At 42.7% G+C, this 62,648-nt stretch overlaps 4 protein-coding genes across 6 annotated transcripts; 2 read left to right on the plus strand and 2 right to left on the minus strand.

The window, feature by feature from the left end:
* Positions 1-1,880: 1,880 nt before the first annotated feature.
* Positions 1,881-21,983, plus strand: LOC117754260 (polycystic kidney disease 1 like 1). The gene is made up of 54 exons (XM_034573086.1): positions 1,881-1,998; positions 2,046-2,174; positions 2,283-2,708; positions 3,192-3,360; positions 3,586-3,825; positions 4,387-4,519; positions 4,600-4,803; positions 5,079-5,260; positions 5,342-5,545; positions 6,118-6,281; positions 6,384-6,595; positions 6,639-6,826; positions 6,893-6,900; positions 6,966-7,184; positions 7,568-7,639; positions 7,718-7,897; positions 7,975-8,052; positions 8,747-8,889; positions 9,221-9,341; positions 9,423-9,549; positions 9,669-9,867; positions 9,993-10,049; positions 10,141-10,500; positions 10,580-10,837; positions 11,022-11,135; positions 11,391-11,542; positions 11,653-11,753; positions 12,063-12,261; positions 12,359-12,442; positions 12,564-12,771; positions 12,904-13,010; positions 13,103-13,202; positions 13,286-13,414; positions 13,499-13,672; positions 13,757-13,943; positions 14,841-14,929; positions 15,021-15,451; positions 15,543-15,627; positions 15,735-15,905; positions 15,994-16,112; positions 16,282-16,392; positions 16,479-16,587; positions 16,785-16,853; positions 17,463-17,635; positions 17,744-17,978; positions 18,138-18,242; positions 18,905-19,039; positions 19,362-19,496; positions 20,102-20,323; positions 20,446-20,607; positions 20,996-21,163; positions 21,254-21,291; positions 21,379-21,784; positions 21,878-21,983. Exons 1-53 carry the CDS (start codon positions 1,881-1,883, stop codon positions 21,704-21,706), a joined length of 8,631 nt encoding a protein of 2,876 aa, XP_034428977.1. The 3' UTR covers positions 21,707-21,784; positions 21,878-21,983.
* Positions 8,958-27,623, plus strand: pdia4 (protein disulfide isomerase family A, member 4). Of its 2 annotated transcripts, XM_034572140.1 has the most exons (11): positions 8,958-8,997; positions 22,489-22,693; positions 23,944-24,118; positions 24,340-24,545; positions 24,656-24,794; positions 24,918-25,123; positions 25,437-25,595; positions 25,870-26,021; positions 26,173-26,329; positions 26,464-26,697; positions 26,934-27,623. In XM_034572140.1, the coding sequence occupies exons 2-11, from the start codon at positions 22,618-22,620 to the stop codon at positions 27,347-27,349; spliced, it is 1,920 nt and encodes a 639-aa protein (XP_034428031.1). In that variant the 5' UTR covers positions 8,958-8,997; positions 22,489-22,617; the 3' UTR covers positions 27,350-27,623. The 2 variants fall into 2 exon arrangements, with proteins under 2 accessions (XP_034428031.1, XP_034428030.1); XM_034572139.1 differs by lacking the exon at positions 8,958-8,997 and having other exon boundaries at positions 22,420-22,693.
* Positions 27,624-27,726: 103 nt separating this feature from the next.
* Positions 27,727-39,681, minus strand: si:ch211-217a12.1 (alanine aminotransferase 2-like). Its single transcript, XM_034572141.1, has 11 exons — positions 39,241-39,681; positions 35,192-35,281; positions 34,778-34,886; positions 34,441-34,574; positions 33,800-34,043; positions 33,274-33,353; positions 32,631-32,767; positions 31,920-32,094; positions 29,428-29,583; positions 29,216-29,328; positions 27,727-28,716 (listed from the first exon to the last, which is right to left on the minus strand). The coding sequence occupies exons 1-11, from the start codon at positions 39,385-39,387 to the stop codon at positions 28,626-28,628; spliced, it is 1,476 nt and encodes a 491-aa protein (XP_034428032.1). The 5' UTR covers positions 39,388-39,681; the 3' UTR covers positions 27,727-28,625.
* A 6,521-nt stretch (positions 39,682-46,202) lies between these two features.
* ppp1r16a (protein phosphatase 1, regulatory subunit 16A) lies at positions 46,203-60,628 on the minus strand. Of its 2 annotated transcripts, XM_034572694.1 has the most exons (11): positions 60,339-60,628; positions 52,338-53,455; positions 51,716-51,786; positions 50,414-50,559; positions 49,529-49,632; positions 48,834-48,958; positions 48,422-48,547; positions 48,261-48,336; positions 47,949-48,078; positions 47,694-47,856; positions 47,032-47,571 (listed from the first exon to the last, which is right to left on the minus strand). In XM_034572694.1, exons 2-11 carry the CDS (start codon positions 52,582-52,584, stop codon positions 47,032-47,034), a joined length of 1,728 nt encoding a protein of 575 aa, XP_034428585.1. In that variant the 5' UTR covers positions 52,585-53,455; positions 60,339-60,628. The 2 variants fall into 2 exon arrangements, with proteins under 2 accessions (XP_034428586.1, XP_034428585.1); XM_034572695.1 differs by lacking the exon at positions 60,339-60,628 and having other exon boundaries at positions 46,203-47,571; positions 52,338-52,584.
* Positions 60,629-62,648: the final 2,020 nt, after the last annotated feature.

Genomic DNA, 62,648 nt, shown 5'->3' on the forward strand with positions numbered 1-62,648 from the left:
AACGGAATTAAGATTCATGAATAGAAGGTTTCTAATGGAACTTTTACTCTGGTTTTACTCAACTTAAATTATGTCACTATACTTTCAGAATTCTCAGAGGTCAAGGGTCAACACAAATTACAAAAGCATCATAACTACGATCATTAGCTTCGCCTCTCCCTCCCTGAATAAGAGACATAACAAAACTGTGATGCACACATGTTGCTGGATAAAAGTTTTTTTGTTGTTGCATTAAATAATCTTCAGTGTTTTTTTTATATGACAAGTGGAAATATTTGTTCTAATTAACTGCAGACCTGGACCTTTGAAACCGAGGGAGTTCACACAGTGACAGTGAACGTCTCCAGTATCTCTGGATGGGCTCAGCAGACAATACATGTTGTAAGTGTAACTGTTTTCATTCACTAAGCATATTATCCTGACATGGAATTATTGATCATTGATCGTTATTGATAAGGCTGGAAATACCATACAATTTATCCTTTTGTCAATAATTCTCATGAAAAGACCAAAACCAACAAAGCTTTTTTTCCCCCTCAATAGATTTTGGTTTCTCATTGGTTCCTTTTAAAGATGTAAATTATTTAAAGCAGGTCACAAAAAATATAATTACTACAATTTATTTAAAATAGCTGACTGCTGCAGTTCTCAGCAAATGTCACTCAAACTGGACTAAATAGGGCTTTTTTGAGGGGGACTATTTTCAGCTGTGTATTAATACACATTTTATGTAAGTATTTACAGCAGCAGGACAGAGTTAGACTGAATCAGGACAGAGTTAGACTGAATCAAAATAAACTACAGTGTCCATCTTCATTTGATTTCTTAATGTAGGGACATGTGACCAAGTGCAAGAATGGAGCTTATTGTTAGTTTTTTAAATAGTGTTTCAATTGTGTAGACTATAAATAAAGATGGACGACGCGTCTCCACTTCCCCCACTATCCAGAAATAAAGCAAAAATATCCCAGATACGAACCATCTTGCACATTTGGAGCCAGAGTCTGCGCAGTAGCGATCGGGGGATAGAGCTGCGGTATCGAGGTCCCAAAGATACACGAGCTCGACCAATTGCGAGTCAGTCTCAGCTGTCAATCACAATGTTTCAACCCATTTTTTAAAGCATCAAATTACAAATTCAAACCGTACTTACTGGGAAAATGAACACTTGAACCAACAGTGCGATTCGAATCATCCTTTAGAAAAATATATTTAACATGAACTCTGATCTTTTAGTTATTTTAAGCTCCACTTGGAGGAGGCAGGGTTTATGTCCTGCACTGCAGCCAGACAGACACCAGCGGCCAGTCAAGACTCTTTGGCTTCACTCTTGGGAAAGAGTCATGTCGTCCATCTTTAGACTGTTACTAATGGAGGAATTAGCTATAATAACATTTTAGGCTTTGGCTAAATAAGCTTGATAATCAATGAATTGTTTGTTTGGCTTTTTTCATGGGATTTATCAACATAGCAAACATATCAAGTGGAATCAGATTTATCCTTTTTCCAGTTTCCGATTCGTGTGTGTTTTTGTGCTCATTGTTTTCTTGTAACATAATGTGGACGTGTCCTCCTGCAGGCAGTCGTGCTTCCTGCTGTTTCTGACCTTAAAGTGAAGGTTTCGACGAATCCTCTGAGAGCTGGAGCGAGCGTCTCTCTGGATGTGGAGCTGTTCACGACCATGAAGCACCTACTTGTCCTCGACCTCACGCTCACTGCCGAGTACGAGCGCAGCCACGAGAGCGACGTCGACCTCAGCAGCGAAGGACATGCAAGCAAAATTACCGACTGGAAAAACAGCACTGATCGAGACTGTAACCATGGCAACAACATTCATGAGCCAAATCTCCATCAACACCACGGTGATTTTTATTGTCATGATGGCTCCCCCTCGCACCCCCATCACTCCATTCCTCTCCACCTCCTCCACTCCTCCGATCAGTCCAGCTGCCGTCTGCACCTCCACCTCCTCTGCCGCCTCCCCCCCACAGCAGGACAGTATCACCTCACGGCGTCTGTCCTCTCCGCTCCTCATCCTTCGTCAGTGCTGCTCTCCACTGCCCTGCCTCAGGCCTTCAAGGTGTATGAGCAAATCTGTGCCCTGAGGCCTTCTGGGAGCTGGATGTCAGCCGTTCCTACGCACGTAGAGTTCAGCCTGGAGGTCGTCAGCCAAGGTGGCCGCATGGGGTCGAGAGTAATTTGGACTTTTAGTTTAGATAATAAAGTTGTAATGAACAGGACAACAGAGGAATGGCTCATTAACGTGTCTCTTGCATTAGCAGGGCGTTATAATGTCACAGTTGAGGCTTTTAACCCAGTCAGCCGGGCCTCATTCCAAACACACATCCTGGTTCAGGATCCCGTGGGAGAGCTGGAGTTGAGCGTTCCACGTGCGATCAGAACAAATCAGAAACACGTGGTTTTATTTAGCGTCGCAGCAGGATCAAACGTGACCGTCTCTCTGCTGGTCAACGCAACATTACTGTACAGAAACAGCAGCTACGCCACAGGAGAGGAGGCGGCGGCGGTTCTGCTTTTTGACCACGCCGGGACGTTTCCGTTTGAGCTCAGAGCCGAGAATCAAGTGTCTTCTCGAAACAAGAGCGTCAGAGTGTGTGTTGAGGAAAACAGGAAGTCGTCGCCACAAGTTACAGTTGATGCAAACTGGGAACCACACACCAGTCAAATTCCCAGCCTGGGTGACAATGGTAAGTGCAGTGTTTTTAACTGAGCACTGCAAATAAAATAAAATAAAATAAAAATAAAAATTATCAGGCAATTTAAATAAAAAGTTTGGCTTTTATATCTTGAAAATATTGAAAATATATATATTTGAATCACTGTGTGAGTGTTTTTGTCTACAATTGTGACGAATTTATAGATTTATTACTTTTTTAAATGGAGCAGGGAAAATGTAATTAAGCTGCATTGAATTTAAGCTTCAATTTAGCCTCAGATCTGGATACATTTCGAGATCGGCTGTTTTTCAATATTTTCCTTGAGTTCTTAGAAAATAATTCATAAAAATCTGGATCTATTGAATTTAAATGTGGTTTCATGAGGGGACTCTATTGAGTGCCATTCTAGTTTATTATGAGACATCACTTACAGCAGTATTTTAATTCCCTATATATTAAAATCGATATATATATAAATAACATTTTGAACATGTGATATCTGTTTTGTTCTAGCAGTGCGGATTTATGCAGTCAAGCCAGCTTATCTCACGAACACAGACATAACCTTCGTGGCTGTGGCTGATGCACCAGAGCCTGTGGAGTTCATGTGGCACTTTGGAGACTCCATATCAGTCAGAACTACCTCAAGAGCCGTCACAAAAAGATACAACAAACCCGGCAGGTACGAGTCACAGAGAAAATATATGATTGGTGCCTTTTTAATTGTAATACTGGGTCTCAGTTACGATTATTATATGATTTATGATGTGTCAATTATGCTTTTAAATGTTCTGTTTCCTTTAACTGAAATCATTTTCCACATAAGGAGGGTCTTAGCTATTAGATTAAGAGCTTGTGCACCTACAAGATTAAAACTACTCACAATTCAAACCTCTCTTTATTGTAGGTTTGATGTATTTGTGGTGATGTCTGCTGGTCAGGCGTCCGTCACCTCTGACCTGCTCCCTCTGGTGGTCCAGAGAGCGGTGAAGCTCAACAGGCTCGTGCACCAGGCCTCGGTGCTGCAGAATCAGACGGTAACGCTGAGCTGCCGGGTCAACGTGGGCACCGACCTCACCTTCCACTGGAGCTTCGGGGACGGTTCATCCAGGCTGGGACAGAGCACGGAGCAGCACGTGTTCCACAGGTGAGCCACAGAGTTTCACTTGATTTTTGATGGTTACATGGACCACTTTCATGTACATCAGAAACATAGTTAATATTTATATGTAATATTGTTGAATTCCATCAATCTTTCTCTATCCGTCATTATTATTATTTTTATTATTGACACCAACATTCCTATTATGGCCCAACAGAGACAAGCAACCATCCTTAGTCAAATTCACACCTACAAGCAATTTAGAGTCTCCAATTAACCCAAACTACATGTGTTTGGCTTTATTTTTATTTTTTTAAAAGAGCACAGATTTAGTCTCAGTCTGTCTGTATCGTTCTTTAAAGTAAATCTTCAATGGCCAATAGTGACCAATTTGGTCCTAGACTCTTCCATTCCATGTGTCGAAGTGTCCTTGGGCAAGATACTGAACCCAAAGATTGCCCCTGATGGTATATATATGCATAGTATGAATTTTTATGAATGGATGAATGGCCAAACTATACTGTGAAGACTAGAAATAAATACAGACCATCACTGTATTGTGTGTTTGGGCCTGTGGAAATTCACTGGATGTGCTTCTCTTTGCAGAACAGGGGAGTTCAGAGTCGAGGTGACCGCCTCTAACCTGGTCAGCTCCGCCTCTCTGAGCAGTCACATCTTTGTTGTGGAGCGACCTTGTCAGCCTCCACCGGTCAAAAACATGGGTCCTCCCAAACTACAGGTACATCACCAGCAGGGCTGTAGCCTCCGAAACATGCAAAGACAATGTAGCTAAAAAATAAAAGCCTCCTCTATCTCTAGGTGCGTAGGTATGAAGTTATCCGTCTGGGGGTGACCTACGAGACTGAAATTGACTGCGATACATCAGGAGGCCTTCAGTACACTTGGACTCTGTTGGACTCTGCAGGCCGGAGCCTCCGTCTGCCTCTCACAGACACACACAGACAGAGTCTCACACTGCAGAGCCACCTCCTGCAGTGCGACACCTACAGCGCCACAGCCAGGGTGAGTAACTGAGCACGGTCATGCATGGAGGAGGCAGAGGAGTGCATCACTGGGGCTGTGTCTGTGGGGGGGCATAGTAAAAAGAAGTAAAAAAAAAATTATGTTATTATTAAGGTGAAGATATTGTGGTTTTTGGATTGTCTATGTGCAGCTGATGGCCTGAAAACTAATTTAAAGCCTGTTTCCAAATCTGTATTTTGAGTAGAAATTATATTTGGATATGCATTAATTGTACTTTTACTTGAATTGACTCCATATCTATGATTTCTCTACAGGTCCAGGTCGTCGGTAGTGTGGTGTATAGTAACTACAGTGTGAGAGTTCAGGTGATGCCGAGCCCTCCTGTGGTTTTTATCCAGGGTGGCACCAACGTCTTCATTAACAGCGGGAACGCCACCGTACTAACCCTGGACGGGCAGAGATCTTACGACCCCGACTTCCCCATGAACCTGCTCAGGTAGAAACTGCGACAGAAAGAAAAAACGATTTGATTTGTGCTCGAATGGGAGTTTTCTAACATTTTTGTATTCTCTTATAGCTACAGCTGGACGTGTAAACCTCTCAGCTCCATCAGCACCTCCTGTTTCAACCAACACATTTCCACCTCCTCCTCTGTGCTCACTGTTCCTGCTGGTTTCTTAAAACGTGACTTCGACCAGTTCCAGTTCACGCTCACCGTACGCAGCGGGGAGCGCTCAGCTTCCGCAGAGACCTTCCTCACAGTCAAACCAAATCTGATTGGGTGAGTTATAAATACTCACCGTGTCTCAAGTGTGTTTATGGATGTGACTGGTTGAACTGGCAAACCTGTGCCATTCATAGTCAAATCTAGTTGTGCATTTGTGTCCTGATTGGATACTGCAGCTCGCCATAATCCAAGAGTCAAAGACAGTGATTATATAAATGAACATTTTTGCACAAAAGAGATTGCAAAGAAAAAAATACTGTTATTACTTGGGTGTCACGACCTGAGGAAAAGTTGAGGATTCAATTGTTCTGAACTATTCTGATCAGGAGAGACAAACAAGAATGAGTTAATTGGAACAGAATCCAACTTATTGTGACAGGGGACACTCAGAAGAGCCCACATCACTGCCAAGGCCCAACAGTTCCCTTATGACACCACGTTTAAATTCACAAGATCTTTTTATTTGGATCTGCACCAAATTACCCACACTCGTAAATATCAGTCCATCTCAACACAAAACATGAGATTTCAGCAAAAATGTTGAAAAATCTCTTTCACTGAGCTTCTTAAGTCACCTTATTTCACCAGATGATTTATAATGAGTTATGTCAATGTTTCCAAACCAGGAAGTTGTCTGTTTCCTGCCCTCGTTGCCAGGGCGACCAGGTGAACTGGGATCAGTCGTTCTCTGTCGACACCTGGTGTGAAGACTGTGATGTTTCCCTCGCTCACATCCAATACACCTGGAGTCTGTTCCTGGTCGACGCCTCCTCCAGACCTGTCACAGAAGGTAGAAGAAGAGCTTAATCCTTAAAAACTAATTACATTTCCAATGTTTTATTAACAAAAAATATACTTTATCTTTATTCTATTCTAAACGGTTTTATTCCAGTGCCATTTTGTTCCACAATGGATCTCGGTGCTCCCTCAACAATCATCGAGGATCAGACTGCTGAGACGTCCACCCTGCGTCCGTCTGACACATCACACGGCGCCCGAACTGATCTCAGGACCCGGAAAATTGGAGTGAGAAGGCAATATCTCGGCCTGACTGACGGTGGGTTAAACAAAGCTGGTGTGTTATTAAATGCACTGAAGTTTGTGAGATAGAAAAGTAGAACCCCAGAGTCTGATTTCAGTCTGATTTCAGTCTTCAGGTCGGACGTATCACTCCCTCACTAAACTTCACTTCTCCTCTTCTTCAGATTCTGAGCACGTCACTCCTGTCAGCACAGGAACAGCAGGTTCAGTTTGTTTAGAATATATTTCATTTCATCCTGCTGTTTACTTAGAAATTAAACTTACTCTGAAATACTCCAAGATGTGTGTGTATGTGTGAGTTAAAATCATTGCAAAGCTTTGAGCCCTGGACATCAATATGAATATAAATCGCAATAATAGAATGCAAGGTTAAAGTAACTGTAAAAATGGATCGTTTATGAATTATTTAACATCTTCCTCACTTTATCTCCAGGAGAGGAGCCCTTATATCATTCCCCAGGAGAGTTTCCCCCTGCCGAGCATCACCCCTCCACTGACTACCCGCCACTCACCCTTGACAGCAGCGGAGACCAATATTCAGAGCAGTTTGGCCAAAGCGACATTATCAGTGAATTCCCAGTTCACTCTGACCCCTCTGCTGAGTGGGAGTTGTCTTTTCCGGTCCTGGAGGGTGGTGACATGGGAGATCAAGGTGAGAAAGAAATTCAGTAAGACTGAAACATTAGAGCCAAATGAAACAAACGAAGCAAGTACTATTTAAAGCACTTTCACATGACACTATTCTTTATTTAAATCTTTTTCAATAGCATTTTTAAATGCCTTTTTACATGCAATTTTCAAATTTTAAATTGATTTATTCTTCACAGATGTATTTACAAAACAAAAGCATTTGACGAAGCGACACACATACAGTAGTACATTAAAGGAGAAAAACAAATAAATTCTTTCAGTTTTTTAAAAGAAAATTGTATTGCTTCTACTTGTACAGTACATTCAGAAGGGTGCTTTATAAATAATATTCATGTTTTCATATGCATGGTCTGTGAGCGTGCATTAAAGCTGAGTCTGTTACAGAGTCAGATTACGACGTTCACTCCCCACATGCAGAGGAAGGAGACCCCGGGAGCTCTGCAGGAAGACCCACAGGTGCAGTACACATCTGTGTTTGCCTTTGTAGCTACTACCAGTGTGAGATGTTGTGTACTTACTCGTGTGTATTCCCAGGTGTGGATGGCGAAACATTCAGCCCAGGAGAAGACGCAGTATTCGATCCAGCAGAACATGAATCTGAGGGCAGTAATCTGGTGTTTTCCAGACCCTCTGTCCTGATCCAGGAGCCAACTTTACTTGATTTGCCCCGAGACCCAGTGGACGGAGACGTTTTCAAGTCCTACACTTACACAGGTAACTTATTTAAGAAACTTGCCCACACACATTCATTCTCTGTGTCACTCTGTTTCTTAAATAATCTTTCTTTGTAGGAATTTCCTCCTCTACGCTCAGGGTCAGACCCTTCAGTCTGAGGCCAGGGAGCAGATACTTGTTGGAGGTCACAGCCAGTAAGTTCCACCAAAGTGTTTTTAACAAAGAACCATGACAGACCGAATACAAAGAATGAGCAATAAACATGAACTGAAAATTCAGATTCTGCACAGTACAATATAAATCTATAAACTGTCATAATCAATGAGACCCACCCCAACAGCCCCCTTTCCACATTTAAATCCACTAGATCCATGTTTTTATTTGAATTATTCTCTGAGAAATCAACCCAAATGTAGAGAAATGCCCTATCTTGCAATGTTGAAAAAAGTTATCAGGATCCGAACCAAAATTGAAACAGTTCTTCCTTGGGTCAGGCTCCACCTCCCCACAAAATGTCTTTGATATCGGTTTAGTTTATCTTCGGTCATCCTGCTAAAAAAACGCAGAGGAAAACAAGTCTTTCTTCTCTTAGACAGAGGATCTTATTTGAGTAGGTGGTCCTTCAGTTGAGTTTCTAAAAGAATGTGACCATATGCTGCCCAGACCACCTCCACATGTGGTTTGAGTGATCAGATCTAAATGCGTCTTGGTGCGTTCACATCTGCTCTTAAAGCCCAGGACACGTGTTAATGCCAGGTATGAACTAGGCGAGAGGTGAATCTCTCACCAAAATGCAGTCCGCCTTGATTTATTTTTCCACTGATATTTAAAAGGATGAAAGTGAAAATCTGGAGATAATCTCATCTGCCTGTTGCCTGTGTTACTCAGAATGTCGGAACAGTTTTGTCGGCCGGACTCAGCTGTTCTTGAAATCCAAGCCTGCTCCAGAGGGCGTGAAGTGCCAGGTGCAGCCGGTCAGAGGGACGGAGCTACACACACATTTCAGCATCTTCTGCACGTCAGGGAAAGAGGTGCCTGCTGTCACACACACACACACACACACACACACACACACACACACACACACACACACACACACACACACACACACACACACACACACACACACACACAGAGATGTACATTAAATAAGCAATTGTCTAATTTATCACACTTATAGATTCTCCTTTAACAACAGTGAGTTGATTGTTAAATTCTACATTAATTAAATCTTTAAAGTTTCATATTAATAATAATGAAAAGTTAAAGATTTATATATACCCTTTTCTAACCAGCTTTGATTTCTTAAATTGTTCCCTGCATATCAACCATGTGTGTGTGTGTGTGTGCGTGTGTGTGAAGGATCTACTGTATGAGTACAGCTTCAGTGTAGGAGGCAGACCCCGTAGGGTGCTGTACCAGGGGAGAGATTTCCAATACTACTTCAGCCTTCCTGCAGGTGACGCCAGTGATGACTATAAAGGTATAAAACCAACAGACACGTTTGACATTTTTTTAAGATTTCCTACCAACTAAGTAAAATATTTTGTTGTTGTTTCCATAGTAACAATTTATACTGAAATCCGAAGCAGCACATATGGGACGGCCACTAAACCCTGTCCTGTCAGCGTCCGAGTCCAGCCAAGCTTCCTCAGAGACACATCCTCCCATCAGGACCCTGACCTCGAGCTGTAAGAGTCAAAAATCACCAGGTCATCACATCACACGAGGATTCAAAGACTTGAAACTGTAGAATTTGTTTTGTTTGTGTGCAGTATATTGTTGTGTATCAGTAACTCTGTCTCTCCAGGCCGGCGGCAGGTCTGAGGAACCTGTCGGCTCTGCTGCAGCTTGGGAACAGTCATGAGGTTCGTAACTACGTCAGTGTTCTCGCCACCGTCCTGAACAGACTCAGCCTGGACGCCGAGGCCAACACACATGCTCAGAGACTCATCCGCAATGTGCTCATTTGCACAGTGTGTGAGCTTGAGAGCGGTACAGCGGAAGAGGTACACACACACACACGCACACACACACACACACACTGGACTTTCAAAAAATCTCCTCTTTATCTCGATCTCTATTTGTGTCTTTCAACTACACATTATTTAACAACATGTGATTAAATCCACAGGAGTCAATGGTTGACAGCATCTGCACTTTAAAAGACCTTTTACAAGTTTCAAATCAGGTTGGTGGAGGATGATCATCTTTTATCAGGACAAACAGTCACTAAAAGAAAGAAAGATGATGCATTTGTTTACTTGTTTTGTTCTGTTTAGGTATCTCTAGCAAGTGTCAGACACGTGACACTTCACATTCAGACCATCTCAGACCTGTTTTTGGAGTCCAGCGCTCCAGTCCAACATCATCTGGACCACGAGACCCTCGACACTCTGCTCGTCCTGCTGTCGTACATCCTGCAGGCTGCTGTCACAGATCATGACGTCACACCCAAAACAGCCAACAAGGGCAATATCACACAGGTACTGGAGTCAGACTCTGTAAATACCACTGCAACTCCCAGGAGGTGCATACCAGCATCATCCAGGGACCCCATCAAACAGGGAGGATCAATTTCAGCAGAGCAGAGGACACGGCTTGTTGATGATATTCTGCAGACTGCCTCAGACCTGATGCTGGTGAGTGAAAATAAACAAGTTTTGTTCATTCTCTTTTTTCTACCTCGCCCAACTCTTGTCCTTACTCTTTCATTTGCAGAAGTACATTTTCTTGCACAAGGTCCAGGAGCACAGAGTCAGCACAGGCCTCATCTCCTTATACGCTGCAAACCAAAACCAAACCTCCACGGTCATCAGCAGCGGCTCAACCACCTTCTACCTGCCTCCTTCTCTGATCCAGCTTTTGTTCGTTCATGGCAGTGGAGCAGCAGAGAGCACGCAGCGGCAGCCATGTGTGCTCAGTGTGTTGACCACGCTCACCCTCAACCCTTACACCTGCGGCCGCAGTCCCACACAGGTGAAAGGCACTGATATTGGTTTTCTGAAGTGTTAGGGTAGAAATAATCAGCCATGATGTTGACTGGTTATTTCAACCAAATTATGTTTTTTTTTGCTCATATAAAAGACACATTGGGGACATTTAAAATTTAGACTTACACTAAATTTGACGTGAGTCCCTTATTCCCTCTGGTGATTTGCAGCTCACTGGACCAGTGGTTGACTTGAGTCTGTACAAGTGCAGCGGGAGGAGAAAGATCACTGTCCGTTCCCTCAATCAGCCAATCGACATCGAGCTGCAACATCCACCAAGAAACGTGAGTGAAATAGTTTGGACCCATTGACAGGTACAGACCTGTCATTGAGCCACTCACATGCGTACGATGAGACTATGAGACTATGAGACTATGAGAGGTAAGAAAACTCCACGGGGTTCCTTTAACTGTACTTGTGCTACTTTTATGAAAGTTGGTGACCAGTAACGTAATAAAATGTTACTTATTAAAGAAAATAATGTATGAAGTGATTGTTGAGCCTAACTTCACCAGCACGTGATCACATCTTTACTGCAGAAGAGCTCCGTGCGCGAGTACGTCCTCCTCCGCAGCCAGGTCAACTACCACAGCTTCAACATTACCAGGGACCATCTGCAGCAGGTCATCCAGCTGAGCGTGGCGTTCACGCCGCCGCCCGAGAGAGTGTTTCCCATCATGCTGCTCTTCAGGTAGATTATTGTTATTACTGGTATACGCTCGTAGTAAGAGCAACGTAATAGCGTAGTTTTTGAGTGAAAGGTAAGAATGCGAGACAAACCAAGACTCTCTGTTGTGGCAGGATGTGTGAGAGGCCGACTCCCAGCATGCACCACCTGCACAGGACTCATCACTGGGAGAGCAACAACATACGCATCACTCTGCCCTCGTCCTACCTCAATGGTAAAAGCTTTCTTCTACATCCTGTTGCTCACATCTCTTAAGTGACTGATCATTCCATTAGGTTTATATGAAATGAATCATCCATTCAAAAACAATTAATTAATCCTCTTTTAACATTGTTTTTATGCAGTTAGGAAGTTAAACAAGGCTTGAGGAGATGATAATAAAATATTACTGACTAGTAATAAATGTTAATAATGAAATCAAAATATTTTCTGTCATGAGTTAAAAGACAGGGATGAGATAAAAAACAAACACATCCAAGAGTTGATGAGTATTTGTGTAACACTCAAATCTCCACACCTCCAGCTGCAGGGGTCGGTCACCTGGCTCTGCTGAATGCTCATTTTGGGAAAGAGCGCAGACACAAGCAGCTGAGTGAAGAGATCAGCTACAGTCTCACTGTGGTCAGCAGTCAATGCTTGACCTGGGATGGCCACCAGGGGGCCTGGACACATCTGGGCTGCAGGACACAGCAAGAAGACACAACAGCTGCTGTCAACTGCAGGTAAGACATGGACATGAGACCTTCACAGAGATAAACAAACACTGACACTGATGATAAGCAACATATTTTTTGATGGTATTTGCTGTTCTTCTCTCAGCTGTCACCAGTTGAGGCCTCTGACTGTGGTGCAGCACCAGATCCAGACCAGACATGACACAGATGATCTGGACCCGTTCCTAAGGTGACCTCATCCTCCTCAGGCTTGAATGACATATTTAAATAAACAGAGAGAAAACAAATGTTGGGGATTTTCAAAACTTGTCATCCTCCTGTGTGTCCTCTCTTCCTCTCCATCTCTCTAGTGTGTCCCGAGATCTGACTGTGCTGGTCGTCATGGTGCTGTGTCTGTGCCTGTACATCCCCGGGCTGGTGGCGTGTAAGAGAGCTGATGACGTCTCAGAGAAGAATGGAAGAGTCCATTATCTTTCTGACAACTCTCCATTGGACCCACATCTTTATGCTGTAACCATCCACACTGGTGTCTGCTCTGCAGCCAGTTTGAGCGCCAAGGTGACACCATCATTTGTTTTTCATTCATCTTCAACAAAAGCGTTACTCATAATGTATTTTACTGCACATAAACGTGGGTGGGTGGGTTAGTAGGTAGAGTCCAGTACTTATTTGTGTCTGTACGTTCATCAGGTGTACATAAAGCTGTACGGTGAAGATGGGATCTCACACACAAGAGAATTACAAGTCCCAGGATGCACTCTGTTCAGGAGAAACTCTCAGGACACATTTATACTGAGGTAAAATCCTCCAAAAATTTACATATAAAATCAATGATACACATTTTACCATTTAATGCTACATAGTGTGATCTTTGTCTGTGACACCACAGTGCAGCAGACAGCTTGGGCTCCGTGTGGAGGGTTCACATCTGGCATGACGGCTCTGGACCTTCCCCGAACTGGTACCTCAAACATGTAGAGGTATCTGAGGTAAGGACCACATGCTCTGTGTTTGCGGGTTGTGTTCTGTGTTCGGACCATCAGGATGGCCTGTTTGTCTTCTTTTAACCCAGGTGACCAGTGGGCATGTAAAGGGACGCGTGTGGCTCTTCGTGGGTCAGTGCTGGTTGGCCGTGAACAAAGGTGATGGCCAGGTGGAGAGAGCGCTGTGTGTTTGCACCCACGGAATAGGCTTTGCTAAGGTAGAACGCTCATGCACATCTGAACACTCACACTTTTATTCTCTACTCACACGTGACCCTGGGTCTCCACCTGTCTGCTTGCAGATGTTGTGCTTTAAATTATCTGACTTTTTGGCCGACTTCCACATCTGGATGTCTGTGTACCGCTGCCCCTACCCTAACTTGTTCACCCACACTCAAAGACTCAGTGTGTGTCTGCTGCTGCTGTTGGGGTACGCATGTGTCAACACACTCATCATATCGCAAATGGACGATCAGGTAATTTAATAAGACCGTCAAAGCTCTCAATTTGTTGTATGAGCGTCTCTCCTACAGCCGTCATTTCTAATCCCTTGTTCACAGTTACCGATGGAGTTGGGTATTCTTGACGTATCCGCCGTCTCTGTGACAACAGGACTGTTGAGTGTGGTGGCAGTGTTGCCCGGAACAACAATTATATCTTTTCTGTTTCGACTGCATGAGGTCAAGCTGACAAGGTCGGGAGTCCAACATGCAAAAGTCAGAAAGACTGAGAATGATGACTTTGAAGGTGAGGTTTGGACTTCTGCACAGAATTCATCCTCTTTCTCAACGTAATATGAACATGAATTTCCTTTCTTTCACAACTTTTCTTCCAAAACACCATTAAAGCTGCAGGTCAACAGTCAATTAGCTCTAACAAACATAAACATGAGCATACAAACCATTCAACCACACATATAAAACATATGAAAAGCTAGAAACGCATTGTTTAGTTTATTATTTGTTTATTTATTAATGCATAATACATTCACTTGGTTTGCTAGCATTAGCATGGCTGTAACAATAGTGATACATTCAAACACCTGTTTACAGGTAAATTAAAACAACATGGTGACATAACACACATTACCTGGTTCCCACTACAGCTCGTTGCTCGATATCCATAAAACTTTACAACAAGTCTTTACAACAAGTCTTTACAACAAGTCTTCCTCCGGTACACAGACAATCACCTGCCGCCTAATCAACTTCCTGTTTCTGCGTATTCTACTTCTCTGTCTGTGTTTATTGGCGGTTAGCAAATCAGCTTATAGGTGCATTACCGCCACCTTCTGGACTGGAGTGTGGATCAGTAGATTGGCAGCAAACTAAACTAAACTAAAATTAAATGATTTTCTTTAGTCCTGTTTCTCTTAAGTAGTTCATTAGAAGATGATGTATATTCCTTGATGTCTTTTCTAACAAATTTTATAATCCTGATATTAATTCCTTTCTTTCTTCACTATAAAATTCCCGTTCTGCCAAACTGGCTTCAAAATAAAATACCCAAAACATCAAGAAAAAGGCATAAACAATAAGAGTTATTTACACCCACCTTTATGCATTATTCCAGGTTTGATGAAATGTTTTTGCATTTTTCCTTTTTTCGTCGCCCATGTCTCATTGTTGTTCCGTCTCTTCACAGATTCCCTTCCACTAAATCACAGTGGGTTCCATCCCTCCTGGAGCCGCCTGCAGAGGTGGATGCAAGAAACCTGGAGGAAGAAATACCAGGTCAATGAGCATCCATCTTTTGTTCTTTCTTTTTCTATGTCTTTGTGCATTTTTGATCCCCGATCCTCACCTTTCTTTTTCTGTGCTGCAGGGAACAAACTTGCTCCAAGTGTCCACTGCGATGCTGGAAAATAAAGAACCTGCAAACCAACCAGATGTGAGAGTAAGAAAGGACGATGATCCGGCAGTTGAGAGCAGTGCGGGACTAGCGATTTGGAATTTGTCGTTGATTTCAAAGGGGGAAAATGATGATCGAGCAACTCTGGGAAAAGAAATTCATCTTTCAAGTGAAAGTAGCAAGTTTTGTGGGACCCAGAAAGATGTTTTGTCTGTATGTATGAGAGAGGAAGATCAAGACAAGAAGAAGAAAGAAGATACTCAAGGAAACCGTTTCCATGTAATGGGCAAACTGAACAGGAGAAAAGTTGGACGAGCGTCCCGGTGGTGTCAATCTTTGGCCTGGACCCTCTGTCTGCTGCTGTCCCTCTCCTGCCTGGTGCTCTCTGCAGTGCTGGGAATGAGGTAGTAGCTGTGTGATGGCGTTAAATGGATTATTGCTGAAATATATGAGCGATGAATTATTGATTAACTGGGTCTGTGTGTGATGTGTCAGATTCAGCAGCAGCAAGGTTTTGCTTTGGATCCACTCCCTATTTTTCTCTCTGGTTTCTTGCATCTTCTTCATCCAGCCGGTCGCGGTAAATGAATAACTACCTGTTCTTTAAATAAATAAAGACATAATCCATAACCCTACTTTAAAATGCATGGTCTTTGTAATGGAGATATACTTCTTTTTCTTTTCCAGATACTCACCGTGGCAGTGATCGTCTCCTGTTGGTACAGAACAGACTTTCATACTTTCTCCACAATTAAAGAGTTTGAGATTCAACTGTGCAGCCACAGTGCTGCTAATCGACCAGAGGAGCAGTTCAGGCCTCCTGATTTCCCTCAGGACACAAGCTCATACCTCGACAAGGTAACAACCACAATCTATTTACTTATTTATATCTGTTTTGTTCTTTTCCACTGAAACATCTACTCAAGTATTTCTTATTTATGGACAGCTGCTTGCTGCTCGTCAGCGAGCTCGCTACCTGCGTCTTGTGCGGCCGCCGGCTCCAGCAGAGCTGAGGAGAAGTCGTGGGAGGAGAAGAAGAGAGACTCTCATCCATGACACTCTCAGGTGTGTGTGTGTGTGTGTGTGTGTGTGTGTGTGTGTGTGTGTGTGTGTGTGTGTGTGTGTGTGTGTGTGTGTGTGTGTGTGTGTGTGTGTGTGTGTGTGTGTGTGTGTGTGTGTGTGTGTGGCCACCTGTTTATAAGAAGAATTATTCCTTTTTTCCTTTGTCATCCAGGGATTTGTGCGTCTGTGTCTCCATGATCGCACTGATGCTGTGTGTAACATATGGCAGCTCATTCAGTCATCATTACCACCTCAATAAAGCTGTCAGAAAACAGTTTATACGGTAACACACACAAACACACACACATACACTGTCTTTGTCTCTAAAACATCTCAAACACTACAAAATCGTGTTTTATCTTTCAACAGGAATGATGATAATGACTTTATGTCCATAAAAACACATGAGGACTGGTGGAAGTGGACAGAGACCCGTCTGCTCAATCAGCTGTACAAGAATGCATCAACCAAAACTGAGGTAAACAATGACTCAAACATCTTAAGACGATCCTGTTTCGTGTGAGCTGGTGAAACAGTTCTGCTCTCAATCCGTCAGGAATCATAATTTAGGTTGACCATGTGTGCAAATCTATTCTTACCTATTAAAAATGGTAAAAGATCTTATTCTATACTTTATCAATATAAATCCCAACTTGATGGTGTGGTGTCATTCAGCAGTCACACATCTTGATGGGAGAGCCAATCCTGTGGAAGTCAGAGGCATCGAGCTCATTCCAGGAGCAGGTACGTAATAAAAAGAGGGATGTGTGACCTCATGAAAAATATAGTGATGATATCATGATTTGAAAATGTACACAGCGAAAGTGATGGTGATAATATTCTTTCCACAGTAAATAAAGTATGTTATATTATATGTTTTATAACAGTAGTTTTAGAAAAATCAACCACATCAGTCTGGACTAGACTTGTATTATTTCGATGACACTGATTTCAAGCAAATAATCAACTAAATGCTATTTACTAACTATATTTTAAATTAATTTCACATCATAGCATCATGTTTTTCACTACTATCTCCTGTAGGAGGCACTGTGTCACAAATATACAGATGAGTCCACTGGTGGATTCCATGTGTTTTCAATGTAGAGTGTAGATTTCCTTTAAAATCCACATACTGAACTTTAGTTTTAACATCAAAATCCAGTTTACAAAAGAGCAGCAGCAGTTTTTAGGCTGTGAATGTCTCACATGAACGATGAATGTGTCTTTAATCCGACAAGTTTTTTTTCAAACGTAGAAAACATTACTTTACTGTAACTTTATTGAAGTCATCACACAGTGATGATTTCAGCAGTTTGAAATCGAGTGTGTGTTCTGTGTGTGACTATTCAGGTTCCCAGGGCGACTTTTGTACCAGGACGTCTTCGCTCATTCTTCTCAAGGAGCGGAGCATCCACTTACCCTCACTCCATTGTCATGGTTCCCACGGCAACGGCCCAGAAGACATGCGGTCGCCTGGGCTGCTACTCGGGACCGAGTACTACAATTGGCTTAGGCCACACAAAGTGAGAGTTACACAGACACCCACATGGTGGAGGAGATCTCTGAAATAATTTCTCATAGGAGCAGGTATATTTCATCCCAGTGATATTCAGTATTATCATCAACATCAGGTCGGACGCCACATCCAAACTGAATCTCCTGCACTCAGGCGGCTGGTTGGGCAGACGGACGGTGGCCCTGAAGGTCCAATTCACCTTGTACAGCCCCGCACCCAACTTGTTCACCAGTGTGACCCTGCTCACTGAGCAGAGCCCCACCAGTGTCCTGGTGCCCTCTTCTAACGTGCAGTCTGTCAGGGTGTACCACACTCCTGCTGTGTGGGACTATGTTGTTATGGTGTGCCAGGTAAAATACTCCATTTCTTTTTATTATATATCATTATAATAGTAATGATAAATTATAAAGAAAGAAGGATTATAAAATATGACACATCTCGTCATATTTTAGACCAGTTTCTGTCACAAGCCTAAAGGTTTTTTCCTGTTTCCTCTTCCTCCCCTCCAGCTCATCTTCCTCCTTCTGTCTCTACTGCAACTCTGTCTTCAAGTGTGCACAGTGAGGCAGCAAGGGCTGATGGGATACTGGAGGAGACCCCGCAACTGGCTAGAAGTATATAAGCAATACAGCAATTATATATCAAATCAGGAAATTTGACCCATGCTACATTCTAGATACTGTCCACTTGATGAAATAACTTTGATCATGTGCACATGGTCTGGACATCTGGGGGCTATATGAAGAAAAATAGTTTGATGACTGTAAAAGCATCAGGAAAGAAAATAAATAACTGGGATATTGATACGGAACATAAAGCCTGACAAATCGTGTCTGATCATGTTCATCGCCTATTTAAAGAATTTTAAAAAATGCCCTCAGGAAGATGCCATAGAGCTGCCACCTCAACCAAGAACATTAACAAAGACTCTTTAATACCAGATGCAATAATTCATTCCCATAAGAACCATAACTGTTATTGTTGTATTATAAGTGTTATGTAAATTACATTTTACAGGCAAAAAGAAAGATAATAATTCCAAGATAATCATCAGACTTAAACAGCTGGAACACATGCACACACACTCGGCCCCGCACCGTGCAAACAAGTTCACTGTGACCGAGCTGCAAGGGCAAACTAACCTGTAGCTGTTAAACCAACACACCTGTTAAGTAAACCACACAGAAAAAAAAAGTATCTGAAGGTCAAAGCACACAACAGAGTTTTTAATATGAGTATGAAATAAAGAAATATACCTCCCTCTCTCTTTTTTCAGCTCACTCTCCTGACAGTGACCCTCGTGTATTATGTTTATTACATCTATCACTCCGTCATCATCCTGGAGGCTGTGGAGCTGCTGCAGAGACACAGAGGACATGTTGATGTCAGCGTCCTGGCTTCATGGGAACAAGTGAGAAAGAGACAAAAAACAGAAAGCAGGGAAAGAGAGAGATAAGAACGTTCAAAAGCATTTCATTCCTGGTCCTGTTTTAATTTATTATAACACCCATGAAAAATGAAAGGGCCCTTTTATTTACAATCATTCTGAGTAGTTTATTGAGAAAACATTGTTCAATTTGTATAAGGTTTTTTGTTTTGTTAAACACGCCCTTAATAAATGCACAAGGAGAATCCAACTGTCAGGTCCTGTTGTGTGAGTGAGAGATCACAATGTGGGTAATTAAAGAGGAGAGCGGTGCTTTGTGAGGACAAATGTGGCTCTGTCTCTGCAGGACGTTCGTGCTCTGCGTGGCGTTACACTTTTCCTTCTCACCTTGAAGTGTGTGACTGTGCTGAGCAGGAACAGGACCTTGGCTTCCTCTGCTGCACTGCTGACTCGCTCCCTCTCCAGCCTCCTCTGGCCAACGGTAAACACAAAGAGAAACAGCACAATGATAAAAGTGTCAATTTCAAGCACTGCCTCTGCTGTGCAAAAACAGAAAGTTGCACTTGAATGAAAATCAAATGTAGTATTTGTTATATTTTATAGGAAATTACATGCAGTTTACTGTAATTCAATTTGTGTGCATTTGTCTCATTAATGCATTTTAAATATATATAATATATCGGCCGACACTATTTTCAGTTTAACCATTAAAATGAAAACACAAATACAACCAAATTTATAAAAATGTTATCAAGAATATATTTTTTCAATAAAATGTAAACATAAATTCATATATTTTCTGCATTTATCCCATAAAAAAACATATCTGCACATATCAGCAAACATAAACAAATATACTGATATATCAGTGAAAGACTTATATTGGCCGAACGATAAATGGATGGGATTCTAGTAAAAGATATATACAGTAAGAAACTCAATGTCCCTGCAATGCTTATTTTTCAATATTTTCACCCTCCAGACCTGTGCATGTGCGTATTTCTCACCAAAATGTGTCTAAATTGTGGATTTGGTTAGAAACTTATGCTAAACCCCCGACACAGACTCACCCTCAAATGGTCCTAGCTTTCAGGTCTGATCCTGTTGGTGGCGCTGTCCTGTGCTGGGAATCTTCTGTTTGCACAAAGCTCCTGGGCTTTCAGCTCCATTCCTCGCTCCCTTCAGACTCTGCTCTGTCACTTCTGGGGTCTCAGACCCACCAGGAGCCTCCATCGCCTTCTCTCTGGACGAGACCTCCTGTACAGTGGAGCTCTCTATCTGTCTTCCACTGTGGTGTGGACAGCAGGGGTAAATATATAGAACATGTATATACGCAAAATCACGAATGAATAGAAAGATGACTGGCTGCACAGACTCAGTGGAAGAAAATCTGTCAGAGTCGAGATCACTGTTATGAGTTTTTGTTGCAGGTTCTCGGTTTGGTGTCCGCCGTGGTCAGAGTTGCCAAAAGATCTCAGAGCAGGTTGGACGTCTTCACCGCGGCAGATTTAGCCCGCTACATCAGACGGAGGATTTCTGAGGTCACTGGGCAGCGTGAACTCAAATGGATTGATGACCACGTGGAGAGCAGAGTGAGGAAGAAGCTGCTTAGGCCTGTACATAAAGACAGATGACACATCTCCACATCCTCCCACCTCCATATCCAACCTGATCTTTGACTTTTCAGTTTGATCCATGTCCCATCCACTAACATGGAGAAGCCAGGATTTATGACTTATACTGGAGCCAGCCAACAGGCACCGATCAAGGCACTTTGGCTTCACTTTTGGGAGCTGGCATGTCGTCCATCTTTATATACAGTTCCCTTTATGTCAGTTTTTTATTTTCCTGGCTACTTAAGTTGTTGCGTAGTAATTTCAATATCAGCAGCAATAGACAAACCATCTTGGTTGAATTACTGTAAACGGACAAAAGTGTGGTGAGGGTAATTGATTGACTCTCTGAACTCTTGTTTGTCAGACTTACTACCTTGAAGAGTTTGAGAGCCTGGTGGATGAGCTGCTGTTCAGACTCAACACTCTCTCCAGCTGCCTGCACCACACGCAGCCCCCGAAACTCCATCTCAACACGATGGAGCAGAGTCCCGTCACCTCACCCCTACAGGAACCCTCCAACACGGACACACAGGTGAATCAGCCTCATATGTCAAACACGCACCACAGACACATGCTGTGCCTGCACCCACACATACTGTACATCTTTGTGTTTCTTTTGCAGGACTTTGTGAGAAGACTCGTGGCACAAGAAACAATCAGGTAGGGACATTTGTTCCTCAGACAATATTTAAACGTCATAAATTACAAATGTAGTAATGGTGAGTTTTTCTGACACTGCATTACCAGGTCCAAGCTTGAGATGCTGCAGCGAGGAGGCCAACGGAGAAACAATCACTCCTCGGACGTTGTTTTACCATCTGACAATCTGCAGAAAACTGGAGAAAGTGATGAAGAAAATCTAAATGACAGAAAGCTCCAGACTTATTCAAGGGGACAGAACTGCCTGTCCCTCCCAGATTCGACATCACTCATCAGGATATGGACAGAAGATGACCTGGAGAAGCAAACACACAACATTAGCTGGTTGAGTAAAACTCGGGCGACCCACACAGAGGTGGTGGTGGAGGTTCTGGTGCACGAGGAGCCTGGAAGTTCAGAGAAAACAGGAGGGTAGGAAGGTGTAGCAGGTTCTTCAGGCTCAGACACTGCAAGTAATTCAAATAATTAAATGTCTTAAAAGTCTGCATTGTAAGAGCTTCTCTTCGGTAAAGATTTATAGAATAGGACAGACTTGTTTTCTATATCTACTTTGGTAAACGATATTACCTGGATCTCAAAACTACTCCTGGAATAAATCCTGATTCTTTATAAGCAGTTAATGACTTTGTGACTGATTAATGAACAATTCATCATTATGGTATATAAATCAAATACAAGCCTTTGTGATCAATAAATGCAAATATTTTTTTGTTCAAGCTTACAAGACAAAATGATAAAAGCAGTAAAAAATTGTTTAAATGTCAAGAAATACATAAACACCATTTTATATAAATCGCTGTAATAAGGTGACTTATAAAATAAAAGTAAGTTTGGACCACAAGCCCAGTGAGGATGTTATTGGATGGTTTTTATCTGTTTATTTGGGGATGGGGATGATATCTGATATTCCTCATAATCAATCTTTAAACCTCATTCTCAGATAAATACATAAATAACTATGTAAAGTATTGATAAAGTTCAGATATTGATCAGCTACATCATCCCCAAATAAAAGATGAAAACTATCCAATAACATCCTCCAACGTATGTGACCGAGGAGTTGAGTGGCGACTTGTGATTGGAGGAGGGCCGGCGGGGCGAGCCAATCACAGCGTGGCAAGTCAGACAAGTTGCAGACAGGGGGAGGTGGTGTGTGTGACTTCAGACGTGATTAGTTTGTATGTCACACACACACAGAGAGTATTGATCCGGACTGTGGGTCTAACACTTTGATGACATTCACCAACGAGCTAACAGGCTAACAGGCAAAGTTAAATTAGCTCCTGCTTTGATAACGCGGTTCATCATCATCATCATCTGAGGACCATGAGGAAGGTCGCTCTGCTGCTGCTGCTGCTCCTCGGCGTCGCGCTTTTTGTGACCGTCAGCAGATGTGAAGAAGGTAAAACTGAGCCTCACACAACGACGTCTGTAGATGTGAGTTATTCCAGTAAAGATGTGTGCAGCTGATATTTTAACTAGTTCCTGTACACGCTCCGTTAGCTCTGTTAGCATGCTAGTTAGCGCACAGGATGGGCTAATGTCAACAGAGCTGCCACACACACTCATAAACGCAACGACCTGATCTGACCCCTGTGAATCAGCTTATGAATTCACCTTCTGTCATATAACAGACGTGTCTATGGAGCTGGTGCAAAACCAACGGAGCACCTGGGACTATGGGATTTGTAGTTTAGTTTGTAGTCACAGTTTTCAAACTTGTAAACACGTTTTCCTTCTCACACAAATACAACAGTTGCACCTTCTCAAGATCTTCACTGCGGGTGCACACATCCTATGTTGTGAATCACAGATGAGAAACTCCTGCTGTCGCTTTTTTTGTTTTTGCTTCACTTGCTGCAGCAAACATGGGGCAACACACATTCAGACACCTGTAACAAGGACTGTGATGTCATGGACACAATGTGCACATCAGGATATCAGTCAGTCAGTCAGTCAGTCAGTCAGTTCATGCATTGAGATCAAACACAAGTCAACAACTGCACAACTGTCACAAATGCAAAAGTGTTTTTTTTTTCTTCTCACTCTCGGATCTAAAATCTCAGTGAAATGTGGAACGAAAGTGATTTGTGTACCTGCAGAGCCTGGGGGGGGGGGCTTTGTTCAGATATCTGAGAACCTCATCAGTAAATGAAACCAGTTCTTTGAGTTTAATGGTGCTTGGCAAACCAGCTTTTATTTCATCCAATATTTAACTGTGCTCCACACTGACTGAGATATTTGGTGCTAAAGTGTGTGTGCAGAGCTTTGTGAGTGAACACTCAGCATTTGTGGCTCGTGGCTGCAGATTCAAGCCGTTACAATTCATGTTTCTGCTTGAATATCCAAGAATAAGAAAGTGTTTGCAGACTGATTTGCTGATGTCGTCATTTTGTCCATGACTTCACATTCTTTGTTACAGATGTGTGAATGTGTTTCGCAACATCTTTGCTGCAGCAATTGTAGCAAAATTGTAAATTTTTGTGCATCTGTATTAAAGAATTTGAGAAATGTTACGTTGTATATGTGGGGGGAGAAAAAAAATCAGTAAATTGCCTTACAGTGTTTAAACAAGCAGCATGATGGTGGCAGCCATATGTCCAAGATTTACTGCTCCTGAAGTCAACCTGTATCTCTCTTATTGTTTGTAAGATGCTACAGAGGAGAAGGAGGAGGCTGATGAAGAGGACAGTGATGAGGAGGAAGATGAGGATGAAGATGACACGGAGGTGAAAGAAGAGAACGGGGTGCTGATTCTCAACGACAACAACTACGACACGTTCATAGAGGGGAAAGACACGGTTTTAGTTGAGTTCTATGCTCCATGGTACGTTTGAAGTTTCTCATCTAAAGGTGTTTGCTTTATTCATGTTACACTTTATTCAATGTCATTATTTTTGGTTTCTGTCAAAGTGGTAAGATGTTGAGAAGTCCAAAACAAATGGTGCATAGCAGAAGAGCAGAAGAAACTGAAACCAGTCCCTATGCAAATTCTACTGCTTCTTTTCACATCCTCCATATTTCTGTGTTCCCCCTTTATCCGTTCAGGTGCGGCCATTGCAAACAGTTTGCCCCAGAGTATGAAAAAATCGCTCAGACTCTCAAGGAGAACGACCCTCCGATACACGTGGCCAAAGTGGATGCGACGATAGCCAGCGGGTTGGCGAGCCGGTTCGAGGTGTCGGGCTATCCCACCATCAAGATCCTGAAAAATGGAGAGCCGGTGGACTACGACGGAGACAGGACGCAGAAAGGTAGGAACAGTTCATTTCCTGTTGTGAAGCGTCTTCACAACCTTTCAACACAAACTCTGCCTCTTTTGAAAAATCAATTAGCACTAATATGTTGACTCTGTTTGCTGCAGCAATTGTGGATCGGGTGACTGAAGTAGCTCAGCCGGACTGGAAGCCTCCACCTGAGGCGACACTGGTGCTGACCAAAGACAACTTTGATGAGACGGTTAACAACGCAGACATCATCCTGGTGGAGTTCTACGCCCCATGGTCAGTCAGACATGACACCTGAGATTCCTTCAGAAGGGACTTCCTCTTCCATGGAAGTGATAGTTGAGCATTTTAATAGCAGCACTTAAGATTCATTATTTACTTCTTATCAATGACCTCCAGGTGTGGACACTGTAAGACTTTGGCTCCAGAGTACGAGAAGGCGGCCAAGGAGCTGAGCCAGCGCTCTCCTCCCATTCCTCTGGCTAAGGTGGACGGCACCGCCGAGAGCGAGGTCGCCACACGCTTTGGAGTTACGGGGTATCCCAGCCTCAAGATCTTCAGGAAGGGCAAGGTGTTTGACTACAACGGACCCAGAGAGAGTTATGGTAGGTGCTTTCTCTGCTGGATTTTTTTTGGGGGGATGATCCAACTGACAACAAATGCAGCGGACTTTCATTGTGCTGCTTATTGCCAGCTCTACAATGAAAAAATATCAAGTTAGAGATCTTTTTGTTATGAGAAGCTTGAAAAAATATGTTGGTCCTTATGAGATGGTGATGTGACAAACCGGACAACGGTGGTCCGCCCAGTCTAGATAATTAATGGGGAAGGCATTGAGTTTGCCTGCATGTGGATCTGTGTGCATGGACTTCTGGTCCTCTATCAGCTGTGCTCCACCTTTTTAAACTTTCTTTTCAGGCATTGTTGACTACATGGGTGAGCAGGCGGGACCTCCATCCAAACAGGTCCAGGCAGGAAAGCAGGTGCAGGAGCTCATCAAGGATGGCGACGACGGCGTCATCGTTGGCGTGTTCTCCAGCGACGAGGACGCAGCCTATGAGATCTACATCGAGGCTTGTAAGTAGTTATACCTTTTTTATAATCCATAAGATTTGTTCATGGTTACTGTATGTTCTGTAATTTGTAACTTTTAGATGACCTGACCTGTAGTTTTACAGGTATTAGTGATATAGACCATTTTACAAAACATGGCTGACATAGCATACTTGTGAAATCAAATTTGTGATGGGGAATCAATTGCTTTCAGTTCCTTTTATTTTCCCGTTAGAAATTCCATACTCTTTCTTTGATCTGTGGATGTTATTCTCACTGTCGCTCGTCTGTCTGGCAGGTAACGCTCTCAGGGAAGACTTCACCTTCCGTCACACCTTCAGCTCCGAAGTGGCCAAACTGCTCAAAGCGTCACCGGGTCAGGTCGTCATCACTCAGCCTGAAAAGTTCCGCTCCAAGTATGAGCCAGCGTCACACACACTTGCAGTCGAGGTACGAATCTCTTATCTCAGTATAAAACCCTTGATTCACTCTCTTTTCAGTTTTTAATGTTGATGTAAAATAAACTGTCAACACTTTAAATACTGCTTTATCCATATCTCTTGTTCTGAAACTTATGAACTCCATCTTTTTCATTTCATAGGACTCCACATCCGTGTCAGAGGTGCAGGAGTTCTTCAAAAAGCATGTGATTCCTCTGGTGGGCCACAGGAAACCAAGCAATGATGCTAAACGTTACACCAAACGACCCCTGGTGGTTGTGTACTACGGAATCGACTTCAGCTTCGACTACAGGAAAGGTGAGTTTGTTAAAGTGCCGTGTTGGTTTGGTCTCTGTCAAATGATTTTAATTTTAATCCGGCATTTTTTAACTGGATTTAAACACCTGTGGACAAGTTAACAATCTTTTAGTAATAAATCTCTTTATTTTTAGCTACACAGTTCTGGAGGTCCAAGGTGCTTGACGTGGCCAAAGACTTCCCAGAGTACACGTTTGCCATCGCTGATGAGGAAGACTACGCAGACGAGCTGAAGAGCCTCGGCCTGAGTGATAGCGGAGAGGAAGTTAACGTGGGAATTCTGGCCGACGGAGGCAAGAAGTTTGCCATGGAGCCCGAGGAGTTGGACTCTGAGGTGCTGCACGACTTTGTTATCGCATTTAAGAAAGGTGAGTGTCGAGTGGTTGCTTTTTTTTCTCCGCACTTATGTTATGAAATTTGAAAGATGGGATCATGTAAGTGGAATGTTGTGTTTGGATTTTGAGGCACATTTTCATAAAAACATGTTTCAACATTTAAAATTGTGACATTTTGATAATATAATCACAGGAAAAAAAAATCTTGCAGCTTCCAAATATCTGTCTTGGATTTTTAACGTGTGCTACTTCTTTCTCTTTTTTCACAGGAAAGCTCAAACCCATCATCAAGTCCCAGCCAGTGCCAAAGAACAACAAAGGGCCTGTGAAGGTCGTGGTAGGAAAAACCTTTGACGAGATCGTCATGGATACTCAGAAAGACGTCCTGATTGAGTTTTACGCCCCCTGGTGCGGCCACTGCAAGAAACTGGAGCCTGATTATTTGGCTCTGGGCAAAAAGTACAAAGGGGAGAAGGACCTGGTGATCGCCAAGATGGACTCCTCCGCCAACGACGTGCCAAACGAGAGCTACAAAGTGGAGGGCTTCCCCACGATATACTTTGCCCCAAGTAACAACAAGCAGAGCCCCGTCAAACTGGAAGGGGGAGACAGAACAGTGGAGGGACTGAGTAAGTTTTTGGAAAAGCACGCCACAAAGCTATCACAGCAGAGAGATGAACTTTGAGACGCCTGCTCCTGACCAGTAGCTTAAGAACTCTTACTGTGCTCGGGCAGAGACCTGGAGGACCCTGAGGGGATGACCCTTAGGGGAGGGGCCTCTGAGAGGTTTAACGGTGTTACTGAGTTGCTGTGATGATAATCACGTTCAATCATCATTTTAGTTTCTGTTCATTCCAAGAGATTCAGCTTCTGTTTCTAAAAGCATGTAAGCACTGTTGAAGATTTAAGTCTTTTTAAATAAAACTGAAAATGATGGCGGCTCCGTGTGCCAACACAAAGTGAGACTCTTTTTGTTACTGTGAATGAAAACATACAAGACAGAAAAGCTTTGTCAAATATATTTCAAATGTAAGAGCCAGCATGAAAATGTGTCTTTTTAGAAATTCAAGTGTTTTAATCTCACTTTAGAACAATTAGTAAAAGAAACGGCTCCATTCTGAGACGGTTAAGGATTTCACTGGCAGGACTCAGTCATTCTCACTCACTCTCATTCCCAGACAGCAAGGTCAATCAACTAATCACCTAAAGGCTCATTTATTCTGCCTCTACGCATGAAAACAGACGCATCTTTTCAAACGATGTCATCATCACTGACTGTAGTTCCATGTGTCCTTCATGTTGGCACAGTTGTTAAGCAATATATCCACTAGAGGGCAGCACACAGTTGGGTTTCTGACAAACAAACATGGAGACGGCGGAGGAGATAGTGATTAATGTACCTTTATGAGAACAAGGCAAAAGCATCGTTTTTAACTGCTGTAGTCAGTTAAATATACTCCCACATGCGGCTGATAAATTCTTAGTTGAAATTTCTGCCTGGTGTCCTGGGGTCGTCTCACTTGAACTACGAGCTACACTGCCCTCCGTGATTTCCAGTGATACTATTCCATATCCGGGAGCCTCCAGAGGACGTGCACAAATTCAGACAAAATTAATGCAGAGTATGGACGGAGGGCTCCGTTTGTCTTTAACGTTGAGAATAAATGAGCCTTTACACAAACGAAGTCTTGGCAGGAGAAAGATGCACTTGTCACAGGTGAAGTCTGAAATATATTATCCATCTAAAAACAACTTGTGAACTTTACAAAATTGGCCGGGTAAGTTCATTGTGCACTTATCATCTTTATATGCCTTATGTACATAAGAGCACATATTTTCACTAGCTCTCTGGAAGAAATGTTCAAGGTTCTTCACTGATGTGAAATGGGCTCAAAGGCACTTGAAGATACTGGGACTGATGTGAGTTTGTTCTGGAGATGCAGCACCGGGTTGGAGGATCGTTAGGAGAACTCCTGCGTGAACCGCAGGTGGAAGTCGCGGATCTTCTCCAGCACAAATTTCAACTTGTCGGTGGGCGGCAGTATGGTCATCCTGCAGAGGAGGACGTAATAAAAAGAGGGGCTCGGGTTAAAGGTGCAATTAGATTTTTATGAGGATACAACAAAACATTCTTATCAGGTTTAAACATAGTGTTTATAAAGATGGACGACACGTCTCCACTTCCACTGTCGAGAGATGAAGCGCCGCCATGTCACATTAGGAGCAGTTTTGAAGCACCGCCGATACACGTGCTCCACCAATCAGCTGTCAATCATGGCGTTTTACCTCACTTTTATAGCATTAAATAACTAATTAATACCAATTTATTAGAAAATGAGCACCTGGATATACATAAGTGTGGTAAGAACAACCAAAAATGACAAAAAACAACTTTCAGAAAAAACTATTTGACGTGTACTCTGACTTTTGTGCTGCAGCTAGCCACCAGGGGGCGATCACGATGATTTTGGCTTCACTTTTGGGGAGCAGTCGCGTCGTCCATCTTTATATACAGTCTATGGGTTTGAACTGCCCAAGTGTCTTTACTCACCTGAAGTGAAAGGTTCCGTCTCTCTGCCCAAATCCGCTACCGGGCACCAGACAGATCCCCTCCTCCTCCAGCAGCTTCATACAGTAGAACATGTCAGGGACCTGGCCTTCTTCCTACAGACACACACACACACACACACATATATATATATATTTAGAATTGTCTACACAGAGGAATAAATCAGGCTGACACAGTGTGTATGCGGGGCCGACCTTGGCCTTGTCGATGGCCTTCTGAGATAGATTGAGGCGGGGGAAGGTGTACATGGCCCCCTGGACCGGATTACACGTGATGCCAGGTACTGTGTTGAAGATCTGTTCTGTTAGCCTGGCCTTCTCTGCCAACGCTGCCAGCACCGCCGTCCGCTCCTGCAGGAGAAATAAAAGGTCAAACCGTCAGAGGTGAACGGTGAAATCAACACGAGCCTACGACGGTGAGAAAATACCCCCATGGGATCGTATTGTTGTATTGTGACCACCTGCACCAAACTGTGGGAGAACAGAAGCTTCTTAAAACACACTGGTTTTCTTTCACTGCATTTAGAGGAGTCTATAAAATGTTAGGACCTTGTTATTTATGGTTTGGATGTGAAACAAGTCTTTAAAATTGATACCCAGGAGAGGACAGTACAACACTGAGCTGTGCAGTGGGCTCTGCATGTCTTTGTTGCAGTGTAACATCACACCCTCTGAAGGTGGACGGGAGCAGCAAATACCAGTGTAAGATGACTCTGGGCGAGGTTTACTGTTATTGCTGCACTGGGTTTTGTTAAGACTAAAATCTATGTTTTTCTTTGAGTATGTGTCTGTGAAGATGGCAATGAAACTGAACTCTAAACAAGTGCAGTATGTTGGACAGGGGTGGGGGCAGGGGCAGTTTGGGCTGAATATGTGGGAAAATGTGCGGCCTTCAGATAGTGACAGTAGTGATAGTAGCCGTTGCTGGCTGGTTTTAATCTTGAAGTTGATTGTTGTGTGTGTGTGCGTCACATCGCAGTTCAGTCTTGCACCTGTCTGATAATGCCTGTTTGAGAAGACTGTACATCTGTGGCATACAATACACTGTACTTTAACTTGTTCTCATACCTAACTTACTATATTACAGCCTAAACTCCATTAGCTTTATTCAAACATCACACATACATGAATGCACTGTTTTCTTAAAAAACTGTGACATACCCTTAGAAAGAATTCAAGCAGCTGCCACTAGGGTCTGAAGGACAGATCGGAAAGGCGTTTCTTTGTCTAGAAAATGCGCATGCCATACTGAAAACTCACAAGCTGTCAGCCGATTCAAGGCTGGTTTTAAAACACCAAACCAAACACTGTCAGAATGTGAAGATTTTCCCAGCTACTATCCAAGGAGGGACGAGACGTGGAGCAGCTCCTCATCATTGGCGGATTCCAGTGCCTAGAGGCTGGGACCAGCCTGTGCACTGGCCACGTGACTCCCCCTCGTTATTGACCAATGAAGTTCTACCTATTATTATAAATATTGCACCTGTCGTCCGGGGCGACTCTTGACTACCCCGTGCTACTAGAAAGCCGAGGCTGTGTATTGAGTGCCCATAGCTATGTGCACATAGCTATGCTGTACCTTTTCATTGCTTCTGAATAAATACTTGTCGAACCAAACCGAGACCGGCTCTTCTCATATCTCGGGATAAAAGAACACGACAGTTTGAACGTTTGACTGACGTGCTGATAAATATTTTTGCGAGGCTCTGGTTCCTACAGGCTGTAATCAAATCCTCTGGCAGGTCAGTCATGAGAGAAGGTCCTGTATGTGTTGATTTCTATAGGGGGCGAAGTATAGAGCATGAACCAATGCCTCATGTCACACCATTATATCACGTGAGGTCATTTTGATCTTTAGATATAGAAAATAAAATTTATAACATGATTAACATCCATTAAGGGTTTTCTCATGCAGAAGAATGCAGTTGTGTACTACATATACACATAGAGCAATAAATCTTGCAACTACACACTTATAGCATCAGTAAACACACAAATGACTGCGGACCTAATGGATTCCTTTAAACTGCACAATGCTCTTGTCTGACCATGGGCCTAATGGACACAATAATGTATAATGTATAATGTATAATGCGTCTGTTCCTCTTGACAGAGCTCAAAGTTTTTACATGTAAGATGTGACAAATCGTCTTTTAATCCAACGAATCAGAGACAATGAAGCACAGGTCATACCAGCTGATTATTCACAACTGACTCAGAGCCACATGAGGACTTTAACACATTCAATACAGGCTTTGTTACATCCTGGCGTTTACAAATATTTACATAGTGTAAGAAGAGCCTGTGTTTGCATGCACTCAGGGTGTTTCCAGGGTGTGTGTTTAAAGGGATAGTTCACCCAAAAATGAGAACTCACTCATTATCTACTGACCGCTGAAGCTATCGCGAGTTCTCGTGAGATGAGATCAGCGAGTTACTGCGGCAGTAACCAGGAGGAGGACAACATTGGACATTTAGGCTAAAAACCAGGTGTAAATTACGCCGTTTTGCCATTTACTTCCATTGTATTGGATTTGGCTGCAACGCTGTTTACCCCTGAAACTCCAAAAGTGTTTTGTGGAGTCAAACACTTCCCCCAACCCTCCATCGGCATATTGGTCAGTAAATAATGAGTGAATTTTAATTTTTTGGTAAACTATCCCTTTAATTCGAGTTTATTTCCACACCTTCATAAATAGGGTGTAGGACGGCTCGTCGGGCTGCGGGGGGTTGACCACCAGGTCTAGCAGAGCCTGTCCGGGGATGGGGGGACACAGACGCACCGACACCAGTTTGATGAGTTGGGCCTTCACCGCAGGGTCCATGTTGATCAACTCCATGTAACCTCCACGGAATCCACACCTGACAAACACCAGTGGACAGGGAGAGAGTCAGACACTAAGTTTACTCTCATGGAGTCTGCAACTAGTGAGTCACATTCACCCAGTCATCCATCGAAACCTGCTGTCAGACCTGCACCGAACTCTGGACATTTTCCTGAAGTTTTACAGAGGGGGCTGAATGTGAGAACGCAAACATCAGAGTCAGACATTTTCTGGAACTTCACAGCGAGTGAGCGTGCGCGTTGGTGACATTTATAACAAAACTGGAAAAACCAAAAATAATACCAATATCTCAGGATGAAAAAGAGGGGCCATGAAGGGAGAAGATGCCCACAAAGATGTCGACTTAGAAAGACGAAGAGATTCGAGAGCTCTTGATCATAAAGTCCGACGCTGTTGTCGATGGGTTGTAAACAAAGATAAAAACCATTGACCATCCGATCAGGAGACGACCTGCACTTCCCCCTGAGCCACAGTCGCCAAGTGTGTGTGTGTGTGTGTGTGTGTGTGTGTGTGTGTGTGTGTGTGTGTGTGTGTGTGCTTCTCGTTACTTACTCTCCCATGTAGCATTTGGAGGTAGAGTGGAAAGAGGCCATCTCCACTGTGTTCGAGTATTCTGGTCCCAACTCAAACAGCACCTTCTTAAAGGAGTGGAATTTACAGCCCTCTGCATACACATTATCCTGGTAGACCTGAAATTAGAAAAACAAATGTAGAAGGCCATACGATCCAAAAATAATTCATAAGAATATACGTGCAGAATATCTACAAATGTTGATGAAAAAAAATAAACACAATTCAAATGCACATAACAAATGATGTATTGTATTCAAAATCTGTATATGTATGCAGGACAAAATGTATAAATAGTACAAATAAATGAAAGACAACAATTTATGATGAAAAGGATATTTCTGTATTTCTACAATTATTTATACCGAATAAATATATGAACACCAAAATACATGAATAAATAAATATAGAAATGCATAAATAAGTAACTAAATCAATTGTGTATGCGATATACCTTCATATACATAAACAAACGAAACACTGGTGTTCAGGATCATCAGGTGGAGCCTGAACGCAGCATGCTCTTGAGAACCACATGTGATTTATTGTTAACTCGTTATTTAAAGACAAGGAGACACAGAGAGTGGGACAAAAAAAAAAAGAGGAAATGACTTGTGTGAATTACTTCATCAGCCATGAGGAAGAGATGCTCCTCTTTGGCGAATCGGATCACGTCTTCGATGCACTGCCTGCTCTGGACCTGACCTGTCAAACCGCACAACGACACAAGTGTGAGGAGGATGAGAAGAGATGTGCACAGACACAGCGACAAAAAACCAAATCACAAAAACACGATCACGTCATTTGATCTTCAATAATTTATCTCATCATGCCTGCTGCACGTTCCTGTGTATAACAAGTACAGTGTACATGCAGATTTCTATCTTCATAATGTGCCCTCATAATGAAAGTGATGTAGCGCAGCACTGACGTAAGATCAGGTTTTTGTTGATCGATCTTTACTGCTGTGACACATAGCAATTAGCCAACAATGAGTCTGACCACACCTCATTCACAAGCTGGATGTGTCTGAAACTGGAAATGACACTTGCTGCCATTTGACATGAGGCATTAGAAAAGGCCCAGTTTTCTATGTCTAATTCAAAAACTCCAGCCACTGTTTCATTGCACGTGGTGGGCGCCACACATACCGGTGGGGTTTCCAGGGTTGATGATGCACAGGACCCGGGGGTTGCAGTGCTTTCTTGCTTCGGTCAGTGACCTCCTGAGTTCTGCAACGTCCAAACCCCAACACTTTTCCTCATCCAGGTAGTAATTGATCTGCACGGCAGCCAGGTCGGCGAGGGCGGCCGAGTACAGAGGGTACTGAGGGATGGAGATCATCACCCCCGTACGGTCGCGACCCTCACCACACACCAGCAACTTCAGCATGGTCTAGAATCAGAGGAAAAGAAAGAGAGCAGAAACCTTTATTTTTGAAGAATATAGATTGGCAGGATGTTCATGTGCGTAACCAATCAGGCGTGTGCAGAGTGAAACCAACACACCTACAGGATACATAAACACCACACAGCAGATATCTGGCAGTGCAGTAGCTGGGTGTATCTTAGGTCTGTAGGTCATTCAGTAGTAGCCTGATTAGATTGCATAAAACCAGAGAATGCTGGTCTGACAGTGACAAAGGTCTGCGGGTGGAATGACGTCACGCGTGTGCAAAGTACGGCCGAGTACAAAATTAACAGAATTAAGACCAGACCCGTTGGCCTTGTACCAAAAGTATGTCATCTATGCTGGATTAACGCAACACATTGATGAGGAGTGTAACTCGTACCACGATAGCATCACTGGCCCCGGTGGAGAGGTAGATGTTGTCAGGGTTGGAGGGGATTCCACCGTCTCTCTTCTCTATGAAGCGTGCCACATCCTGACGGATGCACTCAATCCCCTGGCTGATGCTGTAGGCCCCTAGAACACAGGACAGTGAACTCTGATTCAAACAGAACACCCGACATTGATCAGTCCATGTTCTGTTTAAACAGTGCACAGGCTCGGAGTATCTGAATGAATGATTAATGAATTAACAAATGGAGGGAGACGCTGGTGACGTGCGTTGCTGAAAGGAGAGGGTCGGCCAATGTGGTTGGTGGAATGAGGGGGAGTTGTCTGACCTATACTGTGGCCGCCGCAGGCCTCGAGAATACGCCGCGCTCTGTTCTTGGTGTCTGATGGAAACTTGTCGTCTTCCAGGAGTTCGGGGTAAGAACACAACGCCAAGACCTGAGGTGGAGACCAAAAAGAAAAAATTCCATCACTACATATCTAATCCTTAAATCAGTTTTATATGATATACACACACACACACACGTACATGTATATATAAATATATCCATCCAATATCTAAACTGCTTATCCTGTGGGGGTTGTGGGGGAGCTGGAGCCAAGCCAAGCCCAGCTATACACACATACACACATACGCACAAGTTGCAAATCCAGTTTTACAACATACACGTATAATGAGTGCTCCATACGTATTATACATAAGCACCTTGACCTGAGGCAAAACTTTGCTGAGGGGCACTAACCTGTCGGAGGAATGTGATTGGTTTCTGACCCATGGCATGGGAGTCGCCTATGTTTGCCTTGATGACTTCTGTGAACGGTTTCTTGACTCCCTGAAAAAGAGGTGCAAACACAGAGACTGTGGAAAAAGCTGGAACTTGGGTATGGTGAAAGAGAATGTGTTGTGTAAACTCGTAGAACAGTTTGAGACGTGAGACATGAGTCAACATGTACAGCGGCAACTTAATGACACCACAGTGGATTAAAGCCCAATTTAGTGATATTGGTTCTCGTGTTCTCAGAGGTCATCACCACGAGGAACACATATTGTCCCACGCCCTCCGTCTGTGGTGAGCAAATGAATTGAGTCACATCTCCCACCCTTTTATATTGCTACCAACAAACACGTCCCCCCCCCGGGGGCCCCTGAAACACCCACACAAGCATCTTCTCTCATTAGCGGCCTTTTGTTTCACACAGACACTGGCTAGAGTCGATTTTGGCCCCGTGCAGCAGGAGCTGGACGACACTGCTGCTGCTGCTGCTGCTGCTCACAGAAACACAAACCCCTCACTGTTTGGAGTTGTAATGCTCAAGAATCACTGGCCTAGTAAAAAATTGCATGATGAGCTTGGATTGTTTCATTTTATTCCTCATCTGAACCATTTTGCTGCTTCAATCCACTCACTCATCCTCTCTATTGAATCAGCATGTCCCAAATTGGATGCTGCAGGCTCTGGTTTGGTGCCTGTTGGACTGTTCTGCCTACATACGTAACATCTTAACATATTTAAGACTTTTTAAGGGCCTAAAATTCAGCTGATTACATTTTAAAACTTTTAAAAAGACTTTTTAAGACCCTGCTGAAACCCTGTAAATAGATTAGATCGGAAGGAACACTTGAGCAAAACCTTAACGCAGGAAGCGACATGTCCCTACCGTCCGGTCAACAACAAAATTGACACCCCCCTGCCCTTATCACGAGTCAGCTGAAGAAGTGTTGTGCCTGATTCAGCCACACATGTCCAACTCTGACCTTTCCTTTGCAGGTATATAAGTTTTATAATCCCTTTCCCAGTCTGGTGAAAGCTGCACAAATCCCATGAATAAAATCAAACAACATGCAAATCAGCAGATCAGTGCCAGGGCCTCACCCATGTGTTTGAAAATGAAGCCAGATCTCTTTTTTTCTCTTCTCTCTCATCAAACATTCCACCTGCTGAAGTTCCACGTGGCTGTTTGAGTTTAAGCGCAGGAATGTCCTGTCATCACTTTAAAGCTACAGACAGAACTGCTCTCACTAAAACCCAACTGCAGTCATCCAAACTTGTGTAACATTTCCAATCATGACTTTAAGTTGATTAAATCATGATAATACATGACATGTTAATAGCCAAGCAGTTATCACAAGTCTTTCATTTCTCCCCGGCAGAGATTGGCACGGCAAAAAATAAATAAAGCACAATTTGCCTGTATGTAAATAACCTGTTTTTCAATAACCTTTACATAACCTAAGTACTCAGAACACAGGACAGTTATGCTCACTTTTGAATATCTTTAAAAACATGTTTACATGATCTTTGTCATGATTCAGCATGTTTTACGACACATAACGTTACCAGGAAACGGGCCTCTGGGGGCACAGGCCGAACTTTCCTTTTGTCTCAGTCAATATTTTCATTTCTGTGTCCTTGCATGACAGCGAGAGTGAGACCTGCAAGGCCCTCTGGGTAGAGTGATAAGTAAAACGTGAGTGTGTTTGAAATCTCAGTAACTGGATGCAGCACGTTTCCTTTTTAGTCCCTGTCCCTGCCTGCTCCCCAGCAACAAAGACACTGCTGTTCTGTGGGGGGGAGAGAGAGAGAGAGAGAGAGAGAGAAGCCGGTCGCTTCCCCCCCAGTTCAGCACTGAGTTCTCCCGCTGGGTCAGCACCACCAGGCACTGATCACGCAGGCTGGACCAGTGAACCGCGCAAAGCTACCCAGAGGGTCAGCGGGATGAATGGAGCCTAGCACTGACAACCGTGAGGAATTCACATTTCACTCAGTCTTGTGACGCAACTTTAAAACTATCATCCCTCGGAGAGCGTTCAGGCAGGATACGATCATTGGAAGTGTGCTTATTCAATCACTGACTGACGCAGATGGAAATGGAGCCACTGCTGCTCCGCTCATGTGATTTAAATCAATAGCACTGACATAGCAATGCCAACTGAGATAAAACTGGGAGGAGAGAGAATTTAGTCGGATTCTTTTTATGATCTCTGGCTCTATTGTCGCCTCTTCCATTGTCACAGACACATGCAGACTAAATGAGATCCAGGACTGAATTAGCTCACTGTCAAATGTCTGGGTGAGGATTTATAAGTGTCATCACTGCACCGACACACACACACACAATTGCATAAAATCTGCTGAGCCATCAACCAAAGTGTTCTAGTCGCAGATGTGACAGGAAGCAACCTCCAGATGAGAGGACTGAGCTGCGGCTGTATGAACCCTCCTGACCCTGAAGAAAAACTCCTTGAGTTTCCTTTATTTTTACACATTTGCATCAGCTGATGTTTAACAAGTGAAAGTAAAAATTAAAGAGGAAACTTTCTTTTTTTTTTTCAGCACAAGCAGTGTTTGGGTTTTCTCAGGAAAAATCACTATTAAAAGTAACTCACACACTATCAGCATATCATGCATGAAGCAGGTTTGCCGAAACAAATATTTTTCCATCTAATGTTTCACTCTTACTTTTCTGGACTTTGGATTTGACCTATCTCATATAAACCTTTAAAATTCCTGAATAATAAACGTTTATGGAATCGCAGCAAAGATTCCAGTCAATCATAAAAGTTGTTTTTTGGCATTTCCTTTCTTGAGCGGGGGAAAAACTTGTGAAGTACCAAGAACTCTGGTGCTTTTCGCCTGAACTGCTGGTCATTAACCTCCCTGAAGAGAGAGAGAGAGAGAGAGAGAGGGGCCCTGCAGAACGCTGCCGGGACCTCACAGCTGCACCAAGCTCTTCCAAGGAAGTGTCTGCGGGAGGAGGGAGGTGGGCAAAGTGACAGAGACAAAACAGGGCAGAGAATGCATCCTCTCCTCTTATGTAATAACCATCCCTCTTATGTAATAACCATCCCCAACGTACAGATCCTCCATTCTCACAACCACCTCAGTGCTCAGAGAGGCCCTCCTCCTCCGGCTCTGTTACGTGTCCTGTAAAGAGAACATAACTGCAGAGAGTTGCATCACAGCTTTTTAAAAAGGGGCTTCCACTTCAAGCTGCGTGTCCTTCCTCGGGAGCGAACAGCAGATCAATATGACCACAGCAGAATGTAACATGAGTTGTTATGCACGGGAGTGCCGAGGCTGAGGAACACGACGGACTCTGGTATGCGAGGACTTTTAAAAGCTGACCCTCTGTCTACGTTTGTCCTTTTACTCCCTCAGACAGTCAGCAAAAAAACAACAACTGCTCTTAATACTTCCTTCATCTCTTTCCTTTTTAAATCTATTTCCAGCTTTAAGACAGGTGCCCAATACCAGGACCCTGAAACCACAGCAGATAAATGGAATTCAGCCAATTTAAATGTTATCATTTACATCTCTGCTTTTTTCACTGTGACAGGTTTAAATGCCCGCAATGATAAAAGGCCTATTGTTAGTTTTTTATTTAAATCAAGTCATGCTTTGGAATAAGTATTACCCTATCATGTACTCTATAAGACTGTACTGTACATTACGTACTCTAAATACACTGCAAATACTTTAAATATACTCTAGTGGAGTTCAAAGTCTATTATTTCATCCTGTTGTGGAGCTGCAGTTGGTTACTACTTCAGCGAGGTACAAGTACTGAAAGGTGGTACTTATGTAAAGTAATTGCACGCACGCACGCACGCACCCACACCCACGCACGCACACACACACACACACACACACACACACACACACACACACACACACTTATTGTCACAGCTGCAGTTGTGTTTTTACAATACAACCATTGGCAGAATAAAAAACTGGAGGTTACACAATTTTTCATATTTTTCCCAAGTGCATTATTAAACTCCTGTGTTTACCTCTTTCAGCTCCTTCTCTATCTGCACCGCTCTCTGGACGATGGGGCCCCGGACCGCGTACTCCACCCGCTTCACGTTGGGGTTCATGTTCTCCAGAGTGAGCACCCTGCCCCGGGGCGACCCCCCGTTCGCTGCCTGCTGGGACATCTCCGTCTCCCGAAGTGGATCTGAATCGCAGCCAGAGAAATGACAGCGGTGGTTGTGGGTGACTTTTGAGCTGTTGCCGGTGGTTGAAGCAGGAATCAGCTCCGCTCGTCTGTTTACTTTCCCTCCCGCAGCTCCTCAGCTCTGTCAGTGGACTCCCTCTGTTCATATTCCCACTCCACGCCACGCCTCGCTCGCTCCTGCTCCTGGTTGGTCGGATCTTTTTTGTCCTTCTACTTCAACTTCGCCTCTGGCCCCAGCAGCGTGCCAAGAGACGCCTTCAGGTGCTGTAGGAAAACATACAACTTTAATGCAAGGTCAAGAAACCGTTTGGCTTTGAAGCTTCAAAGGCAATTTTGGGGGATAACTACGGTGGAGGAGAGAGCTCAACGCGCTGCAAATAGCTGATGAACATGGCTGTAGTTCAGAGTTTGTCTTTCACATATGAAGAACGCAGCAGGAGATTGTTTGGGTCAGACATGTTCACAACAACAGGACAATGTTCGGAGCAGTCAGATGAGAGGTTGTGCTTTGGTGTTTTGGTTTATTATTGTTTTTAAAAAGAAAACATATATACAGATAATTCAGGTATAATGTCCCCGGCACATGTAAAGAAGAGTAAGTATAGAAAATTGACATACAGAACAAATACGGAACTACACATACAGGGTAGAGAATGCTGGAGGCCGCTCAAGACATGATGTCAAAATTGAAACGTCTGGAGCAACTGCTTCGGACTTGACGTACAGTCCCTCAAACAAATTCAGGAATATCTCTAGCAAAAAAAAGTAAGTAATACAGACGAAACAATAAAGACAGATGTTAGTAATAACAAGATGAATGCAGCAATAATAAAATAATAAACAATACAATATACATCGTAGAATAAGAATAATATAAAAATTGTGTCCATGGACATAATGGAGCAGATACATATGTAATATTTGGTCATTGACTTTATCAATGCTTTAATTGCAACAAAGAAAGCATATAACCATTAATAAAAACAACATTTGAGTTGAGCTACCATTTGAATTCATTGGGGAATCCAGGTGTCTCTTCTAATTTAAATGGCACGTTTTCAAACAGGTCTCAGAATTCCTTCACAGAACTCCATCCTTGATCCAAATCAGTTGAGCTTTAAGAGCGGCCACTAAACGGATACAGCTCTCTTCTCTGTGACTGAAGCCCTGCAGGAAGCTGCAGGGCTGCAGCTCATGCCTCAGTTATTATCTTGCTGAACGTTTCAGTAGCTTTTGATTGCATGAATCACTAATCTGTGCATTCTGATATGGGCATCTAGGGCAAAGTGCTTTCTTGGTTTGAATCCAATCTCACTGGGCATTCTTTCATTTTGTCATGACAATGACAAACGTTCTTATCCCATCCCCTCCCCACAGGGGTCCCCTAAGACTCAATTCTGGAGCTCCTTCTTTATGGAACACTTCTTCTTTGAGTCTATCCAATGGCCTCTCGTAACACTGCTATGCAGAGAACATACAACTACAACTCTCCTTCCTCCAAGATGACCCCATGGTCCCTGTGGAAATCTCGGCTGCACATTTGGTCATTGGTCGGCATAAAAGAGCCTAAATCAAATTCAAGTCACTAATGTTTGCCTATAGCAACTTGTTATGCACCCATCTTATTGAACTTTATCATATGGGTTAATGTTCTGTCTCAGCCACTGCCTTCCTCCAATACCTCTTTTACATAAAAAATTAGCCAAATTGCAATTGTGCAACAAGCGTCCAAATGCTATCACAGCATCTCTATCTCTGAGAAGCTCGTATCTCTTCTGAGATCAAGTCTACGGTGCCTAACTTAAACTTACTGTGCCCACTTTCCTGCACTGTGTCTTATTGACCAGACTTAGAACTTAGTGCTTAGTCTGTTATTGTACTGAAGCTTTAATATTATCACCTGGTTGTAAGTCACCTTGGATAAAAATGTCGAGTAAATGTTGTGTCATATAAATAGATAGCTAAAAATACTAAAGTGTAATGTATGATTCCACAGCCTCACAAGCCAAGAATCGTTCTTATCAGTGGTTTATAATTCGACCAGAAGTTACTGCTCGACAGGCTGGAGACGTGGGTGGGACCTGCTGTCACCGAGTTAAACAATACAGTCAGTGTTAAACTGGCTCAGATCATCGGGCAGAACTAAGTGTCAGTTGGTGATTAATAATCTGAGCAAACAAAAACAAACTCACACATCCAACTTCACTTACCAGATATTAAAAATGATAAAAAAACAATTCTGTGGACACCCTCCAGAGGTCATGTCTGAAAAAAACGTCTTTACTGTGACATGTCCACATGCTTTCAATGAAAAAAGCAAATTGTTACTATTAAAACAAAAATTTTACTTTAAATTGTAATCATTTATAATTTTGGCAAGAAGTATCCTGTCATATACTTTATATGACTGTGCTGAGTTTTTACTACTGATACACTTTAAATGAGCAACATTTAAATGTTGTGGTCAAGAGGGACAAAAAAAAAGAAAAAGCATGAAGGACGGTTTGTGGGGCAGCGATAAGCAGTTTGTCACTTCTGTCCCTGCATTACTCTGCATCTGAGGCCAAATTCATCACGCTTCCTTGCACAGAGAAGAAATAATGAGAACATTTTCTGAGATATTGTTTCTAATAATTCCCTCTCAGACTTAGTTACACCATGTAATAATAGAAACTTACTTCTATAATGTGGCCTATTGATTTCATTGTACATTTATACCTGAATCAGTCCTTAAAGTTCCCCTTATACCCTTAAACCAGGTATTACACAAAACACGATTCCGTATCAGTGTAAGATTACGTCACACCAATGGAATGATGTTAGTCCAGAAAAGCCAGTTATCGAGTAAGAAATACAAGAAGACTAAGCCGCTGATTTGTTTGCATTTTCTTTGGGCAATTAACTGTGTGAGAAGGACAGAGTGAGAAACAGAGAGAACCCCTCCCTCTTGACAGTTGCAAAGACATTCGATATCCCAAACTTACGAGCATGTGATGTCCCGATGACTTCAGTTTGTCACGCTGGGCATGTTATGGCAACGTCACAGAACACAGCCTGTTAAATTTAGCCTGCAACTAGTTTTAAAGTATAGATCAACGTCACATATTCAATATTACAGTAAAACAGGCCCCTAGTTACTAAATCTACTGCGGGTAAATACGTAACGTCAATATTTTTTAATTTTGCTCACCTCAGTGTAATGAGAAGAGCAAAGGTCAAACACCTTTGCTCTTCTCATTCTCAACTCGAATCTGTCATATGATAAACTGTGTCCAAGAACATGTCAGACTCCATCATCCATAAACAGAATATTTTTTAGAGCATATACGGTAAAGCTGATGTCACTTAGAGCCATTACAATGTGGCGTATGGGATTTAGAGCATATAAAGTGATGCATATGCCAAACTCAATGATCTAAATATACAATACTGCATAAGCTATCTAAAGCCATTTAGAAGCTATACAGTATGGCGTATACAATCTAGAGCATATAGAATATGCTCTTCTTCTTCTGTTACATTTCCAGTTGTACGTGACAGTTTCAAATTTCAAAGTAAAAGATTTGATTTCAAAATAGCGGTTTGGAAATTAAATAAGTAAAATGGCAGAGAAAACATTCAACATAAGAAATGAATTGAAATGATAAGAATCACAGATGACTATGTGCAACTTCTGATCTCCTGAACCTTTTGGGGGAAAGTTAACAGACAAACACACAAACCGCCCTCCAGTCATAGCACAAAGATATGAGACAGTGAAGATTGAAAGGACCTGTCTTAGTTGGTCGGTAAATTGTCTCACACTCAAAAACATGTCTGAACATAAGCAGATTCCATTTTCAACCACAGTCCCAGCACAACTGTTGCAAAGGCCACATACAAAATGTCCTGTGCAGTGTAAAGCTATGTCTCTGCACGCTGGAGCATGTGTTTTTGTGGGTGTGTGTGTGGGGGGGAATTCTTAAGTGTATCTTAAAGGACAACTAAAATATTTTAAAACCTGCATTTGGGTTATAAAAACCCGAGAGACGTGTTCAGGCAGTTTCACAAGTGTAATACATTTGTAACTTACTCAATTGTTTTTTATGTGGATCATGCGGTGCCCTGGCAGACAGATCAAGTCGGACTGTGACACTCGAGATGTGCTGACAGTGAGCGAGGGCGTGACGCAACAGGAAAAGGTCTGGAGGGTTAACATGTGCCACAGCTCTTTTTACCACAGGGAGGAGACATTTCGCAACCACTCAGGCAAACGTCTTCTCTCACCATGATGTCATTACCTTATCCTGGTATCCAACCATGGACTGTGTTTAAAAAGATTTCCCCAAAAGTGAAGCTAAATCATCTTAGTCGTCCCCTGGTGGCTAGCTGAGGTATTGGTCATAAACCCTGGATGGGACACAGACCAAAGTGAAGTAGTTCTTTTCACACTGATCTATTTTCCAGTGTTTCCAGAAAGCTGGGAAAATTATTTGTCACCTTACTAACTTGGAACTCTTTTGTCCCCGTCAGGATCTTGTAGGAATAACAACTGCTTTTCCAGTGATCTGATGGGATGGAAGTTGTGTCCAACAAGTCCCTAGATTGACCCCTTATGTCTTTAATACAGTGAGTCCATCAGATCACCCAGACTGTGTATGAAGATGGTCGACATGACAGCTCGTCAAAGGTCAAAGCGTCTCTTATTTGTTGCTATAAAATCAAGTTGAAACATAATGATTGACAGCCGAGACTGAGACTCGCGATTGGTCAGCTAGACCCCGCCACGCAGACTCTGGCTCTGAATGACGTCACCAGTGCAAGACGCCGCCACACGTCACAGATATTTTGACTTAATTTATGTACAATTGGAGGAACTGGAGATATGTCGTCCATCTTGGTTTACAGTCTACTCTTCCAACATCCAGTAAATCTTTGAGACAGAAATTTATAAAAACATTCAAAAACAAACATCAAAATTCAAGTTGCAATACAATCTTTTGCAAACATGTTCCTCATGATTTGCTCCCTTCAAACAAAAACTACATATAATGTTCAGATGCAGGAAATGATACTGATAGTGTTTAGAAAGAAAATACAAGAATCACATGTGAAAACATGAACAATTTTATGTTTTGTTTTTATAAATCACTAACAAAATTGAAATGCAATACAGAAATTGCACTGACAGTTCATCAGATTGTCTGACAGGTCATTAAATTCCACCACTCACCAAATTTACACGTGCGACTTTGTGCAAGAACTGCAAACCTACAGTGTTATCAAATCTAAGAAGACATCGACTTTTGAAAAATGATCATATTTTCCATCTCTTGAATACGTCGGTTAGCACAAAAATATCTTGCCCTCAGTTTAAATCTTTATATATTCATCTTTTATAAAATGGTACAATAACTGTACACTGTGAGCAACATTCAGTATCAGATAGAATAAATAAAGTGATTCCATTCAGAGGCTAGAAAAATAGAAATATAAAGAGAGAGAGCATTTCATTTACAAATTGCACGAGAACACATATTGAAATTTGGGCTTTTTTGTGCATTGGAAAGATGATAAAAGAATTCAGAACATTTTCAGTCCCAGAAAATAATCAAGCAAGAGAACAGTTGAGTAAATGGAGCTTCAGAATAGTTAATGAAACCATAGTGACAAAACAAACCATGTGTGTAAATGTGTACCCTTCCTGTTATGATTATGTGAAGCTTTGTGACTCTACGTTTTTGGCAGGGAATGATGGGACATTTCCTTGGTGTGTCATCTCGACCTGGACTGTGTTGACATTGTGTTAATTCATGTGTTGTATCAATGTTATAGTGTTTTTAGAGTTTTACAGGTAAGAACATCCGAGGCCTGTACCACAAAGCCACTTCAACATACCCAGGATATCTCGCAGTTATCTTGCTTCACTGAGCCGAACATCAGACGTCCTGGATGACGTCTAACATGACGCTGGTCGTCAACCACCTCAGTTAACTCTGGGTTTAGTTAATAACAATGGACAACATCAGAACCATAGATATAGCACTAACTATGAGAGAAGAACCACTGCCACCTGCAGGTAAATCTGGTTATAGCAACGTTTATAAGTGACATTCAACAAGGTGAAATGTAAACAAAATTATAACACAACAAGAATAGAAAAGAACCAGTGGAAATAATTATTATCCGATTATCAAAATAAGGCAAATATATATATATTGTAAATAAGTCGAGGAATTATTCTTCAGTTTCTTACTGAGAGTAGTTTTGCTTTGCTCTGCTGATTAACAGGCTTTATGAATAACAGTAATGTCAGACTGTTTCTTATATCAAAAGCAGAGAGGACAGAAGAAAAGTATTTTATGTCTGTCAATCTAACTGAATATTAAATATGTGTGGACAGCTTTTCTATTAAAAAACATTGAGTCTCCTCGTGTGATTCTGAAGAGTAAAACAATCAAACTGGGAATCAGAAAATAAATCTGTAATAGTTATGTATAGTTGTTTATTTCATTTTATGATTAACTTTCTGTCAGAAGCTCTGCTTGCATGGAACAGTAAAATGATTCAACAGATCTATAAAAATATCTATTGCTTTTTATTATTTGTCACATTACTAACTCGGAACTCTTTTGTCAGGATCTTGAATGAAATAACAACTACTTTTCCAGTGATCTGATTGGTCAGAAGTTAGGTCTTTGACAGGATTTGATCTGATCCTCAGAAGTGAACCTAGTGGAGGTTAACTTCTGAGGATCAGATCAAATCCTGTCAAAGGATTTAACTCTTCGTGAATGTGAATCTGCCTCCACGCAACTTTAACCTCAGTCATTCATTAATTCTTAGTTAAAGATAAATCACTACAATTCCGTTCAGATTTATGTGGATAATTCATATTTCGTGGGATTCTCAGGCTTTTTGAGTAAAGACCACAAAGCAGATCTTTGCTTGTGACTGCAACAAGAAACCTTTGTCCTCCAAGCGAGTCCATCAGATCACTCAGACTGTGTAATGAAGATGGACGACATGACAGCTCCACTCGATCGCCACTTGGTGGCTGGCTGCAGTATAGCTCATAAACCCGCCTCCTCCATTGAATTGGATGGGGCATGGATCAAACTAAAAAGTAAAATGTCAAAAAGGTTTTCTCCAAATGTTTTCTGGGATTTAAGGTAGTTATAATCACACTGATGTATGTTCAAGTGCTCATTATTCAGTAAGTTTGGTATTAATTTGTTATTTGATGTTATAAAATGGTCAAACGTCTTGATTGACAGTTAAGATAGCGAGCGCATGTATTGGCGAGACCTCGATACCGCGGCTCCACACCACGATTGCTACTGCGCAGACTCTGGCTCCATCTCTATATACAGTCTATGTGGCGCCTCTAATTAAGAGGGAGCATCAGGGACCTTGAGCATAAAGTGTAGATGAATCATACTGATTGAAAAATATAAGCAAAGAGAGCACATTCTGTGGATTGCACTTGAGTATTCTGAAATGAACGGAACCCTCACTGGCACGTGGCCTTAACTTTCAGTCTTAGGTGATTCATTTACAAACGTGTTGTTTTGAAATGTTTTTGCCACTTTGTGCAACAGCCCGAGCTCTTCTGCAGGCAGTGTGCGTTAATGTCTGAGTGAGTCTACATCAGTCCACAGCAGGGCTCCTTGTTGTTAGGCTGGTCCTCCTCGGGGGCTCGAAGTTTCAGTAATGGAGGATCTCCGCTGGCTGGGGTGAAATACACCTGGCTTGGGGAAGCCAGCTGCTCTGGACTGGGTGTCACTTGGAGCTCGGGCTCGGCCTGAGCGGTCGTAACCTCGGCCGCTGCCACAGAAGGCTCCTCCTCTAATGAAGGGGGCAGTGGTGGCTGAGGTGCCGGGTATTTATTGAGCTTGGCGGCTGCCCGCTGGCGTTTTAGGTCAGCCAGAGTTTGGTGCGACTTCTCTCGAGTCATATTGTCTGCCCCCTCGCCCTCTGCAGGCTCGGACCCCGCTCCAGATGCAGATACAGGGCTGAGCTGGTAGGAGGCGCTGCGCTCCATGCGACCCCCACCGCTCCACAGCTCTCCAGGCACAGAGGCAGCCAGGGAAACAGACGTCCCTCCATTACCAAGGCTGGACACTATTTTCCTGTCTGCACCCTCCAGTTCCTCTAATCGGGATGTCGCTGTAGAACCAGCAGCCTGAAACACAAGAACATTCAACAAAACCCGTCCTTAAATCAGATGAAACTATTTGAAAATGTGATGAAAACCCCCCACTAATAATTAGATGCATTTTCTTATAAAGGACTGAGCTCCCTCACCGTGTTGGCGTGTTGGTGCAGCTCATTGTCCGTCTGTCTGTCCTCATCGTCATCCTGTGGATCAGGCTGTCGACCGCGCTCCTGCCACACCTTGGCCTCTTTGTGGTGCTCTCGTCGGTACAGACTTGAACGCTCGTTCACACTGACACGACGCACCACCTTACTGTGGAGACAAAGTAAAGCAAAAACTTCATAGACTTAACATCATTTGGCCCCCTCTCGTTCTTCGGAGCTCTGTTTAAAGTCAACTCTCACCCTCTGCTGCCGGTACTGGAGGCTCGTCTTTGCAGTGTGCCCTTCTGCCGGTCTTGGCTCTTCATGATGGCGTCATGTTTGTGCTTTAGGTCCATTAGTCTGGCTCTCACCTCCTCATCCACGCACACATCTGGAAATACCGAAGCAGCTAAGATCATACATTGAGGTTTTATAGGAAAGAGGCTGATAGAAAGTTATAATGAAAGAAATGGCTCTGGACAATTTGTTCCTCTTTAACAGAGATTAAGTAGATTAACTGTATATCATCCGCATTATTTTGCTATGAGGACCAAAGAGGCTATTTGGTTTTACCCAGAGGCGTCTCCTCCAGGACAGACTTGGTGTTCAGATTAGCTCCATGTGCTACCAGCAGTTCCACCATTTGGATCTATGGAATAAATAAAGACAGTATAATATAAATAGGTCAGTTAGGAAAAGTGGTAGTCATGTTTTGCTTTGTCTGCAGTGCTTACTTGTCCCCAGCAGGAGGCAGCATGTAGCGGTGTCCAGCCATCAGTGTCCTTCACCTCCACCTCAGCCCTGTTGTCCAGCAACAGCTCCGCCACTGATGCGTAACCATTAGCAGATGCTATATGAAGCTGGGAGACATGCACAATATATAAATGGTATGTTGATCAACTCTATATTTTGAATATCCAGAGTTTTTTTTTCTTGGCTGAATGTAACTGAATGTTGTCTGATATTATTACAACAGTTATGTTGCCTGTTATTGCATAATTAGACATATTATTCCACATTTTTCTACAACTGTGAATACATGCTGAAACCACACAAAGTTAAAATCCCTGAGCTGGTAAATCTGCTTTGCACCACTCTGTGTAGGCAGCTTAAATTTCTTCATCTGCGCGTGTTCCTGTGTCTCACCAGTCCAGCTCCATTATTGTCCTGAGCGTTTAAGTCTGCTTTGCTCTGAAGCAGAGCCCGAATGTCGGCTAGCATGGCCGCCTCCTTAGCTCCTCTGCATTCATCTATACGGTCCTGAGTTATCCCTATGCACACACACAGAAAGATACCAGTTAGCAAATAGATAACAGTTAGAGAGTTAAAACATTTGTTTGAATTTTGATATATACATATATTGAGAGTAAAGTCATAATTTGAGGCTGTGTCATTTTAAAGGGTGAATATCAGAGGATCAGTCTGTCGCCTGTGTAAAAATGAGAAATGTGGAGCATCTTGTTAAGTCATACTTTGGTTTAGGTTTCACAACGAAATACATAATCTTTTGGCACATCAGCCCCACATTGTCATAAGTATCAGGACTTTGAAAAGACTGTGCAGGAAACTGTCTATGCTGGAGAGAGAACCACACAAACTTGGAAAATGTGTCTTTTGTGGGGGAAATGTTTGGTAGTTGTCGATTGCAGGGATATCGTTGGTTACATCTGCGTATTCAAAGGGATTTCACACTTTCTCAAGAAAGCTGCTGCTTATTTCCTGCTTTTTTTTGAGGAAATAGTATGAAATTTCTACCTACAGTTTCACTACCAACACCTTTTTCTGCAGAGATGTTCACATGCATCTTCTGACAATCATAATCCCACCATCAGCTTACTGACCCTGTTCAGCCATAACCATCTCCAGCAGCTCCAGGGTGGCCTCGTCCTCACAGAGGTCATAGGGCATGTTGCCGTCTGCGTTGACAGCCAGCAGGTCAGCCCCACTAGAAGCATGCACACACAAACATCCAAAAAGAGAAGTATTAATAAACCACACAGTGACATGGCCTTGTGTACGAAGCCACTCATGATGATTCATTCACTTGCAAAGTGTTCTGACATTGAAGCTGCAGCCACATTTGCATTGTTTATGTAAACAAGATACTCTGGTCAAGAAAGCTCTCAGCGGTGCCTTTTCCACAGAGGCAGTTCCAGGGCCAGTTTGGAGCTAATGCCTAATATGGAACCAGTTCTTTGTTTTGACAGCTAAAGAACTGGGTCTTGGCCAGAAAAACTGGTTCCAGAGTGTCACTGAGTCATTGCTGGTAGGAAACGCCTACTTGAGAGGCTGGGGGTGGGATTATCGTGACCAACAAGACCAACCACAACCACTTGTAACCGGGTCTGACTTCTCCACTCTGTGTGCAAAACACAACATTTGTGTTGGGGAAGACCAAAATGTTGTTTTTATGTGTATCCATTGACAAGGTGTGTGTGTGAGAGTGTGTGTGACGCTGTGTGTCTGTAACGTGTATAGTGTCGTTATGACGTGGCTCTAGCCCATTGAAAAGCAAAGTGTTTTTTAAAAGGTTTAAAAGTTGACCAGCTCTAGCACCAGCCCAGCAGTCGGCTCACTTTGGAGGAAAGGGTCTAGAAAACCACATCCATGAAGGGAAGGAGTATACAATGCTTGTCGAAACACAGTTGTATCAGCTTATGAATTTTTGTCATGCTACTTTTGACACTAACACAGAGTAAAGTTATGACACTCAAGGCCGAACTCACGCCTGGATCAGGAGCTGCACCAGACCAGTGTGTCCACAGGTGGCAGCAGCGTGCAGCGGTGTCCACAACTCACTATCGCAGGCATTCACACAGGCGCCAGCATCCAGCAGGCATTGCACGATCTCCACAAAGTCATCAATGCAGCACTGAGAAGAAAGGGCAGATGTGGCTGAAAATGTATCTACACATGGACACAAAAGGCAGCACAGACAGAAGACAAAACAAGCATAGACGAACATGGAGAACATGTACTTTAGGCAAAGAAACACAATGAGAATGGAAATCTATGCATCATTATTTACGGCAGCTAATACAGTGAAAAACATTAGCATACATGGTCCAGCCCTTTGCTGTGTAAACACCAGGTTTTCCAAGGGGAAGAGTAGAGTCAACTGCTTCCATAAAGACTTCTCTGTGCTTTCATGAGTCTGTAGGTGCATGTGTACGTGTTACCTTAGAAAGAGAAACATAGAGAAAGTAGCCATTTAGGCAACAAAGGTTGCAGTGTATTTTTAGTTTTGTGTGTTTCAAGGTCCCAAACGCATGAATCTTATGGTTTTCCTCTAAATGTGACTGTAACCGTCGCTCTTGCAACCTCTGGCCCTCAAACTAATATGGAGGGAGTGAATCAGTGAGTTAATGTAAAGTGGCTGAAGAAGAAGTTATGGTTCTAACAAAATAATGGCAAAAAGTACTTAGTGAGCACAAAAGGTGACCTGCCATGTGAAGGGGAGTCACAAAGTGTAAAAACGTGCAGGAAACTTCATAATGGAGATTGCAAGGCTCTGTTTGTATAAGGTGATGAATACATGGGTGTGGGTACCTGAGCATGAAGCCACTTAAAAGGGCTAAATGACTGAAGTGGTGTATGTTCAGTTTGTGGTTTAAGAGAGGAGTTTGTTTTGAAGATGTAGGAGGGAGGAAGTCATTTTGATTATTACAACCAAATCTGCTTCTAAGGCAGGATCGTTCAAAAACTACTGAAACAATTTCCATGAAATGAATGAATTTCTTTCCCCAGAAGCCACTTCTTCTTCGCTGCTCCAGCAACAGTACTTGCCAGTGGCAGTACAGCGCAATTTGCTGTTTCAGAGCGGCAAAGAAGAGATGTCAGGGAAAAGAAAATTGCAGTTTTATCTGGGTGAAAATAATATACTTTAAAGATGTAAAGTATCGGATCGGTACATAGATTTGTGTGCTCGGCGATGGCCGACCCCACATTCTTGGCAGTATCTGAGGCATTACCAAAGCTGGAATTTGTGTGTGTGTGTGTGTGTGCTGTGTGTGCATGTGCGCGTGTACCTGATGAAGGGCTGTAAGTCCATCCTCGTTGACCAGATCTGGGCTGATACCACTGTTGAGCAGCTCCCTCACTAGAAGCACAACCACACACCCATTTATGACAGACCACCTGGGCAGAGTCCTTTACATATAAATGTTGCAACGCTTGGCACATATCTGTCTGCTCTAGTAGTTATAACAGATGACACCAAGTTAGTGATCTTGTGGTCTGTATGTGGAGAATAACGATAAGATTTTCCACTATAATTAGCCTTGATCCAGTGGCTGAATAAAACCACTGAAAATGAAATTCCTGGCCTTTTAGAATTTAAGTATGACGTGTCCAAAGTGAATAATACATGAATCCCTTCCTTTTAATTGTGGGTTGTACAGAACACAAAGTCACCATGTGATACATGCTCATATCTCAGAAAAGGATATCAGCAAGTCCATAAAACAATAAGACAAATGAAAGGGTCATAATATCCTGTGACTTTCATAACTGGCCTTTTGTCACAAGATGTCATTTATCCAGATGAAAGGCCCTGGGTTGGACAAATATGGAATAATCTGAAATCACTCGTTATCCTGTCTTGAGTTCCATAAAATACTCATGCTTGTCAGGGTGAGTGTTTCTACCCACCTTCCTCCACGTCATTGCGAGCAGCTGCATCTAGCAGGGTGACGGTATTAGGGAACGTCACTTTGATGGTGCGTGCCTTCTTCTTATCTGCCTTGGCCCTCGACCCTCGCACTGAATCCTTCTCCATCTGCACCCAGGTCTTCAGCTGCTGAGTGCGACGCTTCTGGGCGTGTTTCAGGCGTTCGGTGGCACTCAGACGCCCAACCGTGGCCATTTCAGCCAGCAGCTCGCCGTGATCTGTTGCCATGCCACCACAACACGACAAACTGTCCCGGTGCCTATTCCTGTTTGTTTGTCTTAATCCACAGGGATATCAGATTAAAGTTTTCAGGTTCCAAAATGTCTCATATGCCTTCTTTGGGGCCCTTAAAGAGGCCCGACTGTCAGGCCACACAGGCCTTCGTCTGCGAGACAGCACAAAAGGATGCTGTGAAAATATCCTTTCATAAATAAAAAATACAAGGAAGCCGTGTCTGATAAATGAAGAATCAAGTCGACTTATTTTGCATCATCAGGTCACAGATATCTCCATGACTTTCCAAGTGTCTCTTTCCCATCTTCTTCAAATGATTTTTATCTTGCTGAAGAAAAAACGTGAGAGAGAGGCGTCCAAAACACAAGCATCCGAGCTGTGGTTTGTGACGAGCTGTCAGTCCTCCCATCCATGTCAACTGTGGGTAACTTGGCCAACGATCCACTGGGGACAAGAGAAACAGAGGATGACAAGTGGTGCTCGAAAGGCAAAGGGTCAAACTACTCTCCAGGTTGGATGATGCAATTTAGCTTCAAATTCATCGTGGTCCCAATTGCGTCCAACACTTGTATCCAGATGAGCAGCAAGTTTATAACAATCCATAGTGAAAATACGGTCGCTGTAAACGATAACTCCACAAGGTAGGAAGATCCGGGGCTGTGAGTTTAAGTATAGACAATGAAAAGGGACATAATAAGATTCAAACAAGGTTGTTACTTCAGGGGATTGTGGGTAGAGGCATTCAAATATCTCCTGCTGCTGTGTGGAGACTTGCCGCTGGCTTTTTGGAAGGTCTTCAAAATATGAAAGTTGGGTGTGGTTGCTTCAGTGACGCGTTGCTCGATGACACTGTTTCTGTCTGCGACTGTGAAAGAGAAGAAGAAGAAACATCAGGAGGGGGAAATGCGAGTGCTGTGTTACAGTATAATGTAGGCGCTCCTCACGGTGCTCTCCTAATCTTATCTTTAACCCCTGAGCTCCTTCCCCCTACTCCCTCCTCTCCCACTCCTCTCCGAAGGAAACTTGAGATGGTAGGAGGCTTTTCATTAATGATTGACACACCTTGCAGCACGACGCACACTTTTGCTGCAATCGGCATACACGCGAGGCAAAGCGGATATTGCCAATGCTGTGGAGAAAGCAATGAAATCGTGACCATGTGGCATGTTTCAGTGCAGGTAGCGACCTTTGTCACAAAGATCACTCTCATTAGCTTTCGTTAACTTCCCAGCCAAGTTATGTGGCTCACACACACACACTCGGCTCTTTGCAGGCAACTCATTTATTATTTAGGCCTGGGCCTGTGAGCGCTGAGAGGAAGGTCAACTAGAGGCACTCAGTGAGATAGAGAGAGTGACTGACAAGACAGTAGTCCTGGGCCACAGAGCCACGGCAGCTCGGTGAGTTCACAGCTCAGCATAAATCAGCTGATTAGATGGTTAACAGATGTAGAGTGGATCATAATAACCAGGGAGCAGTTATGGGCTTCCCCTTAAGTTTTCATCTCCAAGAAGTGAAAGTAACAGGTTTTTAAATGTTTTATGACATAATATTTCATGAGTTCTTCCAAGAATCTATGCAAAGTTTCCACTTTATTTTGTCTATTTAAAATAGTGCAGTCCAAAAAAGGCAATCACAATAATCTCACTGTATTTACAAAAGAGATTAGGTACATTTTTAGACCAATCATTTTCAAAAAAGTGACATGGTAGAATAACAGTTCTGGTTGGTGGGTAGATAAGGATTCATAATAATGATGGACTGTGTTCTAGATATCAAGATAAGAAGGCTATATGTAAACATTATGACCAACCAGGCACACACAGCATGAGGCCTCTTACTTGATCAACACTAAAATCTTGGAGAAGTCACGCATCGGTCATTTAGTTCCTTTATGCCACTGTGATATTTTTAGGATACCTAACCTCTCACCCTTTGTCACAAGCGACAATGTGAGGATTTCCTTAGATTGAGGTAATAACCCAACACTCCCTCAAAGACTAGCTACCAAACGGATCATTCATACAAACATAACAAACGGGAACACGCACAAGATCGAGACGAAACAGAAGATGAATGTTAGCTTCATTTCTAACATACCAGTGATCCATGAGGAGGTTTTCTTTAACCTGTCATCCTCCTACAGGAAAAAGTTCATGTCATCCAAAGTCTGTGTTTACAGGAAAACTTGTTCTATCTGAAACCCTCTGGGCACACGTTAGGCTCGGCCAGAGTTGGTAACCATAGTTAACAAATGAAAAAGGGGAATGTGTTTCTTGGTATTTTAAGGGGCTTTAAAGGGTCAGAGGGTTGACGAAACTTGGGAAATCCGTGCAGGAACTTAACTGTTGTATTAGTGGGATAATTCGAGGCACAATCTGAGAGATCAGTGGAATAAAAGTCCCAATCTTAAACTTTAGTTCTGTGTGGTTCACAAACGGAATTTTTTTTTCTAATGAAGTATTTATTCATAAAAGGCAGTATTTGACTGTGTTAAGGTTGAAATCAGATTAGGGTTCTTGCTAAATGCAGGGATGAAAAGGGGGACCAGCGAATGCAACAAAAAGACCAGCTGGGCCATGCATGTTACAATACAGCTGCTTAACTTACTGCTGCTCTGTTCTTTGTTTCTGCACATCAGGCCTTTGATATGTTTGCATTTTTTGCGAACAGGAAGTTCTTTTATTTACATTTAACTTCATTACGAGCCAACATTGAAAGCCACATAAAAGCAGAATATTATGCAACATCAATCTTCTCTGTCAATGGGACTGTGTTAGTGCAACTATCTCTCCAAAAACAAACACAGAGTTGTTAAATACACTTCCTACTTCCTGCTTTTTCTTTCCTAAAGTTACGCAGATATCGTGATGTATCACAGATGATTTATCTTGCACATGGACTAAAGATAGACATGTCTCCACTTGCTCCCACTATCCAGAAATGAAGCAAAAAAATCCCAGATACAAATGCCGCCATCTTGAACATTTGGAGCCAGAGTCTGCTCGGTGGTCGGGAGGTCCCCGCAAAACATGCACACAACTTATTGTGGGTCAATCTCAGCTGTCAATCATGACGTTTCACCTTGTTTTTATATGATCTAATAACTAATGAAAAATAAAATAAAATGCATGTCTTGCAACACACTGAGTATCGCAGAATAAGTATCGTGTTTATCATGTCCAACATTTTGTCATTGTATCGTATCAAGAGTTACTCTGATTTCCAAGCCTACTTGACACACACACATACACACAGGCCACAGGATATTGTTTACTCATCAGCGGTCTAGGCAAGCCAGACAACTGAAATCTCAGCCAAAGCCAATCAGTGCGGGGTACCAGGGGAATGAAGGTGAGGCACAGGCTCAGACACGGTGAGGTTTGCTCTCGTGTCTGATGTGTTCTAGGTACACAAACATGAACGACACATGTTGTCACACTGAGATCACAGGCCCAAACCAAAACCCTTATTTGCATTCAGGGCCACACAGTCCTACAGAGCAGTTTTTGCATACATAACCATAAAAAGCAACACCGAGAGAACAATGCACTGCTTTTAGACACTATAGTAGAGGGTAAAGTTAGTTCGTCCTTGACATGCCTGAAACATGACTATACTACTTTTACATAAACCACACACTTCATTAGTTCCACACTGATTCTGATGTGATGGTCTGCCTCCCAGAATCGTCTCCATTAGACTACACCAATATTAACCACATTCTTTTTTGTTTTTTATCTTATTCTCCCTTAACTTGTAGCCTTTGAGTTCAGTATATGGTGTAGAGCCTGAGTGTGGTGACAATCTGAAAGTTGCCTCCTGGACCGTGTAATTAAAGGCCATGATTTGGATAAAGCAAAGTCTGAACAGTCACGTCGGTGAAGTCAGGTTCTGACAGGCTGGCAGCTCGGTGAGTCTCAGCTTACCTTAATAATCATGAGCAAACTGCAGGGCTGCCCACTAAAACTTGAATTTGAATTATCAATCAGAGATCCCTCAGTCAACTGAAATAACTCAGTCGAGCATCTGCATCTTTTTTGTAAACGTGTAGTATACTTTACTGGACATATTGTTTCCCAGAAGTAGCTGCAGAAACTTATAACCTGAGGTATATTGAGGCATCAAGTCGTCTTAACTGTTTGGGTAAGACTTCTACGATGAGTACAGGTGAAGACACTGACCCAGAATCCTGCCTTCTGCTTACAAGTAGTGAATTTACAGCTCACATCAACTTAAAACATCTTTAGCGTCGTAAGCATGCATTAGCTCAGAGGGATCACTTGGCTTGTTTACTACATCACGTAAACTTTGCTGAGATGTTTATTCCATCAGTGGAGGATTCACTTAAGATCACAATTCATTACCCTCAGCTAGTGTTTTTCCTCTTGTAAATTAAAACAACGCACAAATGGGGAATTTGTTGGTGGATAAACTGTGGAAACAGGCACGACAGACCAGAAAAGGATGAGGTGAGGTCACAGCACATTACAACAAGAAATAAGACAAAATATTTTGTGTTTGGAAAAGTGTCCCTGCATCAATATGACATTTATAGACCGCTTGACTTTTTCCACCTACTGACCTAACAGGAAGGGCTGTCTACAGCTGCTCACGAACATAAACTTTCATTCAACAGTTGGAATGAATAGACTACTATGATTTTATAGACACACACATCAGGTGGGTGGTACCTAAGTGTAAAAATGAAGGACACGAGAAAACCCACAGCCAAAACTCCTACTTGGATGGTGCTGTGTGCTGCAGTAATTGGTTCGCCATCATAGGACGACAGTGCTCAGCTGTAGTGTGCGACAACCGGCCCAGTGCACCGTGTGATGTGACCTGCCGGTTCACTGAAACAAACAATGCTGAGTCAATACAGCGCGATGATTCCAGAATGATCCCGCCTGCAATATGAAACAACGCCAGATAATCTAAACTGCCTGCCAAATATTTGGAATGCCCATTTCTGCCCCTCTTTAACCTATGAGGGAAGCAGAGGTGAAAGGGTTCAAATATGAGTTTGCTATTTGTTGGTGGGACAAAATAAGACATCGAAGTGTACTTCAGGGGAAATGCAATGGGCGTGTTTTACATTATGTGAATTTAACTTTTAATTGACACAGGCCTTGAGTGAAGGACAGAACCGGAAGGACTCCTACATAAGAGAGAGGGAGGGGGATCTAGTTGAGAGGGGGTGGGCACATTAAGTCCTGTCATGTGTAAAGGTTTCAGCTGCTCCATGTAATCACTTAGAAATCTCAGTAATGCCACAGAGTAGAGGGAGTAAGAGGCCATGAGGAAAACAGAGTGTGTCTGTGTGTGTAATGGAGGCAGATCTAGAAAATATTCATTTTTGAAACTGAACCGTGAAGATAAATCGATGACGGGTTGCAGCTTTTTCTGGAGGACAGGATGTGGAATGAGAGGACACGAAATGTAGAGGAAGGAATGCGAAGGAGATAGAAGAGAATATGAGAAGGAGGAAGGATGGGGAGGAGACAGACAGACAGACCAGCCGAGTTTAACGTCTCTAACTGCGCCCGAGCAGGATGTAGGGCCATGTCATACAGGCAGGCTCCGAGGTGGCGAGAAAAAAAGATGGGGATAAATAATCTTTAAATGGTGCTAACAGGAGAAGATGGTGTATGTGACATCCACCTGCAGAATCTCTCACATTTAAACATAGACATGGTGCCTCGGTTAGAAAAGACAGGAACACGTGGGGGTGTAGGCACATGGGGAAGGAATATAACAGAAAGCAAAACTATACAACAAAGAACAATTTAACCTTTAAATAACTATCATGAGAAACTATATTGGGACAATTAAGAAATGTTTTCAGATTGACTACCTCAAGTTACACAATGGGTTCATGTTTTTGTCTTTCTACAGAACTTGGTAAAGTGCTCAGTTAAAATGTTTCCTGTTGAGGGTGTTTGTGTGAGTGTGTGTGTGTGTGTGTCAGTGTCATGTCAGGCATCAAGGAGCCTACAAGCTAATCTTAGTCTATATAGTGAAACAGGAACATACTTTGGAAATTCTTTTGAAGATGTATTCTGACCACATGAGTCAATATGTGTGAGCGAGACCAGCCAGTCTGGCTTGAAAAGAATAAATGACAAATATATAAATAAGTCAACGATGTAGTTAGCGTTGGTGGAATAAGAATATTCACTACTGTAGTTATTATCAGACACCAAAACAAACAAAAATCAACAATAATTCTCCTTTCTCTGAACTTACAAACCCCCCTTTAAAACTGGAGCATGCAGCACGTGTCTGACCACATCCACATCTCTGAACTCAATTCTAAAGACATCACTCACCCACTCAACTGCCACTTTAACATAAAGCCATCAAGACACTGGTTCAGGTTGATAACAGTAGAATAAAGAGTCCATTAAAGTGTATGAGCAGAGACACACCAGGTACACACAAGTCACCTGAATGCCTTTAAACAGGTATGTCTTTAACTGGTATTTAAATGATTCCACAGATTCAGCAAAGCTTAACGGTTGCTAATGTAGGATATGTAATAGATTGAAACTGTCAGATCTGAGAGAGAGAGAGAGAGCGAATGAGTAAGAGTGGAGTAGATAGGTCAGAAGTTAGAGGTCTAAAGGTGGCATTTTGAAATTGCTTGTGGACGACAGAGGGCTGATTTACTGTTTGATTGCTTGCTTCAGCTCTGTGGAAGAAACTAACTGGGGGTTGACAGGGGAACATTGTCATGCATGTGTTACTGACGCATGTGGTCATACAGGACGAAACACCAGGGGTATGTTTGATTATACGTGTGGAGGTGTTGAGACCTGTGTTGACAGCACCATGTCAATAAAAGTCTCATTGTTTTTTTGAATAAACAAACAAGTTTATTACAAACCTAACAAGCTGTCCAATGTAATCTAATACAATAACCCTGCAAGAATAGCTGCCTGTGTGCTGGTAAAATGACTTAAATTTCAGTGAGAGCTTGTCACAGAGAAGTTGATGGTGGAAACTTTAGATGTAGGAAGAATGTGGGATATTGGATTACTCTATATTTTGGTGTTTATATTAGTTTATGCATCAACCTTTCAGTATAAAGCTAAATATGAGGTTTATATATTATAGGATCACACTTAACTGCCTTGACATTGAACTATGAGCTGCAGCCTGGAATACAATGTCGTGTACAGGTGTTTTTACAGTTTACACTCAGCCTCAGGATGTTTGCACTTGTTCCCCCCTGCAACTATTCACTTTCACAGTTTGCAACAGTAAAAGTAAAAAATGTCCTTTGAAAAACAGTTTGAGCAGCAGCAGCAGCAACAACAGGAAGCGCCATGAGCTGCTCCCCACACACGGAGGATTACCAGATTAGCTAACTTGCCTAGCGGACCACAGACGGGGCTCCACGGGCGGGCTGGTCTGACAGGTACCCGCGAGCAGCTCATTTAAGCCGCCCGCCTCCGGGTCATCTCGCCGGGGAGCAGATGAGAGTTAACGCCGGCCTGTTTATCCTCCACCCGGCGAGTCTGAACCGTGAGGAATGACAAGAACACCTGTGGAGCTGCGACGCGTTCGGCTGCCATTGATATCATGTCGCGCTAGCGTCACCTTAGCCTCAGGTTAGCTTCGTTTACCGCGTCGCTCGGGGGGTGAATTAAACGTGAAGTCGCCTCAAAGTGACGGATAATGAAGGGAAGTGAAGAGAGAAGAGAGGAAAGTGTCCGTGTAAGGACAGAGAGGAGACACCCTACCTGTGGAGGGGGACCGGTCAGCGGGGGGGCTCCTGTGCTGCTCCGCGGCTGTGACGCTGAAGTCGGCAGCTGTCCTGTGCTCCAGCCCTCAGGGGGAATGCTTCACCATAACAACCGGACCTGCGCCCTCTCCTCCCGGGTACACGCCCCAGCAGAGGGCGGCAGAGTCTCCGGGCTGTGGTGCAATACTAAAACACAGCAATCCGTCATTAGCCCCACTGTGGGGAGAGGTACAGTTACAGCAGCAAAGAGGAAATGAAAGAAATAAAGAAGTAAAAATTACTATATAAACTCAAGGAAGTGTAAAAATAGAAATATGTGCAATGTAAACAAAAACAGCATTGCACGTGTATGAAATTGGAATTGCATGCATGGAAAAGGATTATTGCATAGTTAAAGGGATAGTTAACTCAAAAATAAAACAAAATCCACTCATTATCTCATCACCACTGTGCCGATGGAGGAGTGGGTGAAAGTGTTTGAGTTCACAAAACACTTTTGGGGTTTCAGGGGTAAACAGTGTTGCACCCAGATCAAATACAATAGAAGTAAATGGTGACTTCTTCAAACGTATAAAAACAACAGAAAAAAGTATCTCTCACTTATGTCAAATGCATTTATCAAATGTACCAAACTGAATGCACAGTCCCTGCTTTTCACTTAAAGGTAAAATACCTGACTTATAGTAAAACTGTAAACATGTGTTATTGCTACACTATTTTGCTCATCGTTTTTCCTCACAGACACATGTGAAAACACCTTTGGTTTATGAGTTCACACACTCTACACATTTGTATACCTGGGTGTGTTTATTGTGTTATTGTACTATGTGCATGACTGTATTGCAAGCTGTGCCCTCTTGCTATGCCCTGCACACTGAATGGACAAAAGCCACAGGTATCTTTCATACTCGCTGTGTGTAGTCTGTGCTTTGTGATCTTTTCCAGATGATGATTTCTGTGCATGTGTGTGTCAGAGTTAATGTTAGCTATATATCTTTTCTGACAAAAATAAATGCACTGCTGTCTCGTCACAATAAGAAGCTAGGGTGTGTTTTTCTCCCCTGACAATACGGTTGACACATGCCTGAACACATGCTCCTTTCACAACCCTGTCATTAAATATCAATTTATTCAACTGTATAGTTTGACTGTTTCCAACCTTCAGTGTCTGACTTGTTTTCTAAATCCAAATGGCACTCCCCCCCAGAAAACCAGCATCACAACCTATTTTGAATAGATTAAATACATAAATCGTAATGACTTGGGATCTGCTGACCTCTGCAGGAAACCGACAAATCTGCAGGGACAAGACATGTTTGGGTGCATGAGCTGCTGTCACCATCTCTGATCTTCAGGAGGAAAAACCATACAGTACTATTTTCAAATTTATAATACATTTTTATTCAATACAACTTTTGTAGGCATCTGAAAACCCACCTTACAAATCTAGCTTTTATTTAATTTGTACCCTGTTTTTTTTCTGAAAGTTTCTTTATTCCCTTTCATCTAACCCTCAGTTGTATCTCTATAACTCCATCTTCTTTTTAAGGTTTGCATTTGCCACAATGTATGAACATTGAAATTCGATCATTATTATTATTGATTTATAATTATTATTATCATTAGTGGTGGTAGTAGTATTAGGATTGTTATTATTAACTAGCTTCTAAATTTGAATGCTTTTTGCTATTCAGCGCACCATAAGCATAACTTATGATGATAAAGTCAACTTTGTTAAAAGGTAAGTTGACCCAAAATAAGAAAAAAGGATGAGTCCTCGCTTTCTTCTCGCGGTATCAAGCAACTACATTGCAATTTGTGCTCATTGTGTTGGTTTGTTATATCCATCTTTGCAATGTCTGCATCCACCGCAAGAGAACGGAGGTAAATGTATCTTACTTTTTGGAGCTCAAAGCTTTCAGAAATGTAATTTTTTTAAATCAACAGCAATGCATCTTCCCAGAAGCTTGTGCTATTATCCACAGACATTGCTGGGAACAATTGAAACTTCTGTCTATTGAAGAAATGGTACCTGCAGGAATTGTTTGGTTGTTGTGCCTTGTGAACATCCATTATAGTGAGCTGAATTTCTAGAGATGCATATTTCAAATTCTGCATAGATTGCACCAAAAAATTAAAAAGAAATAAAATAAACATCAGCCTGGTACCTCAGATGTGTCTGAAGTTCGAAAACTTCTGATGTGGGGTCTGAATACCCTGAAAAAGCTGCATATTAGGGACCAATGAGCTTTCAGGTGTGCTATGCAATAAAAGTAAAAGCTCTTCTTAAATAATCCTGGTAGTGATG

The sequence above is a fragment of the Hippoglossus hippoglossus genome, chromosome 20, assembly GCF_009819705.1.
Source record: "Hippoglossus hippoglossus isolate fHipHip1 chromosome 20, fHipHip1.pri, whole genome shotgun sequence".
In the NCBI taxonomy this organism is placed as follows: domain Eukaryota; kingdom Metazoa; phylum Chordata; class Actinopteri; order Pleuronectiformes; family Pleuronectidae; genus Hippoglossus; species Hippoglossus hippoglossus.

Bases quoted from the DNA above. Each gene is read 5' to 3' on its own strand.
- LOC117754260 (XM_034573086.1), top strand. From the start codon at position 1,881: ATGGCTCCCCCTCGCACCCCCATCACTCCATTCCTCTCCACCTCCTCC. The intron at 7,640-7,717 runs GTGCAGTACACA...GTGTATTCCCAG, and splicing joins CTCTGCAGGAAGACCCACAG to GTGTGGATGGCGAAACATTC. The intron at 12,443-12,563 runs GTGACCTCATCC...CCATCTCTCTAG, and splicing joins GATCTGGACCCGTTCCTAAG to TGTGTCCCGAGATCTGACTG.
- pdia4 (XM_034572140.1), top strand. From the start codon at position 22,618: ATGAGGAAGGTCGCTCTGCTGCTGCTGCTGCTCCTCGGCGTCGCGCTT. The intron at 24,546-24,655 runs GTAGGAACAGTT...TGTTTGCTGCAG, and splicing joins CGGAGACAGGACGCAGAAAG to CAATTGTGGATCGGGTGACT. The intron at 24,795-24,917 runs GTCAGTCAGACA...AATGACCTCCAG, and splicing joins GTGGAGTTCTACGCCCCATG to GTGTGGACACTGTAAGACTT.
- si:ch211-217a12.1 (XM_034572141.1), bottom strand. From the start codon at position 39,387: ATGTCCCAGCAGGCAGCGAACGGGGGGTCGCCCCGGGGCAGGGTGCTC. The intron at 33,354-33,799 runs GTATGTGTGGCG...GCGGTTTGACAG, and splicing joins CAACCCTGGAAACCCCACCG to GTCAGGTCCAGAGCAGGCAG. The intron at 32,768-33,273 runs GTAATTCACACA...TTCTAATTTCAG, and splicing joins TCTTCCTCATGGCTGATGAA to GTCTACCAGGATAATGTGTA.
- ppp1r16a (XM_034572695.1), bottom strand. From the start codon at position 52,584: ATGGCAACAGATCACGGCGAGCTGCTGGCTGAAATGGCCACGGTTGGG. The intron at 51,787-52,337 runs GTGGGTAGAAAC...TTGTGCTTCTAG, and splicing joins TCGCAATGACGTGGAGGAAG to TGAGGGAGCTGCTCAACAGT. The intron at 50,560-51,715 runs GTACACGCGCAC...CTTTCTTCTCAG, and splicing joins GACTTACAGCCCTTCATCAG to TGCTGCATTGATGACTTTGT.